Here is a 72,089-nt window from a genome sequence, read left to right on the forward strand (position 1 = left end):
TGATTCACCCCTCCCCTCTCAGTAACTTGTCATATCTTGAATATTTCCAACACATATGTCCACAAAAAGTGGATTATCCTCCACATAGATGAGAGGATAAGTATGACAAGATAGGTGCAAAATCTTATGTTGTCAACAATTCAACATGTAAAAGTATGCTAATGCTTAGGTATGAAACTAATAATAATGAATTTATCCTAAGTAAACTTAAGTAAAGTGTAAATAATAATTATTTACTCTAACACACCCCCTTAAGTGCAACTTAGGAGAATACACTTAAGGTCACAATAACTATGATGAAATGCATAATGAGTCTTGACAATGAGGCCATGTTAGGTATCCATGTACAAATGCAAAGAAATGTAACCTGTGAAAATAGGAAAAGAGGCAAAACCACATGGGAAAAACCCTCCCCCTAAAAGAGGTAAGTACAAACATGCTAAAAAAACATGAAGGAAGGAAGGCCTCAACAAGAACCTCGCAAGGAAAACTTCTATAATCCCAAGCAAAGACCAAAAATGGCTCAAGAGACTCTCTCAAAACCATAAGTACAACCATCCCCTACATGAGAGAGAGAAGAGAAACCAAAGAACCCCAAAAGGATGGAGCCCCTATAGAGATGAGTGAACAAATGAAACTCTAATGCAGAAGAAACAAGGTTACAAAACAAGGAAATCCCTAAATGAGAGGTGAAACTATAAGGCCTAATTGATGTTGAAAGGAGAAAACAAGAGGATTGTGAAAGGGAATCCCAAGTGTAGGTGTGCTAACACAGTCATGAAAGAGGAGAGGAATGTCCTATGTAGAATCTACAAGGGGTGCACCTGGAGGCTTGATGAATGGAGCTAGAGGTTTAGATAGAGCTGAAGAAGAATCCTACTAAAGAGAAAATACCTCAACTAGATGTGGTGTGGGAGTCAAAGTAGCGATCTTGGGAACAATACAAAGATTCAAGTATCTAGACTACACTAGTGGAGAAGCCTCAATAGTGGAGAAGATATCTTGAGAAGATGTCATATGGTGAGAAGCACATGAATCTAGTATCCAAGAGACCTAGGAAAGGGATACAATGGATGCCTGTAATGCATGACCCTATCTAAAATCTAGTGTAGATGTGGAAGAAGACTAGAAGGAAGACCCCTATGAGGTAGAAGAGGATGGAAGGAAACATTTCTCTTTTGAAGAAGAGCATGAAAATATACAATTTTTTTCTCCTAACCATCAAATATCTTCTAAAAACAACATGACTCATCATGAGGTCCCTTCTAACAATAGGAATAGGTAGGAATCTTAGTATTCTTTTTCACCTTCGTTGTAGAAGATGATGGACCAATAGAGTGTTGATAAGAGGAATCTGATATCTTCTCCAGTTTCTACTCTTGTGTACCCTTGGCAAGTGATGCCTATGACTAGGAACCTATAAGTGAATCCATCCAAGTGATCTTGGACTACTCACAAGTTAACCTATCATAGAATATCTAAAAAGAAGGCATATGATGTTTCATACCAAAGGCATCCATAGTGGAGTAGAAAATGTAAGAAAAGATTTAATATTGTCCTCACAATTTTGAGAGTATCAAAAAAATACATTCATGATCTATTTTATTTTTATCACATCCTTGCAAAATTGTACGCAGTGATTTGAACATCATCAAGAAGTTTTCAATGGTGGGGAAGCTAATAGGTGTTAAAGAAGTCAACTCTGCATCAAGATCTAGTGCCCAAAACTCATTTACTATGCCAAACAAGTTGTAGAACTTGGTCCAAAAATCCTAAGGAGTTGTCAAACCATCTAGGTGAAATAGTAGACTATCAGAGATGTTCAGTGCAATCAATCTCATGGCTTCATCCATTTTTTTTGCATTGAAGAACCTCAAAAGGGCACTACAGAATAGGTTGGTTTGCATCTAGACATGACCATAAGCCTCTTGACATGAGAAGCCTAGTCATTTGTGCTTTCTAGGTGTGATAGTTTTGTGGCATGAGCTGGGTCACAGAAGGATCTGATATTAAGAGAAGAAGATAGAAGAAGATGGGTCTAAACTAAAGTAAATTACAAAAAAAAATGCTCCCCCCCCAAACGATAAAAAATTCCTCAAGTACCAAAGAAACAACTACAGAAAGTACAAAAATTGAGAAAAGAACCTAGATTCTGGATGTAAAGAAAGAGGAAACATAAGCCTCTACTTCAACACAAAAAATGAGAGCTCAAAAAAACTCAAAACAAAATAAAACTAGCATCATTGTCTCTATCTTAGAACTAGCTTTCTGATGCTTCTTTTAGATTGAAAAAAGACCTTCGTATGCTCAAGTTATGGCCAAAAAATCAATTGTTGATCCAAAAGACAAGCTCACTAGAAAATTATAATCGTGGCAAAAAATTGACAGTCGTATAGCTGTTGACTAGATGTCACCAGAAAAAAAATCTAGATGTAGGAGCCGAAGCCAGATACATGAGCTAGAGCTAGATGCATGAGCCGAAGCCAAATACAAAAGTTGTATGCGAGAGCCAAAGTCAAATGTAGAAGCTAGATGTGGGAGCCAGACAAAGAAGCCAAAGCTGATTGTAGGATCCAGATGTAAGAGCCAAAACTAGATGTAGAAGCCAAATTCAAGAGCCAAAGTGCCCCCCCAAAAAATGCACTTCCTCCTAATTAAAGAAAAATATCAAAAACAATCTAGTGTTTGTGTCTCCAAATTATGGCTTCAAAAATCCTTCAAACTAGGAAGAAGCGGGGAGGCTCTGATACCATTTAGAAGTTGTGAAAGCCAACTTCATAATTTTCCAAGATCACTTGCATGAAAATAACCTACTGAAGAGAAACTAAAAAAGAAAAGGTAGGGCTTAGAGAATCTAAATGGTATGATAGAAATTATATTTCAACAATAAAAAATGAATTTTTGTACAAAAATACACTAAGAGAGCCTATTTATAAAGGCATCTAGGAAACTTCTAGAATGAGCTAGAAAGCACTAGGAGATAAGCATGAAAACTAAGCATACATCCATAAAAGATGGATTATCCTCCCTGTAGATGAGAGGATAAGTATTACAAGGTAGGTGAAAACTCCTATGTTGTCAACAAGTTAACCCATAAAAGTATGCTAACTCCTAGGTATGAAAGTAATAAATAATACATTTATCCTAAGTAAAATTAAGTAAAGCATAAATAATAATTATTTACTCTAACAAAAGGATCCTGTTGCTAAATCTCATAGTTCTATTCTTCAAAATATTTTACCTTCTTTGGGTACAACTATGCATGATGTGTTACAAGAAGTTGTCACTAATAATGTATTCTAATGATTCTATTCATATCTTAGATCCTTTTTTGATTAATTTAGATGAATAAGATACTCTTAATGATGTTGATGATGTTAATGATGAATATGAAACTTTTGACATTGATTTACCTAATATGTTTTCCTCATAATTGACACTTATACCTAGTATCAATCATTGTGATTCTCAAGAGGATCCTTGTTTTGAACTAGTTATCATTCCTACTGTGTTAGATATAGTCCCTCTTGTGAGTTACCCACCTTCCCTAAATGATATACAATGAGACAGGGAGAGTAAGTGACATACTTGATTGGCTAGTCCTTCATGGTAGGATTTGTTGTGTTTTTGTCTATTGTATTGTACTTCTCCTATGATATGTTTTCTAAATGTTGTTAGATTCTTTTATATGATCTTTGTTTCTATTTTGGTACAAGGTGATAAAGGAATCAAACCTGTTATACTATTCCTCTATATGTATCTCTATTATTTCATATGTTGTTTCATGTTATGTTCTACATGTGCTATTGTTTGTAGATGTTCCCTTGTATAATCTGCTTGGATTCATGACTTGGTAGCACTAATTATTTTTGGTCTCCAGGTCATGGTCTGAAAATATTCTCCTTTGTATCTCTTATGTGATCTTTCCTCCATTGTGCTTGTAGTTATACTTTCTTTGAGGAATGATGTGAATTCATTTGCAATAATATTATATATTTATATTATCTTATGATCATATTGACCCTATAGTAGGTAGATCCCTTCTATGTTCTTTGTATGTTTATGTAGTATTTCCCTTGATTTGTCTTCATCTGGGGGCATTTCGCAGTGGAAACATAATAAGTGGAGTTTTTTATATTTTCATCAAAGTCATTGCTCCTATTAAAGTGTTAGCAATGACTTTAATGTGGGGTCCTACACTCTACTCACCTATTGCACACATGCACTTTTCAATACATATATATTATCTTTCGAGATACTTTCTCTCCCGTTTTGGATTATGACTAATCCTTAAAGCATGGATTTATATTTTAGGATATCTTAATCACTCTAGTTTCAAATATATTTTTGATCGATTAAGGTTGAAATTATCCTTAATATTGGATCTCTTTTTACTTCTTTGGTTTTACTCTTATATAATATAATATTCATGAGATTGAATCCTTGATGGGTTTGGCTAGTGAGTAGCCACATTCACTAGGCAGTTTAATTCCATCTTTCTGGTTGTGCAATTTCATTGTGTGGTTCATAATGAGACATAAGTTCTCATTGGGTGAGATAATCACATTGCTTTTCTTTTTCTATTTTTCTATAGATGTCTCTCTTATTGTGATCTTAGAGTTAATAAAGACTTAATTCTTTAGGGGCTTAAGGATTTCTTTTTCCCTTTGATATTAATAACCCTATCTTTTCATTGCAATCTACTTTACTAGGAGTTTGCATCATGTCCATACTCTTGCTAAAGTGTTTATCCATCAGAGTAAGTGGTTTGGGTTCATCTCAAGTGCATTGAATGGGTCTTTGCATGGATTTGGTTGTTTTCCCCTATTTCACTTCTCTCTCTCTCTCTCTCTCTCTCTCTCTCTCTCTCTCTCTCTCTATATATATATATATATATATATATATATATATATATATATATATATATATATATATATATATATATATATATATATATATATATATATATAGCCTATTTCTAACAACTTTCTCTATGAAACTAAGGACTTTGAATTTCTAGGTCAAGGATGACCTTTTAGGTCAAGGTCAACTTTTACCCTAACCTAGGATAGGGTCAACCTCATCCCTGACTCTAGGTACATTTTTCAATTTTGGGGAGTTTTAGGACATTGGGCTTCAAATAGATTCTTTTTCTTGCTTCCAGGTCAGCTATTTCGAGTTTTGAAATGGTAGATTCTTAGATAACATTTAATTTATGTCTATTCCTAGGGGTCAAGGTTAAATGGGATTTAATGCTCCCATGTCAACCTTCTCTAGGAGTTAGTGCCCTAGATCTCTATATAAGGAAGCCTTCTTTCCTCATTTTGACATCTACTTTTCTATGAACTAGTAGCTACACTTTATTAAGTACATTCATTATTCTATGAAGTGAAGATCTTGAAGGATTTGAGCAGATATTCAAATCAAATCCATGAAGCCCTCAAATACTTGCGTGCAGAAAACCTATCATGGAGAAGAAAAAGACAAGAAGACAAGGATTTTCTTTAAAAACATGAAAATTGTATATTCAAATGTAGAAAAGATTATGAAATACAAAGAGATCAATCCTTGTAAAAGGAGATCAAAACCTGAAAAGTGTAACCTAATAAGGTACTAAAGGTAACCTAAAGGTGAAAGCTATTTAATATTTCTAATTAATTATTAAATAGAGAAAGCTTAAAAATGCATAAAGAAAATTTTTAAGAAGGGAGAAAATGTAATTTAATAAATGAAATGAAATTAACATTTTTCTCTAACACCCCCCCTTAAGATGAGCAACAATGTAGTTACAAACAATACATAAAGAGCAAGGAAACTAAAATGTTGAAAGAAAACTTGGGTCCCAAAAACAAGGCCTAATGAGGTACCCAATCACAACAAAATCTCTATGAAATGGAGAAATTGAGAAAGCCTAGTATGAAAAACTCTACTCCAAAAAGAGATAACTGAAAACCTAGTGAAGGACTAAAGAAGCCTCCAACTAGAGGAATGTCCCAGAATATAGGAACAAAGAGTGATCATGAAAAACATCATTGAAGCATGTAGAAGCTGCAAATATCTATCAAAAGATAACTATTGATATGAAGAACCTCCACTGAAATAGAACTAGAGTAGGTAGCAAAGGTTGTAATCTGCATCAAAACAAGAGATAAACAACTGAACTCTAAAATACATATGGTATAAAATACAAAATCCTAAAGAGTTTATCAATCAAACCAAGGAAGCATGAGAAACAATAGTAGAATCCCCTCCTAATGAAAATAGGGTGGGGTGATAGGCAACTAAGAAGGTGGGCTAAAAAGAACTGCAAGTCAAGGAGCCACAATAAAGATGCATGAAAGAGTACATAAGTGTGTACTAAGGTGATCAATCTTAGACACATCATAAGGCTAATGTCATAGAAGGGGCACTCATTGGATGAAGGAAGATGGAAAACAAAGGAAAAACATTAACCCCCCCATGGCACTTTATTAGAGTAGTGCATGTATAGTAAGACACAAAACATAGTGAATCCCAAGAATATAATAATCTACATAAGTGTCCTCAAATGACACTCCTCGAATCAAAAGGCAAAACAAGGCAAACAATTGAAATGAAAAATAAAGATGTAGTATGACACTTTATCTCAGTGCATTTGCAAGAATGCATAAAAATGATGTCTCAATAGACTAGAAGAGACATAAGACTAATACAGTAGATAGTACAAGTCATGATGAATCATCTGAAGCAACAAAATTGATCCCTAGACTTGAAACAACCAAGACATCCACCAAAATGCAAAAAAGTAGAAGACTAAATAAAATATTCCTAGAGAAGAACTTGGAAAAATAACTAGCATCACTGAAAAGAGATCGGAAAGAGATTTCCAACGATATAAAGAATTCCCAAATCAAAGATTGGATGCTCAAGATATGTCTCCTAGAGTGCAAAATTGAACATCCAACTTTGACTACCAAAATAGCCAACCAAACTATATCAAAACCCAAAAATACCTACACCAATGTCTTTGTCTCAGAACCATTTTTTTAATGCATTTTTTAGATTAAAAAATATGTCCATATGCACAAGTTATGAAAAAAAATGACAGGGCCCTTGGAAATGCCAAAAAAAATTGTTTTTAATTAAAAATAAATAATAATAAAAATGGTTGCCCCTGCATTGCTAGCAAAGTGGTCACTAGGTGGTGAGTGGGAAGGTGGTGGGAGGAGTTACCATTGAGCAGTGCGCAAATTTTTAGCAGAGCCACTGTGGGCCACTATAGAGCCCTTAGGTAGATTGCCGATGGTGACCACTAGTAGTGGTCGCTAGTGGTGGCTACCAATGGTGATCACCGTAGCACCACTAGCGGTTAACTAACCATTGTGGCCTTAAAAATTTTTTTTTTTAAATTGTGATTATTTTGAAATTTTTTCCTAGTAACATGTGCCATAAGCCATATGACCTTGTCAGGCAAAAAATTTTTGCCTCTTGGAGTAATGTTGTCTAAAATAGACAAACTTTATATGGAAACGAGGGTTTTGACACCTTTTGGATCCATCTATGAAGTCCATTTGGCTTCAAACTACTCCAAAAATTAGTGAGCCCCCTATTTTCTTAGGAAAAAATGTGAAAAACTCTAGATTTATTCTATCAAATCCTCATTTTTTATTTTCTTCAAATACTGAACAAGCTACAACAAGTATGGCTCTAATACCATGATGTAAATCAAATCCACAAAGGCTTTGAATACTTGCATGTAGAAAATCTATCACAAAGAAGAAAAAGACAAGAAGAGGCAAGTGTTTGCTTTGAAAACATGAAAACTGTATATTTAGATGTAGAAAAAATTATGAAATACAAAGAGATCAATCCTTATAAAAGGAGATCTAAACCATAAAAGGGTAACCTAATATGTTACTAAAGGTAACCTAATAGTGAAAGCTATTTAATAATTACTAATTAATTATTAAATAGAGAAAGCTAATAAACATATAAAGTGAAATCTTAAGAAGGGAGAAAAGGTAATTTAATAAATTAAATTAAATTAACCTTGTCCTTTAATAGATCTACTATCATTCAAGTGTTTAAGAATCCAATTCATCAAGGAGATGCATTGTTAACCATTAAATGATTCAATCTCTATGGAGCCCACTTGCTAAAGATTTCTCCATCCAAATTCATTCAAGCCTTCTTCTATGCAAAGATACATTCAAGATTGGTGTTGAAGATCTAATGCCATTGATTTGAGACATCCTACATACATTTCTACATTCATTTGGATCATCTATAATAGTGGATTCAAGGATTCAAATGCTCCACAATGATTTCAATATAAGCAAGGTGAATAGTTCCATTTATTTTGTTTATAGATATTGCAATTTCAATTCAATTTCAAGGTTGATTTGAAATTCGGGTTTGACCAAGGAAAACCCCCATTCAAAATTAACAAAAACCATTTTTCTCGTAGATAAAGGTGTGGAACAATGAATTAAAGAGAAGATTTGGATACCCTTTTTGTTGAACTTGTGGGATCTACAAACATAAATTTTGTTTGAGTAGTGCAAGTCAAGGTAAACTTTTTGCAGTACAATTGTGTCCCAGGGTAAGATTGTGCCCTACTAGGAAAGGGATTGGGACTTTTTTAGTGAAACTAAGTAACAAAGTTAACCTACCATTAAAAGATGTCCTAATTTTTCCTACAATAAGGAGAAATCTTATCTTTAAATTTGGTCTAATAGATCAAGGGTATTGGGTTTCCTTTCAAGAAAATAAAGTCATATGTTGGCCTAAAACTTCAAACTTTAAAAATGTAATTTATATTAGATTTAGAGAAGGGGTTCTATATAAACTTTGTAATTTATCAAATTTATCCCTAGACCATGAAATTGGGAAAACAAATGAGATTCAACATAGAAGCGCCTAAATTTCTAATCTCTACCTTTTATAGACAAAATTGAAAAGATTTACGTAACCTTAAACTTGAACATGAAGGGGTATGTAAAGGTGTGCATTAGGAAAGAACTCTAAGTCTTCCTTCCCTTATAGTGAACATAATGGAGGAGAATACATCTTTAATAACTTTAAAGAATTGTGTATATCTATTAGGATTAAGAGGGGGTGTATTATACCATATAATCCTCAAAAAAATGGATTTGAAGAAAGAAAAAATAGAATTATCATTAAAGTGGTTAAGGTAATGATGCATGATCAAAATATGTACACAACATTCTAGGAAAAAACATCTAATATTGTGGTATATATTTAAAATAGACACCCTCATGCAATTTTAGTAAATATAACACCTAAAAAAGTCTTCTCAAGGAACAAGCCTAATCTAAGTCATTTACAAATCTTTGGTTTTCTTGTATATATTCATATTCCTAAGGAGAAAATATCTAAACTAGATCCCTCGAGAAAGAAAGGCATATATGTCGACTATAATGATTCTTCCAAAGCTTATAGAGTATGTGTTAGGGTCAAGGATAATTGAAATTGCAAAAGATGTCAAGTTTGATGAAGATATTGCATACAAGACTTCTAAAGATATAGAAGAGCCAAATGATGGTTCCATTACTAAGAATAATGAATGTTATATAATTGAGAGAGGTATAAAAAAGAATGGCTCCATTACACCTAACTCAAAAAATAATTCAAACTTGCTCAATATAAAAGTACCTTTATGGGCAAGAAAAATGATTAAATAAAACAATGTGCCCCCTAATCAAATACTTAGAGAAACCATTCATGTTATGAGACTCACATAAATGAGACTACTAATTCATAATCCTTTTTATGTTGAAGAAGCTCTAAAAATCCAAGCCTAGAAGGATGCCATGGTTGAGGAATATCCTTATCTATATTGAAAAATAATATTTAGGGTATTGTGCCAATATCCAAAGACAAATAGTTGTCTCCTCAAGAGGGTTATTTAAAATCAAATAGATGCCTGATGAAAGCTTTGAAAAACACAAAGCTAGATTTTTGGCCAAAGGATTTTCACAGAAGGAAGAAATTGATTATGAACAAACATTTTCTCTCATTTCTTGTTACACATCTTTTAGCACTATAATTGCAATATCTCCACCCAAAGATTGGAAGGTATATCAAGGGGATGTAAAAATAGAATTCTTTAATGGAATCATTACTAAATAAGTATAACTAGAACAACTAGAAGGGTTTATTATCCTTGAAAAGAAATCACATGTGTGTAGACTAAAGAAAACTCTCTATGGTCTTAAACAAGCCCCCAAGGCATAGAATGTAAGAATAGATAGCTACCTTCTCAAATTAGGGTATTTAAGTAATGAATAAAATTCTAATATATACTTTAAGAAATTAGACAGAGACATACTAATAATAGTTCTCTATATTGAAGATCTTTTGATATAGGCTAAGACTACCTTATTGTTAAATGTAAGCAAGACATCATATCTGAATTTGAAATGAAAAAAATCAGGTTTTCTACACTACTTATTAGAATTAGTAGTAAGAAAAAAGAAAGAATATGTTTTCCTAAATCAAGGGAAGTATACTATTGAAATATTGAATAGATTTGGCACAATGGACTCCAAACTATTATCCATGCCTATGGATACAAATCTTCATAAAATCAAAATTGAAGCACGTGACTCTGAGGCTATTGATCCTACATATTACAAACATACAATTGGATCCTTAATATACTTAGTAAACACACACCCTAACATGTATTATTCAGTTTTGTGTTATGTGTGTGTACATAAATACACACACACACACACACACACACACACATATTTATATTGTTGGACTAATTGCCAATGTTCCCCTTCGAGATTCATGACATGACTTAACCACCTCATGTGTTCTATAAGTCTAGTGGTTTAATTGGGAATTAATAGGTTGACCTTTTGGTGCAATGGCAACCCTAGCTTATAACAAGTGGTATCAAAGCTTTCTCATAGGTTCAAATCTCCTTAGGTAATGCTAAGGGGGGATTTTTGGACTAACTACCAAAATTTCCCTTTGAGATTCATGACATGGCTTAACCACCTCCTATGTTCTATAAGTCTAGTGGTTTTATCGGGCATTGACAAGTTGATAAAATGGCACAACGACAACCCTAGCTTGTAATATATATATATATACACACACACACACACATATACATATATCTATAAATGTACATACATACATACATACATACATATATACATACATACATATATATTGAGGTAGAAACATTAACAGTAGATTAACCTATTATCATAGATTTCATTAAATTGTTGTCTTAGAATGTGTTAGATAGTATGATAACAAAAGTATCTAATTGAATTCTATTGTTGTCCCAAAATGAGTTGGAAGTCATGGTGCTACATGTGTTATTAATTTGAGTTCATTACCATGATAAGACTATTTGAACTTGTTATCATGGAATGTGCTAACAATCATGATAGTAAAAGAATAATGATAGACTACCTTAGTCTCATAATGATCTAGAGATCATGATTCTATATTACCTTAAGATCAACATGGACATATGATAGACTATACCTAGTTATTATCCTTGAATATATTTGAGATTAGATAACTAACATCCTTCTAGGATAATAGTGTTAATGAGCATCTTAATTATGCCAATATAAGATTTATTAAACCTAGATCATCATTTTGTGAGATAGTCATACCCTTCCACGGTAAGAGGGAGTGTGTAACTTGTAGTATATGTTGGATATCTAATATCTTGTTATTGATCACAATAAACAATATATACTCACACACACACACACACACACACACACACACATAGAAAGAGATGGGGAAGGGGGAGAGAGAGAGTATTATATTTGACTATCCAAAATGATTTGGTCTACTTCAATACTAATATAATCTTTGTTATGATGTAGTAATCATTTATAACATCACAATTTGCATGAATCGTGGATGTGAATATTTTACCAAATACTATTCTCCCATTATAATCTAGGTTAAATTATTATTACTCCATTCACCAACTCTGGTCAGGTGCTCATGAATTATTAAAAACCTATTATGATCAAGCTCATGAGATATGTATTCATTGAATGTGATTTTTGTTAATGGATTATAATTAATGTTGTTAAGGGATGTCTCATATAGAGACATGACCCTAAGGGTCTAGAAGGAACATAGAGTCATGTCTCTATATGAGACATGACCATTCCATCTCTTATATATATCGAGTGCTATGATCACTTGGAAATACATTAACAAGCATATGTTAATGCCTATGATATGCATATGGATTGGCCCACAATCAATAAAGGATTAGTATTATTCATTGGTAGATTCAAACACAAGTAAGATATCAAAATTCAAGTACAACATTATATCTATATCTCTACAGTTGATTCATAATAGAATTGAAGCATTTATAAATAGTTGAATCTATTTTTATCTAAAAATTTAATTAAATGATAAACTCTACCATTGATCTATATTTCTTAACAAAGCATTCATATTATCCCCCTCTACTTTCAATCTACCCTTGATAGACATAAATTTGTTTATTGTTCATTTATCTTTTCAATTCATAAATTTAGGGTTTCATATATAGGCACGAATAGATTTCAAATTTGAATAGGGTTTTGTCTAGTTGAGATAACTGATGAATAAATGGCATATACTTGCACTCAACTAAAAGGTCTCCATGGTTAATAGGTGCATTTTTTTAGGAAGATGAGGAAATTCCAATGAAGAGTATTGTCATATCCTACCTCCTCCATTAATAGATGAAGATGTAGTACAAGTATTACCAGATTATGTGCTACAAAGATTTTTCTATTTTCTTCAAAAGGTGATTTCATTCTCTTTGTGGGAGAAAGTATTTCCCTTTATGCTATATCGAGAGCATTAATTTTTTTAAATGACTTTACTTTTATAAAATCCATCATTATTTATGGAAAGTCAATATTTCATATATTTCAAAATGGTCTAGTATTGTTACCACTTGCCATGAGTTATAAGTGAAATTGTACTATGCAAAAATCTAATGTGGCTATTCATAACACATCTACTAAGGGCAGGTTCATGTGTGGTTGCTAGGCTTATTTTAGCTTGTTGATGTTGCTCTACATTTTTAGTCATTATTTGTGGAGTTGTTGTCCCCATGCTAATAAATTTTGGCTGCCTATTTTCTTAGAAATTATCTTAAAACCTATTTTAAAATAAAATCAGTAAAAAAAATGATTTAGAGAAAAAATTGGAGACAAATTAATAGAGGAAAAAATAATTGTGGAGCAACATGTTATTTTTCCCAATTTCCAACCCCCTATTTTTTCCAATGCTTATTTTAATTTTTAAAGCAATCACTACTCCACTAAAATAGTTGAAGATTTCATTTCATCCTTTTCTTGACACTCAAAATACACATGGTAACACTTTCGCTCCTTAAAATTAAGTAGAAAGTAGAGATAAGTAGTTGCATTAGGACATGAGGTAAAATAGGTTAAAACTGGAAAATGTTACAACTATTTTTTAAAAGTCTACTTAAATGAGAAAAAATTGTGCCAATTCATCAACATTCTAAGTGAATTCATTTTGCATGAAATCACTCTGCTTAATTTTGCCCAAATTGAAAGCATAACAGAAAAACATGCTAATTGGCAGCTCGATAGTTCTTCGTAGTTTTGGCTATGGAGAGGCAAAAATGTACCTCATAACCAATTTGTTTGTATTTTTTAACAAATGAAAATTCATATATAAATTTATGATTAATTAATAAAAGTGCATTTTGGTTCTTACATAGATAGTGTCATTCTTCGTCAAAAGTGTGTAATTTGTGTAAAAAGGTGAGTAGGATTCTATTAACACATTTCATTATTTTTTATATTTTTCAATAATGATATAATTGAATTTATTTTGATGCACTAGGTAGCACAAAAAAATAAATTTTTAAGTAAAATATAGGTCCAAATCCATCACCATATCTCTGTCAAGAGATGCAATCATGCTCTCAAAAAGATAATCTTTACTTCTCATAAACAATTTTATTTTAAGTAGTATTTGTATTGGGAAACATAGATACTACTCCTGCTAAGAACCATTTTGGTTGTGTATATATTATTTTTATATTATTTGTGTATAGTTGGTGATTATAATCTCTTCTATCTATTTATATATTTCACTATTACATGTTTTTACTATAATTCATTAATGACAATGTAGATTATGTACATATGGCGTGGGAGCACTACTAAGCACCATTTTGGTTATGTGTTTATGATTTCATGTTATATTTATATAACTTGGTAGTTATAATCTTCCCTATCCATTAAATAATTTCACTATTGCATATACTCATATGTCAAATATTTTATAGTATAAACTTGATGGATGTGATGAACTTATAGGTAGTCACAGTTTGGCTACATGGGAAACCTTTACTATTACCAAGGATTATTTTCAATTCAAAGGAGTTTCTGTGTCATACCTCACTCAACCAAAATGTAGCACTACAAAAGAAAATGAGTTATTTTAGAGAAAAAGAGGTGACAATCCAATATGTTTCATTAAGCATATTGATTCATTTCAATCTCAATTTCAATAAATACACAAAATGTTCAAGGAAAAGATATTTTATAAAGATATGGCAAAACTTTAATGAAATTTGGAATTTTCTCTTCTACTTAAGACAAATGCAAATGGTAAAGATATTATGCCACAAGGATATACTAAATACTTTCTTCTATGCAGATCTGAACATGAAATGTGTAAAAAAGAGATTGAATATTTATTCTCCAAAGGTCTCATCAAACCCTCATCCTCTCCATTCTCTTGTAACACTATGTATGTTCCCAAAAAGGATAAAAATAGAAATAAGTTATCTGAAGCAAAGGTCAATGGTTAATTATAAACCTAAATGATTTCATATTAGATAATCAATATCATTTTCCCTCTAAAGAGCACATATGACAATCTATTTCTAGTGCTAACATCTATTCAAAGTTTGATTTTCCAAAGGGGTTCTAGCAAATAAATCTCAAAGAATATGATGAGTATAAGATTTCTCTCTATACAACAAGGGCTCTAGCAATGGAAAATTATCCCATTTGGTAGGCCCTAGATAATTTTTTTTCCCCATATTCTAATTTTTTTATTCTCTACCTAGATGATACATTAATTTTTTCTAAGGATCCAAAAAATCATATTGAGCACTTGAAAATATTTCTTCAAGTTTGCTCCTAGAATGGTATTCTACTAAATCTTGACAAGTGTCAATTTTTCTCAAAATCTATTCTAATCATAGGTACCAAACTCCTTCCCCATGGGAAGATAAAAGCTCAAAGCAATATTTTATCCTAAATAAAGAATCTTTATGTTAGAAATGTCAAAAAACTTTAGATATTTTTGGGGTTGGTTAATTACATTGCTAGATTCAATCATAATGTTATTTTTGACAGGGCCTTATTAAATAAGCTTCTAAAAATGAATCCTCATGCATGGACCAAAGAACATGATGCCACTATGAAATGCATCAAATCCAAATGTATCAAACTCCCTCATCATTCTCTCTCTGGCTTGGGTCCTAAAATTATGGAGACTAATGCAAGTGATTCCTCTTTGGGAGGAGTCCTGAAAGAAGTTAATTCTATAGGAAAGGAAGAAATTGTTTGATATGTATCTAGATCATTCAAATGGAGTGAATTAAACTACCATATTACCCATAAAGAAATATTGGTAGTGGTTAATATATTTAAGGAACACCATTTGTTTTTGGCTGACAAAAATTTTGCTTTACAAATAGATCTACAAAATCTAAAGGTTCTTCAAGAAGGGAGCAAAGAACAAGCTTGTTTGTGGTAAGCTTCTTTGGTGGGCACAATTTTTTGACACCTTTGAATTTGATTGCATTAATTTTTCTCAGAATCCATTATATTAATAGGTGTCAAACTCCTTCCCCATGGGAAGATGAAATCTTAGAGCCATATCTTATCCTGAATAAAGAATCTTTCTATCACCAATTTCAAAGAACTCTAGAGATTTTTGGAGCTATTTAATTAATTGTTGGATTCTATCAAAATGTTTCTTCTGATAGGGCCTTATTAAATAAGTTTCTAAAAAATAATCCTCCTGCATGGGCCAAAGAACATGATGTCGCTATCTAACACATCAAAGACAAATGTGTCAAACTCCTTCCTCTTTCTCTCCCTAGCTCAAGTCCTAAAATTATAGAGATTGATGCAAGTGATTCCTCTGGGGAGGAGTCCTAAAAGAATCTAATTCTATAGGAAAGGAAACAATTGTTTGATATGTATTTGGATCATTCAAATAGAATGAATCAAACTACCACATTACCCATAAAGAAATATTGGTAGGGGATAATTCATTTAAGGCATTCCATTTAGTTTTGGCTGACAACAATTTTTTTTTTGTGAATGGATCTACAAGATCTAAAAGGGTTCTTCAAGATGGAATCAAACAATGCAACACCTTATCTCCTTCAAGAGATGCAATCATGCTCTCAAAAATATAATATTTACTACTCATGAACAATTATATTTTAAGTAATATTTTTATTGGAAATCGCGATACTACTCCTACTAAGTACCATTTTGGTTGTGTTTATATGATTTTTATATTATTTATGTATATTTGGTAATTATAATCTCCTCTTTCTATTAATATATTTCACTATTACATGTTTTTATGACAAATCATTACTGACAATGCAGATTATACTTGTATGGCATGGGAGCACTACTAAGCACCATTTTGGTTGTGTGGTTATGATTTCATATTATTTATGTATAACTTGGTAATCATAATCTCCCCTATTTGTTAACACATTTCACTATTACATATACTAATAGGCACTCACCATGAATTTCAGTAATGTTTAAGATATAAGTTAGGGAAAAATCTACACAACTCTTAAAATATACTATTTAATTTAACGATTAATTACATTAAAATTAAAAAATAATTAATTAAGATTTAAATGATCGTAAATATAATGTTTACAATTTAATTAATTTCTGTAGTGCCTGCCCTCATTCACATCTTTTTGGACACATTGTTGCTATTATTATCAGACTATGTTAGACTAGTTTTATGGAGTAGTGAGACTATCAGACATTATGTTATGGTTTCAGTGGATATATGATGAGATCATTTAGACTTTACATCTCATGTATGCATGATGATCATTACATTGCTTTCAGTCATTGATGATGATTAGTTAGATGGTTTATTATCTCATGTGCTTTATTATGGATACTTACCCCATACTTGCATGTGTATGGTGTGCATGTTTGCTCATATTGTATGGCATTTCTGATGTGGTTAAGGAAGGGAGTCATAGTCACCTACTAGTTGGGATCTACACGATGCACCACTTCCTATCATTGCCTGTTTAGCTTAGCATTATATATATATATATATATATATATATATATATATATATATATATATATATATTGTATGTACATGCATGATTTTTATGTAAGTTGTAGGTACCAGGTATCAACTTCCCTAAATTGCCAGGATGAGTGTACCCTATTACACCATCTCAATGATAAGAGAAGGGAGATAAATTCTCAAGTCCAAATCCCAAACCCTTAAACCATTTGTCCTAGTGAGGTAGGACAAGTATCTGGATATTTTACCCACTGAATGTGTCAGATGACATATTTCATGATTTTTAACGCTTTAGACTGATTTTGTATGAATTGTTCTATGATGAGTTTTCATATTTTATCTTGGAGGTCTATGGTGAATTTTCTATTAATTAAGTCTTAATAAATAGATTTAATTAATAAATTAATTATTTGGAGAAAATTAATATAATATCATGATCTTTGATATTTTGATTATAATTAATTAAATGAGAATTAATTGAGAAAAAAAATTTAATAAAAGAAAATTAGAAATTAAAATTAATAATAATTATAAAATAATAATAAAGTAATAAATAAATAATAAAAATAAAGTTATAAAAATAATAATGAAAGTTATAAAAAATTTAAATAGAAGTTATAAAAAATAAATAGGAGTTATAAGCTTGCCTAGGAGTTAATGCATCTTTTTTATTTCTCATATGTCAACAACATGGGGGTTAGTCTACCAATTAAGCACGTGGTGTCTACAACCTTATGACTCATCTAGAAGGTTGGGAAAGACACATGCTTAGTTGGCAACACCTTCTAGTTGTTTCTAGAGACATTCGAGGTGCTTCCTGAGAGCTCTTTATATTCAAGCATTCCTAGAAGCTTAGAGATAGCATTTGGAGAGCATTTTGGAGCATTGGAGGACTCAAGAACTTTGGAGAAGGGAGGAGCTTGCTTTGCAGGTTTTCTGAGGAAGAGTGAATTAGCATCAGAATCTGGGTAGATTCTTGTGATTTTGCTTATGCTATTTCTGCATCTTGCACTTCCTGTCTTCTTCGTGTCTTCCATATGTTTTCTGAGGATTGCCATATTTTGGTAGTTTTCATTCTCAATATGGGTAGTTAAAATTTATTTGAGAAAATCATATACGCATAGATCTGAAGAGAACACAGGGCTAGGGTTTTAAATTGTAGCCAAATCCATTGGAAAATTAATTGGGTTAATTTGGAGAACAAATATTTAATAGATTGGAAGCCCTTTTAAATTATGTATATGTCTTATTTTAAAATATACTTTTGTGTTTAATACTGCATACTTGTAAATATATATAAATAAATAAATAAATATATACACACACACACACACACACACACACACACACACACACACACACACACACACACACACACATAAGTATATATATATACATATACTTATATATATGTATTCATTTAAAAATGTCGCTGTCATATCACAGTAACTTAATGTTTAATGAAATTCAAAATCTTACTATGGGCCAAATGTTTAATTAAAACGTTTTAGACAAGTGGGAAAACCTGTACCCACTATCTCTGTGGGCCGTTGGAGTACCTGTCGTCACACGTACTGCAACGAAAAGGGTACTCTGTGCCTGCTATTGCCATAGTACTCTATGGCATCATAGTACAGAGTGCTCATGGCTCCATGACAAGGGGAGTAGGCGTATTTGCCTTTTATTAAAAATGGTGCCAAATGTTATTACGAGCATATAATATGTGTCGTGATTTGATATAAGGTTCACTTGCGCAGTATTAGCATTTACAAATTGCAAACAATGTTATGCGATAAAAAATTTGGGTTCATTGCTAGTGTTATAATGTATGACATTATCAATGGTAATGTTATATGTTATAATGTTATCATATAAATTCAAAGGCATGGTTATATGTTATGTGATAAAAGTTTTTTTACATATAATATGATATCAATCAAAATTGTTGTAATTCAATTTTATAATTCAATTTTAATTAAAATGTAATATTAATAATTATTTATATATTTATATATGTATATGTGTATATATATATATATAATTAAAATGTAATATTAATAATTATTTATATATTTATATATGTATATGTATATGTATATATATATACGTATATGTATGTATGTATGTATGTATGTATGTATGTATGTATATATGTAAGTATGTAAATATGTTAATAATAAATTAAAATTATTGAATAATTGATAAATGATTTATATTAAAGGTTCCTCTTTTATAATATTACAATTTAACTATTAAGATTTAATTAATTGATTTAAATTATAAAATAAAGTATAAGAAATTTAATTGGTAGTTTGGTGGGGGACGTTTTCAAACAAATATTATAATTGGAAGATGGATTTTTAGACTTATAAACGAAAACTTTTATCCATCCAAAACAATACATGTGTCAGGAAAATCGTACAAAATGATCCTCCATTCATTATCCATACTTTAAAATGTAAACTGAGACCTCTACATTTAATTCAAGATGTAATTTTTAGCAAAACCAAAACATGTGCTTACATTGTGTATTCTTTATGCTATTTGTTTTGGGTTTTGGGTTGACTAGTGTTGACCAGTTATAGGATGTTTACTAGAGGCTTGGGGGTTATGATTGTGATGTCATGGTGATGTCTTATTTTTGATAATTATAAACCCAACCATGGTTATGTGATGGAATGCTCTATGTAATGTTTGTAATTACTAATTGTTATAGTTGAGATTCTATGTATGAGACACTTGACCTAATCATTTTTGAATCATCGATCAGTTATCCTTGGTTATTTTCTAGTCGCCATGATGGGACTAAAATGTTGATTTATGATGTCATACTGTGACATGTTTTGACTCAACCATTTTGGAGTCTTCGATCAGTATGATTTGAGATATATTTTGGTTATTGAGAACCAATGGATACTTTTGATTATTAGTGATGCTTCAGTTACCAATAGAGAGCTGTTGTGGTCATCATTTTCTATGGATGCTTGCTCATGGAGATTTGATGCTTTTATTGTGCATATTTGATGTTCTTACTATGGATTATCTTTCGCGATTTTGAGATTTATGATTCCATGAGCTTAGGGTAGGTTATCTACTTGTAGTGTTAGGAAGTGGCTTGCAATGGGGGCTAGGGCCCTAAGAGCCTGCCAGGGTAACTCATTGTAAGTTGGTTAATAAGTGAAAATATTCACACCTAATACTAACTAAATGAACCTAAAAAGATAATTGTTTTGTTCTCGCCCATGCCTTGAGTACTTGTATAGACTAGGATGGGAGTAGAGAGAACTCATAGTTGTGACCTTGCATTCCATAGTATGCCTTGTCAGTATGAGAGGATACTAGTGGCCGCATGAGGATCAGTAGGGACCTGTGGAGTTTAGCTAACTGCCAGGGTAACTTCTACATGATATATGCGATGACACTTTCCCGCTTGCATAGTAGGTTCCTACATGTCTTTGTATGCCTCTAGGAATTAGATGTCATTTTTGTGTTTGGAACTTTGAGTTAGTATACTTCTAGGATTCCAAGACATAGAAAGTATTCTTATGCTATGTAATGTTGATATCTTGTTTGGGACTTGAGATTATCTCCTCAACACGGTGGGAGTGGACCACTTAGGTACCACGCGGTTGGGTGGTAGTGGTTTTCCACTCTTATCATTTGAGATTTATGGAGATATCATGGCTGATGCATCCTTCATGATGGTGGATATGTATCCTTTCATTGATGATTAGCATATGTTAGATGATGTTAGCTTATGTTTCTATTTGCATGTTAGATTACTTTCTGCATATGATGTAATATATGTTAGGAGTGACATTCCTACTATGTTAATATCGATGATCTCTTTGGTGATTTGGAATGTTACGCACGGAGAGATGGCTAGGGCCCATGATGGTCTAATGATGCTATTAACGATTGGGAGGAACAATGCACTTAGTTTATTATGTTGATCTTTTATGATGGATGTTTATATCTTCTATGATGATATATCATGTATGACATGTGATTATCTTTACTTTGATGTATCATGGATTAGAATAGGATGATGTACCTTATTCCACATATGTATATTCTTTTAAGCTTTTCATACCCTGTGACATGTACAGTGGATGATTGAGCATTTAGAAATGTAATGTATAAACATTGGACTTATCATTATTATTTAATGTGGTTCTTGTATTAGATGGATTCAATAATGTTAGTGGATTTAGATGTGATTCAACGTTAAGGGGTCCTTAAAGAATGTAATCTGTTGTGTATGTTATGTTTACTTTTAGATGGATGTTGCTATTGCTTCCGTTATTGTGCATAAGTTATATGTGGTATTTACTTTCATGTTTAAAAAAAAAATGCTACCAAACTTAGCAAAATTCTAAGGCAATTCTTTGGATCCCTTGGCGGGGCATTACATTTGGTATTAGAGCCTGAGTTTCTACATTGGGAGCTCTGGTTATTTTGGAACAATTGGAAAACTTTGAACTTAAGTGTACCTCTTCAACTTGAAAACTAGGTGAACTGAAATAGAACCTAAACAGTTACTTGTATATTTTTCATACTTCAACACTTACCTTTCAAAACTGAAAATTTTACTTAAATTGAACTTAGTCTTTTGCAAACATGTGTCTTTAGATTGTAATAGTACTTTGTACTGTTGTAGGATGGTATCTGTGACTAGGTCTTCTATTAGAGGCCATGGTAGAGGCCTTGGTAGAGGTCGTGGTCATGGCAGAGCTATCAATGTCCATGAGTCTACCCATGGGGTATCTACTCATGAAGAGAGCAGAGGAGAACATGCTAGTAGGCAGCAGGAAGAGAGCCATACAGAGGACCAAGGTGAGTCTAAAGAGGTTGATTTGAGACAGATGATGTAGACTATTCTAGACCATCTACCTCCTATTCAAGATCAGCCTATAGCATATAAGATAGAACAAGAGCATAGACCCAGATCTAGGAGTCCTTGGAAGGATCAATAGAGGTCCATTGTATCCACTCAGATGGAGGATCTTTCGAGATCCAAGGTCAAGCCTTTCAATGGGCAAGGTTCTAGTTATGTGGCCGAATAGTGGCTTATTTCCCTCGACATGATTTTTGCCATGCAAGATTTTGATAGCAATGTTAAGGCAAGATTTGCAATCACCAATTTGGAGAATTTTGGGGCCACTTGGTGGACAATTGAGGAGAAGAAGCTGGGAATTGATATGAGCAGTGTCACATGGGAACTATTCTTAGAGAGTTTCCGCAAATGATTCCTACTAGAGGAATGGAAATAGCAAAGGGCAGATAAATTTCATAATCTTAGGTAGTATACTATGTTAGTGACCAAGTATGAGCATAAGTTTTATGAGCTTATGTCTTTTTTAGGATTCAGTGAAAATTCAGCTCAATTGACACATCATTTTATTAGAGGTTTGAACAACCGTATAATTGGGGGTGTCAAGGTATTTGAGCCAAAAACCCTCAAGGATGCAGTATGTCAAGCTATCCTTGTTGAGAAAAGTGTCAACCTTGGTCAAGGAGGCTTTGTAGGAGCACCAACAGCATCAAGATCTAAATGCAACTACAATTTAGGTGGTAACAAGAAGCCTTCTTTTTCTAAGGGGAAACAGTATCAACAATAGTCTTAGTAGATGCAACAATAGAAGGGATCAAATTCTCAGGCGCAAGGTGGTGGCAAAGGTTCTAACTCCAAGAACAACCATAATGCTCAATGCAATAAACAAAATCAGCCCAATCAGCTAGCTCAGAGTAGTCAGTCTTTTGTTAGTAGGAACAACTGTCAGCAATCAAATGCACCACCTATGGGGAAAGAATCTGGCAGAAATATAGAATGTTTTTCATGTGGTCAAATTGGTCATTATGCAGCTCAATGTCCACAATGAGCACCTTAGTTTTTAGGACCTAGGCCTATAGTTTCAGAGCCTACAGTTGGTGATGCAGGTAGAGCTCATAGAGTGTTTGCAGCAATAGACCACCATCAGGCAGATCATCAGGGGACAGTGGTTGAGACCACAGGTGCTATTCAAGGTATATCTCTTTCAGTATTGTTTGATTTAGGAGCTATAGATTCATTTATTTCACCATCTATAGTTTCTAAGTGTAAGCTAGATGCGGTGAAGCAAGATTATGGTTGGCAAGTGGAACTAGCCTCGAGCATTAAGGTCTCCATAGATTCTATAGTTCATAAGTGTGGGCTTAGCTTAGGAAGCTTTGATACTGTAGTGGATCTTTGAGTCATACCCCTTGGTTCCTACAATGTGGTTTTGGGTATGGATTGGCTTGGATCTCACAGAGCTAGTATAGATTATAGGAAGAAGATTATTATGTGCCAAGATGACCAAGGGAATGATGTGAAGATAGTTGGGATACCAAAGACTATATCTCTACGGATGATTTCTTCTATGCAGCTGAAGCAGAGTTTTTGTAAGGGATATTAGATATTTTTTGTTATGTTAAATGATCTTGATGAGGAAGATCCCATGAGGAAGACTTTAGATCACCCGATTTTATAGGAATATGCAAATGTCTTTCCAAGTGAGATTTCAGGCATGCCTCTAAAGAGGGACATTGATTTTAGTATTGATCTGATTCTTGGAGCAGAGCCTATCTCTAAAGCTCCTTATCAAATGACTGCACAAGAATTGGGTGAGTTATGTCTTCAGCTAGAGGAACTTCTAGCCAAAGGGAGCATTTGACCTAGTGTATCACCATGGAGAGCTCCAGTGCTCTTTGTGAAGAAGAAAGATGGTTCTTTGCACCTTTGTATTGATTATAGATAGTTGAATAAGGTGACTATTAAGAACAGGTATCCTCTACCAAGGATTGATGACTTATTTGACCAAAACAAGGGAGCTACAATATTCTCCAAGATTGACCTTAAGTTAGGATACCATCAGCTTCGCATTAAGGAGGTTGACATTCACAAGACCGCTTTTTGAACTCACTATGGGCATTATGAGTTCACAGTGGTACCTTTTGGGTTGACTAATGCTCTATTAGTTTTCATGAGTTTGATGAATGGAGTGTTCTGATCTTATCTTGATAGGTTTTTACTTGTGTTTCTTGATGATATATTGATATATTCTAAGACTCAGAGGGAGCATGAGGAACACCTGCAGTTGGTATTGCAGTGTTTAAGAGACAATCAGCTTTATTCCAATGTAGCTAAGTGCAAATTTTTCAAATCGGAGATTCAATATTTAGGGCATGTCATTTTAGGTGATGGTATTTCAGTGGATCCTATAAATATTCAGGCGATAATAGATTGGCCTACACTGACTAATGTGTCAAAGATTCATAGTTTCATGGGCCTAGCTAGTTATTATCGCAGATTTGTCCAAAACTTCTCTACGATAGCGCATCCTGTCACTTCTCTTCAGAGGAAAGGAAAGAAGTTTGTGTGGATAGAGAAATGTGAGGAAGATTTTCAGAAGCTCAAGGAGCTTTTGACCAGTGCACCAATTTTAGCCATACCTGATCTAGAAGGAGATTTCATGGTGTGTACAGATGCTTCCCTAGAAGGGATTGGAGCAGTTTTGATGCAGAATGGATGGGTGATTGCGTATGAGTCACGCAAGCTCAAGAATCATAAACTAAATTATCCTACGCATGATATTGAGTTAGCAGCAGTAGATCATGCTTTGAAAAGGTGGAGACATTTCTTGTTGGGGCATATATTTGAGCTACACAGTGATCATTGCAGTCTTCAGTACATTTTCACTCAGCCTAATTTGAATGCTTGCTAGAGGCAATGGATGGAATTTCTATATGAATATGATTTTGAGGTTAAGTACATTCAGGGTAAGGAGAATGTGGTGGTAGATGCTCTGAGTTGTAGGAGACATGTGATATCATCTATGACTCTTAGTGTGGATTTGAGGAGTCAAATTCTTCAGGCACTTCCTACAGATTCTTGGTATCAGAAAGTGTGCAGAGAAATAGATTTAGGAAGACCTTTGGAAGGTAAGATTGCAGGCTACATTCAAGAATTAGATGGTCTTTTGAGACATTTGGGAAGGATTTATGTGCCATTACTAGATGAGCTTTGCACCTTGATTTTAGCAGAGGCCCATCATACACCTTACTCGGCACATCTAGGTGTCAAGAAGATGCATGCTGATTTGAGATGTTTTTTCTTTTGGTCTGGGATGAAGCGAGAGATTGCTGATTTTGTGGCTAGATGTCTTGAGTGTTAGAGAGTCAAGGTAGAACACCAGCACCCGGCTAGACTTTTGCAGCCAAATCTCATTCCTTCTTGGAAGTGGGATATCATCTCCATGGATTTCATAGTAGGATTACCTATGACTATTCGTCATCATGATGCTATCATGATCACCATTGATTGGTTGACTAAGGTGGCACATTTTTCATCGATCAGGTCTTCCTACATAGCAACTTCTATAGCTAATGTTTTCATGCGTGACATTGTGAGATTACATGGTATTGCCCAAAAGATCATTTCTGATAGGGATATTGTATTCACATCTGCATTCTAGACATCATTGCAGCATGAGCTTGGAGTGCAATTAAATTTTAATTTGGCATATCATCTAGAGATAGATGGTCAGATAGAGAGGGTGAATCAAGTTTTGGAGGATATGTTATAGATGTATGTGATGGATAGGCAAACACATTGGGAGGACTATCCCTACCTAGTGGAGTTTGCTTACAACAACGGGTATCACAGTTCGATTGGCATGGCACCATTTTAGGCATTATATGGACATCCTTGTCATACACCATTGATTTGGGATAGTCTTGAGGATCACATCCTATTGGGTCTTGAGATGCTTCATGATATGGAACAACAAGTAGTGTGTATCCATGAGTACTTGACTATGGCATAGGATAGGCAGAAAAAGTATGTTGATGCTCATAGGATAGATAAGCAGTTTGCTATGGGTGATAAGGTTTTCTTGAGAGTGCATCCATGAAAGAGTCCAATCTGATACAAAAATGGTTCTAAGCTAGCACCTCACTTTGTGGGACCATTTGAGATTCTAGAGAGGATTGGCCTGGTTGCTTACCGCCTTGCTCTACCACCCAGCCTAGCTCGCATTCATGATGTTTTCCATGTTTCAGTACTTAGGAAGTATATTCCTAATGTTGTACATGTTCTTGATTGGAATGTGTTGCAGCTAGAGGACAAGCAGTTGGCTTTGGAGCTGGTTTGTATTTTGAAGCAGTGACAATTGACTCTTAGGGGTCAAACGATCGAGTAGGTAAGGGTCCAATGGGACCCTATTGATGATTCTTTAGCTACATGGGAGGATGCAGCTAGATTACAGGAGTTATATCCCTACTTGTTTGTAGGCTTCCAGGAGTAAGCCTAATCCAAGGGGGGGGGGGGGGGGGGGGGGGGGTGGTGGATGTAGTGCTTGCCCTCATTCACATCTTTTTGGACACATTGTTGCTATTATTATTGAACTATGTTAGACTAGTTTTATGGATTAGTGAGACTATCAGATATTATGTTATGGATTTAGTGGATATATGATGAGATCATTTAGAATTTACATCTCATGTATGCATGATGATCATTACATTGCTTTCAGTCATTGATGATTATTAGTTAGATGGTTTATTATCTCATGTGCTTCATTATGGATACTTACCCCATACTTGCATGTGTATGGTGTGCGTGTTTGCTCATATTGTATGGGATTTCTGATGTGGTTAAGGAAGGGAGTCGTAGTCACCTATTAGTCAGGATCTACATGATGCACCACTTCCTGCCATTGCTTGGTTAGCTTAGTATTATATATATTGTATGTACATGCATGGTTTTTATGTAGGTTGGAGGTATTGGGTATCGACTTCCCTGAATTGCTAGGATGAGCATACCCTATTACACTATCTCAATGATAAGAGAAGGGAGATAAATTGTCAAGTCCAAATCCCAAACCCTTAAACCATTTGTCCCAGTGAGGTAGGACAGATATCTAAATATTTTACCCATTGAATGTGTCGGATGACATATTTCGTGATTTTTAAACCTTTAGACTAATTTTGTATGAATTGTTCTATGATGGGTTTTCATATTTTATCTTGGAGGTCTATGGTGAATTTTCTATTAATTAAGTCTTAATAAATAGATTTATTTGGAGAAAATTAATATAATATCATGATCTTTGATATTTTGATTATAATTAATTAAATAAGAATTAATTGAGGATAAAAAATTTAATAAAAGAAAATTAGAAATTAAAATTAATAATAATTATAAAATAATAATAAAGTAATAAATAAATAATAATAATAAAAGTTATAAAAATAATAACGAAAGTTATAAAAAATTTAAATAGAAGTTATAAAAATTAAATGGGAGTTATAAGCTTGCCTAAGAGTTAACGCATCTTTTTATTTCTCATATGTCAACAACACGGGGGTTAGTGCACCAATTAAGCAAATGGTGTATACAATCTTATGACTCATCTAGAAGGTTGGAAAAGACACATGCTTAGTTGGCGACACCTTCTAGTTGTTTCTAGAGACATTCTAGGTGCCTCCTAAGAGCTCTTTATATTTAGGCATTCCTAGAAGCTTAGAGATAGCGTTTGGAGAGCATTTTGGAGCATTGGAGGACTTGGGAACTTTGGAGAAGGGAGGAACTTGCTCTGTGAGTTTTCTGAGGAAGAGTGAATTAGCATTAGAATCCGGGTAGATTCTTGTGATTTTGCTTATGCTATTTTTGCATCTTGCACTTTCTGTCTTCTTCGTGTCTTCCATATGTTTTCTGAGGATTGCAATATTTTGGTTGTTTGCATTCTCAATATGGGTAGTTAAAATTTATTTGAGAAAACCATATACGCATAGATCTAAAGAGAACACAGGGCTAGGGTTTTAAATTGTAGCCAAATCCATTAGAAAATTAATTGGGTTAATTTGGAGAAAAAATATTTAATAGATTGGAAGCCCTTTTAAATTATGTATATGTCTTATTTTAAAATATACTTTTGTGTTTAAATCTGCATACTTGTAAATATATATATATATACACACACACATAAGTATATATATATATACATATACTTATATATATGTATTCATTTAAAAATGCCGTTGTCATATCACAGTAACATAATGTTTAATGAAATTCAAAATCTTACTATACGCTAAATTTTTAAATAAAACATTTTAGACAAGTGGGAAAACCCGTACCCACTATCTCTATGGGTCGTTGGAGTACTTGCCATCATAGGTACTGCGACGACAAGTGTACTCTGTACCCACTGTCACCACAGTACTCTACGATAGCAGAGTACAAAGTGCTCATGGCTTCACAGCAAAGGGAGTAGGCGTATTCACCTTTTATTATAAATGGTGCCAAATGTTATTACGTGCATATAATATTTGTCGCGATTTGATATAAGGTTCACTTGTGCAGTATTAGCATTTACAAATTGTAAACAATGTTATGCGATGAAAAATTTGGGTTCATTGGTAATGTTATAATGTATGACGTTATCAATGGTAATGTTATATGTTATAATGTTATCATATAAATTCAAAGGCATGGTTATATGTTATGTGATAAAAGTTTTTTTACATATAATATGATATCAATCGAAATTGTTGTAATTCAATTTTAATTAAAATGTAATATTAATAATTATTTATATATGTATATATATATACATATTTTTATATAAATAAATAAATATATATATATATATGTATATATGTAAGTATGTAAATATTTTATTAATAAATTAAAATTATTGAATAATTGATAAATGATTTATATTAAAGGTTCCTCTTTTATAATATTACAATTTAACTATTAAGATTTAATTAATTGATTTAAATTATAAAATAAAGTATAAGAAATTTAATTAGTAGTTTGGTGAGGGATGTTTTCAAACAAATATTATAATTGGAAGATGGATTTTCAGACTTATAAAGGAAAACTTTTATCCATCCAAAACAATACATGTGTCAGGAAAAATGTACAAAATGATCCTCCATTCATTATCCATACTTGAAAACATAAACTGAGACCTCTACATTTAATTCAAGATGTAATTTTTAGCAAAACCAAAACATGTGCTTGCATTGTTTATTCTTTATGCTATTTGTTTTGGGTTTTGGGTTGACTAGTGTTGACCAGTTATAGGACGTCTACTAGAGGCTTGGGGGTTATGATTGTGATGTCATGATGATGTCTTATTTTCAATCAGTACAAACCCAACCATGGTTATGTGATGGAATGCTCTATGTAATGTTTGTAATTACTGATTGTTATAGTTGATATTCTATGTATGAGACACTTGACCTAATCATTTTTGAGTCATCGATCAGTTATCCTTTGTTATTTTCTAGTCACCATGATGGGACTGAAATGTTGATTTATGATGTTATGTTGTGACATGTTTTGACTCAACCATTTTGGAGTCTTCGATCAGTATGATTTGAGATATATTTTGGTTATTGAGAACCAATGGATACTTTTGATTATCAGTGATGCTTCAGTTGCCAATAGAGAGTTGTTGTGGTCATGATTTTCAATGGATGCTTGCTCATGGAGATTTGATGCTTTTATTGTGCATATTTGATGTTCTTATTATGGATTATCTTTTGTGATTTTGAGATTTATGATTCCATGAGCTTAGGGTAGGTTATCTGCTTATAGTGTCAGGAAGTGGCTTGCAATGGGGGTCAGGGCCCTAAGAGGCTGCCAAGGTAACTCATTGTAAGTTGGTTAATAAGTGAAAACATTCACACTTAATACTAACTAAATGAACCTAAAAAGATAATTTTTTTGTTCTTACCCATGCCTCGAGTGCTTGTATAGACTAGGATGGGAGTAGAGAGAACACATGGTTGTGACCTTGCATTCCATAGTATGCCTTGTCAGTATGAGAGGATACTGGTGGCCGCATGAGGATCAGTAGGGACCCGTGGAGTTTAGCTAACTGCCAGGGTAACTTCTACATGATATATGCAGTGACACTTTCTCGCTTGCATAGTAGGTTCCTCCATGTCTTTGTATGCCTCTGGGAATTAGATATCAATTTTTTGTTTGGAACCTTGAGTTAGTATATATCTAGGATTCCAAGACTTAGAGAGTATTCTTATGCTATGTAATTTTGATAGCCTATTTGGGACTTGAGATTATTTTCTCAGCACGGTGGGAGTGGACCACTTAGGTACCATGCAGTCAAGTGGTAATGTTTTTCCACTCTTATCATTTGAGATTTATGGAGACATCATGGCTAATGTGTCCTTCCTGATGGTGGATATTTATCCTTTCATTGATGATTAGCATATGTTAGATGATGTTATCTTATGCTTTTATTTGCATGTTAGATTACTTTTTGCATATGATGTAGTATACGTTAGGAGTGACATTCTTACTATGTTAATACTGATGATCTCTTTGGTGATTTGGAATGTTATGCACGGAGGAATGGCTAGGACCCACAATGGTCTAATGATGCTATTAACGGTTGAGAGGAACCGTGCACTTAGTTTATTATGTTGATCTTTTATGATGGATGTTTATATCTTCTATGATGATGTATCATGTATGACATGTGATTATCTTTACTTTGATGTATCATGGATTAGAAATGGATGATGTACCTTATTCCACATATGTATATTCTTTTAAGCTTTTCATACCATGTGACATGTACAGTGGATGATTGAGCATTTAGAAATGTAATGTATAACCATTGGACTTAACATTATTATTTCATGTGGTTGTTGTATTAGATGGATTCAGTAATGTTAGTGGATTTAGATGTGATTCAACATTAAGGGATTAAAGAATGTAATCTGTTGTGTATGTTATGTTTACTTTTAGATGGATGTTGCTATTGCTTCCATTATGGTTCATAAGTTATATGTGGTATTTTATTTCATGTTTTAAAAAAAAAAAATGCTACCAAACTTAGCAAAATTCTAGGTTAATTCTTTGGATCTCTTGGCGGGGCATTACAATTGCTATAGCAGATTAAATTATTTGAGTGGTGCATAGATAATAGTGGAAGTGGAAACCCCCATTGCCTAGTCATTAAAGTTTGTTGTAGAAAAGATTTGAAATGGTAGTATGAAAGGATTTCCCTTAATTATCATACACTAATGGAAAAATTAAGCTTAGAAAAATAAGTCTATTTTAACTATTTAACACACTCAACCATTTAGAACATTTCAAATTAAGAAGTTTATAAATAGAATCTTTACCACTTTCATTTCTAAGACATTAAGCATCAACCTCTGAGTAAAAAGGTTTGATTAAGTCACAACCTCTTTGTAAGTCCCATCATTTTCAAGATTCATCACAAAGATTTTCCATTTCATGGAGTCCCTAGAATCAATAACCTTGCATGTTGCTAACTTGTCAATAGCCTCATTATAAGTATCAATCTCCTCTATAGAATCCACATAGGTAAAAGAAATGGTGTCACCTTCCAAAGAAAAATGGTAGCACAGAGCCCTGCCAATACTTGAATCAATGCCAACTTAATTTGTGCTAATTTACCCTTCAATTTCCTATCAAATTTATAAGTTGGGGCAATTGAAATGGGGCAGAGCACTATCACATACAAGAATATCTGAAGACACTTAACATGGGAAACCATGGGTTAAGTCAAATAAGATCAACAAGTCTTTTGTAGGGTTGTAGCCTAAAAAGTGTGTGTGTGTGTATATATGTATATATATGTATGTGTATGTATATATATATATGTATATATGTATATGTATACATATATATGTATGTATGTATGTATGTATATGTATATGTATGTATATATCTACACACACACACACACACACACACATATAGACACATATATGCATACATATACATATACATATATACATACATACATATATATATACACACATATACATATATATACCATATGTGTGTGTGTGTGAAGCACTAACTACTAGTATAATTAATAGAAAGATGACTGTAGATTTATTATTATTTTATAAACTTGAAGATGTTATCATTGTTTTTTTAATTTTTATTTTTTATTTTTTAATCAAAATGAAAGATGATTTTCTATTTGTTGTTTTACAAAATGAATATGTTTTTTTGTTTTGTTTATCATTGTAGAAATTTAAGATATTATCATTTTTTCATCTTTTTAAGTAGCACTTAAATTTTAATATATTTTAATTAACAAAAAACATTATTTTTTCCTTTACTATTCTATACATCTAAACATATTATCATGGTTAATTATTGTTTAAAGTTAATGAAATTGGTTTCACAAATATATCATATTCTCAAGTTTTGAATTTTAATATTTTATTTTATGATATAGTAACTGATGTAAATTTTATCTAATTCTTAAAGTTCATACTAATATTGTGTAGAAGTTTTTGCATCAATGCTTTATGTGAACCATCATCAAGGATGAAAGATGGTTCATGGAGGGTGATCTTAAATGTCAATGCAAGAAGCTTCATAAGATGAGATAGAACTTATACACAATTCAATCCAAAAAATAATTAAAATCAATCATTGATATTTAGATATGATATTAAAGATTGATATGTAGATTCCACTAACTTCTCTAAAGTTATCTTAGAGCAATTAAATTAAAGGGTTTTGCATTCATTTTTGCATCTACAAAATATCTAATCTTTCAATGTCATATCTCTCACCATGGATTTATCACATTTCTTAATACTTATCATTATGATACTTCAAACCAAGGCAAGTGCTCAAATACAAGAGAAACATCACCATTGACACTACCCTTGAAGAAAGACCTAGGTACATACAACTTTGATGAAACCCTTACATTTTTAATTTACTAGAGACATAGTTGGTTTGGTAAACATTCAAAAGATGAAAATAGATAGGTGTGAATTGGTGTCACAACCTATTTGTTCACAACTTGGAGAAAATTGAAAATGTAATACCACATGTATTTTGTTTGAAATATTTGTTAGAAAAATTAATTAATGGAAAATTTTTTAATTAGGAAACTAAATAAGTGGTTTTATTAAAATATACATAAAATTTTGGGTCAATTATGAGGGAGAGGTAGTTAAAAATAATTGGGGATTTCTTTGCAAAAATAACACACAAACAAGGAGATCGTTAGAAGGTGGAAAGGATGGATTTGAGCAAGAATAAACAAATGGGATTGGGATAAAATTGAGGCATGAATTGCAAGCATAAGCTAGGTTCCTAAATTCTGCTTTCTTTGTACCTATAAGAATTTGCCTTAGGGAAAAATGACACAAATATCAAGAAGCTCAAGCACTAGCACAATATGGACCAATAATGGAAGATCATAATAACAATAATGAGAATGAATATTTGATGAATACACACTAGAAGTGCCTGTATAAAGGTATCTAGAATGACTAGGAGTTAGCAAAGTGATAAACATGACAACTAAACACATGTCCACCAAGAGTGGATTATCATACATTGAACACAGGAGTTTGTGTGATGATGAGATGATAAGCTTACATAGGTGTATCTTGTAAAGAGTTACTATAGACACCATGTTTTTAAATAAGTTTCTAACTCCTGTGTTGTCAACAAGACAATTCATATGACTATGCATACTTCTAGGTGTCTACTATAGAAGTTGATGAAAGCCAACTTCATAGCTCACGAAGATCACCTACATGTAAACAAGATATGGAAGAGAAATGAGAGAAAAAATATCACAACAATGAAAAATGAATTGCTATAAAAAATTCTCTATTAAATTACAATAGGAGAGCTCGAATTTAAAGGCCTCTAGGAAGCTTCTAGAACAAGCTAGAAGGTGCTAGGAGATAAGCATGACAACTAAGAATATATCCATGAAAAGTGGATTGCCCTCCAAGTAGGTGAAAGGATAAGTATGACAAGGTGTTGAGAACATGGACACAAACTTTTGTATTGTCAACAAGTCAATACATAAAAGGTATTCTACCTCCTAGGTGACAACCAATAACTAATGCATTTAACCTAAGCAAACTTAAGTAAAAGCATAAATAATAATTATTTACTCTAACACCCACCTTAAGTGCAACTTTTGGAAATGCATTTAAGCTCACAATAGCTAAGATGAAATGCATAATGGGTCCTGACAACAAAGTCATGTTAGGTACCCAGGAACAAATGCATAAGAAATGAAATACAATATCTATAAACTAGAGGAAAAGGAGAAAACCCAGTGGGAAAAACCCCTTTCCAAAAAGAGATAGCAAAAAACCTAGTGAAGGACTAAAGAAGACTTCAACTAGAGGAATGTCCCAAAAAATAGGAACAAGAAGATCATGAAGAATCATCACTAAAGCATGAAGAAGCCACAAACTCTATCAAAATTAAACTACTAATCTGAAGAACCTTCATGGAAATAGAAGGTTGTAAACAAGAAGAGTGTCTATATGGTAGATGATCAATCTCACTAAAATGCATAGGTAGCCAGCCACTATAATTGCCTAGTATATAGGATCAAATACTATATACATAGCTTACTCCATCAAACCATCAAGCTAATGAAGCATTAGAAATAATAGAATAACCCCCCTTAATATAGACAGTGTGAGGTGATAGGCAACTGAGAAAGTGGGCCAAAGGATCTCTGCAAAAAGAACCAAGAACAATAAGAGTCAAGAAGAGTTACAAACACCTATAAAGGCACGTGTCACCAACACATCATGGGGCTAATGTCATGGATGGGACACTCACTTGATAAAGGAAGAGGGCACAAAAATAGCAACAACTAACCCCTCATTGTGCTTTATAATATAATGCAAGTACAACTAACTCAGAACAATGTTCATGATCCTAAAAAGCAAGAGTTTTATGTCAGTGTGTTTGAATAAAGATGCTTACAAATGATATCAACAATGATCAAAAGGGAAAAAAAACTAATATAATAGATAGTACACCTAAAACAAAAGATCCCATGCCATGAAAATGATCCTCAAACCTGGAATACTCAAGATATCCACCATAGAGAAAAATGCCAAAAACATGATAGAAAGAGCATGGAAGAAAATTTTAAGGAAATGACAACATTTCTAAAAGGATGACAAAACCAACTTTCCAAAAATATAATTTTCAAAAAAATGGAGATGGGACGCACACGATATGCTTGCTGGAGTAAAAAATAGAACATCCAACTTTGACTACAAAAATAGGCAACAAAACTACACCAAAACTAAAAAATACCTACACCAATGTCTCCATCTTGGAACTAGCTTTCTGGTGCTTCTTTTGGATTGGAAAAATACCTCCATATGCTCAAGTTATGGCCAAAAAACTTCAAGTAGGTCAAAAAGGGACTTGAAGGAGAGCCAGGTGTGTTGATGCCATGTTGACAGTAGCATTTACCGAGCCTAGAATTGACAGCTTGGAAGTTTTTGAGGCAAAAGAAGACTACCACATAGCTACCACATGCCAATTCCATGTGCCATCCATGTGGTATTTTCTCATTGACATGGCATAGCCATGTGGTAGGTGTCAACAAGGCACATGCTAACTGATGCCATGCATGTAGGAAATGCCAGTGTCCATGAGGATCATGGACTAGTGGCTATAGCCAGATGTGATTGTGTTAGGGGTAGCAGTCTGGGTGGTACCACTATGGAGGGTGGCGTGATGGCCAGGTGGTAGTGACCAAGTTGTGGTTATGCTACTAATGGCAGTAGTGCTTGAGCTACATGCTAGCACATGGTGGTGGTGCATAGGTGGTATCATAGTGACCACTCGATGGAGTGGCAACTAGGGCTTCTTGAACATGCATTTAAATTTATTTTTTTTTTAAACACATCTATATAGCCTCCCATGAGGCAAAAAAAAAATTTCAGACACTATAATAGCCAAAAATAAAATATTTTATATGAATCTTTACTATAACAGGCCTTCTAAAATCAATGGCACCATCTGTTTAGGCTCAAAGTGCCCCAAAATAATGCTTTTCCTCCTAATAGGAAAAAAATCACAAAAAAACTAGGGTTTGTGTCTCCAAATCTCGGCTTCAAAAATCCTTCAACTAGGAAGTAGTAGGGAGGCTCTAATACCATCTAGAAGTTGATGAAAGCCAACTTCAGAGCTTGCCAAGATCAGTTGCATGCAAATAACCTATCAAAAAGAAACCAAAGGAGGAAGGGTAGAGCTTGGAGAAACTAAATATAGTGAGAGAAAAAATATTGCAACAATGAAAAATGAATTGCTATACAATATGCTCTATTAAATTACAATACGAGAGCTCAAATATAAAGGCATATAGGAAGCTTCTAGAATAAGCTAGAAGGTGGTAGGAGATAAGCATGAAAACTAAGCATACGTCCACAAAAAAATGGATTACCCTCCAAGTAGGTGAAAGGATAAGTATGAAAAGGTGTTGACAACATGTACATAAACTTCTATGTTGTCAACAAGTCAACACATAAAAGGTATTCTAACTCCTAGGTGACAACCAATAACTAATGTTTTTAACCTAAGTAAACTTAAGTAAAAGTGTAAATAATAATAATTTACTCTAACATGTACATGAAAACTAATATAATAATGTATTAATCTAAGTAAACTTAAGAAAAGTGTAAATAGTAATTAATTATTTAAACTAACACCCCCCTTAAGTGCAACTTAGGGGAATGCACTTAAGCTCACAAAATCTATGATGAAAATGCATGATGGGTCCCAACTACTAGGCCATGTTAGGTACCCATGTACAAATGCAAAGCTATACATACAGTGTGATGCAATGCAATGAAAAATCTCTAAAAATGGAGAAAGAGGAAAAACTTCATGGGAAAAACCCTCCCCCAGAAAGAGATAAGTACAATAAAGAAGTGAAGAGTCATGTGACCCCCCTTGGTGAAAAATCCCGCACCCCCAAGAGATCTCACAAATGAAGATACTTGACCTCAAAGAAGGGCTTGGTGAAGATATCTACAATCTTCTACTCTATAGGACAATACTATAATACAATGACCTGCTCATGAATCAACTTTTTGATGTAGTACATATGAACCTCAATGTGTTTTATGCATTGATGTTGCACTAGATGTTTTAAGATCTCAATGGCACTCTAATTATCACAATGGATGATTGTGGGTTTAGGTATGTCAAAACCAAACTCCTTTAGAAAAATTTGTAACCAAATAGCTTTTGTAGCCATAGTGATAGCTCCTTGATACTTAGCCTTAGTTGATGAAAGAGCAATAGTGTTCTACTTTTTACTCTACCAACAAATGGGACTGAAACTAAGATGGAACATATATCCTGAAGTGCTTTTGTAAGAATCAAGATCCCCTACATAGTCTGAGCCTATAGAACCCACTAATTGTAGTCTAGTACTAGTTGCATAGAATATCCCATATGTATGTGTACCCTAGATATAATGTAAGATATATTTTGCTACCTTCTAGTGAAGTTCATATGGCTCTTGCATGAAGTGAGAAACCATACCAACTACAAAGTATATGTCAGGGCATGCATGTGTCAAGTAGATGGTACTTCCAACCAACTGTCTATACAAAGTAGCATCAAAAAGTGGAGTAGAACATTTTGCTTCTAACTTAACACCTAAAAGAAATGGAGTAGATGCAACCTTGTAGTCACTCATGTGAAATCAAGCAAGTAGAACAAGAGCATAGTTGGGTTGTGATAATGCAATCCCTAATGTAGACTGTTGTATCTCAATACTAAGGAATTAATGAAGTAGACCGAAATCTATCATGGAAAATCTATCCTTTAAAGTAGACCTGACACTATCAATGATGGATGTTGTACTCCCTATAATGATTAAGTCATCAACATAAAGCACAAGTAGCAAGTGAGAATCATCCCATTGAAGAATGTAGACATCATATTTGAATGACATCTAGTGAACCCTTCTAAGAGAAGGAAGCAATCCATCTTGGCATACCAGGTTCTTTGAGCTTATTTTAGTCCATAGATAGACTTTTTCAACTTGAAAACCAAAGTAGAATCCTAAAAAAAACCCTATGGCTACTTCATATAAATCTCCTCATAAAGATCACTATTGAAGAATGCACTCTTCACATCCATTTGATGAATAATCCATCTTTGAGCTACAACTATAGCTAGTGTCAAATGAATAGAGTTTATTTTTGCAATTGGGGCAAAGGTCTCAGTGTAGTCATTGCCAAGTACCTGAGAGAAACCTTTTGCAACAAGTCTTCCCTTGTGTTTATCCACACTTCCATCTGCTACAAACTTGGTCTGATAGATCCACTTACACTGAACCAATTTTCTTCCCTTAGGAAAAGAGACTAAGTCCCATGTGTTGTTTCCCATAAGATAATTATATTCTTCTTCCATTGCTTTATCCCATTCTAAAATTCTTGAAGCTTCTTTGAATGATTGAGGATCATAAGAAACTATAATATAAGCATGATGGAGTGAGTTGTGATGTGATCTTGTCCTCTAAGTGTTTGAGCCATTTCTTGTCAATGGTCCTATCACATCCAATGTCTTCTAAGCCTATTTAGGTCTAGTGGCAGAAGATGTAGAAGTATAATGGATTTACCTAACCTCATTTGTCTGCTACCTTTGTTTGGATCATGTGTGAACATCTTCCAAGTCACTATCATCACTATCACTCTCTTCAATAAAGGACAAAGAAGGAGTTAAAGAAGTAAATCTTGGACAAATTTCTTCAAAGTGTACACTCCTCTCATAAAAATGTCATCTGTCTCCTGATCCATCAATTTATAGGCTTTATGAGAGTCCACATAACTAAAAAAGATGCAAGATTTACTTTGAGATTCCAATACCTTGCATTTTTATGGAGGGATTCATTCCCACATTGGACAACCAAAGACTCTAAAGTGCTTTACAAAAGGTTTCTTCTAGTTGGAAATTCAAAATGATTTACACCATCCAAAGCTTTATGAGGACTCCTATTCTAGATGTAGTTTGCACAATTCATTACTTCAGCCCAAAAAACTTGATCAAGAGACTTATGTAGTAGCATGCAAGTGGTCATCTCCTTGAGGGTTTTTTTATTCCTTTTGGTGAAACCATTTTGTTGTGGAGTGTATGTTACTAAATTTTGAATGTCAATTCCCTCTTGAGTATAAAATTCTATAAGTCTTCAATTCACATACTTGCTTCCATTATCTATTCAAAGAACCTTGATGAATTTATATTGACTACTTTTCTATTTAAGACTTGAAGTTGAGAAATCATTCAAACACTTCACTCTTATGAGCCATAAAGAATACCCAAGTATAGCGAGAGTAGTCATCAATGAAGGTGAGTGCATAGAAAGACTTTCCAAATGATGGCAATGGAAATGGGTCCACCACATCACTATGAACTAGTTCAAGAACCCATTATTCTCTCCAAGAATTCCCTTTGCCAAAAAAATTTTCTAGATGCTTCCCAAGTGTGCAACCTAAACAAACACCATCTTAAAACTAGACTTTAGGTAGACCATGAACCATGTTCTTGCTGCTAATCTATTGAGGATACTAGATGTCCAAACCTCTCATGCCACAATTTTCTTTCTATATTTGAATGCATTAAAAAGGCTTGTGCATTAGATTTAGGCACAAAGGAAGAGAAACTATAAAGCCTTGAATCATGATTAGCTTCACCTATTGCAACCATAGAATCATATTTGATTCTTTTCACAACAATTGAATCTGGAAGAAATTCAACCTTGTTTCCACCTCCAGAGTGAGTGATTTGGTAGACTAAAAGAAGGTTGGAGGTAAGATTAGGAACATAGAGAACATCCTTGAGTGCTCCATTTTCCATCTCAACTTCACCATTTCCTTCAACTTCTACTTTAGTATCATCCTCTACAAAGATTTTGGGTACCTATGAAGGTGTCCTTAAAGAAAAATCTTTCTTTGAAGCACCCAAGTGATGTGTGGAACCTAAGTCAATAATCCATTCCCCCTGACTAAGATTATTTGTGAGTAAAGCTTGCCCTTTTCTCTTAGAATCGAAAGATGAACACCCTTTTTACTTATTAGCATTAGACAATGGAACATTGTGCTTCATCATGATTTTTTTGAATTCATCAATCTGCTTGTGATAACACTGATGTTTATCATGACCAATTCATTTACAATAGGCTCACTTCTTCTTTTCTTAATTATTGTCCACCTTTAGTTGGTATTAGGAGAATACTTTCCTTGTTGTTGATTTGATTTAGGTGGTGACTTTTCTATGTCCCCTTGTTTTTTATCTTTCCACTTCTTATTTTTTCCCTTGCCTTTGTTTGAGCTTTCACCAGTTGGATGTTTAGAGCTCTCATTATTAGCCATCAATTCCTTAGACTTTGAATATTTGAGAATCCCCATTGTTATCAACTTAGCTTATTAATCCTCTAACAACTAGGCATAGTCATCAAAAGTGATTTTTTAATAAGAAGCCCCTAAGGTAGCCTTTGTGGTGTTGAAAGAAGGGACAAATATGGAGTATTTTGATGGTAGCATATTCTAAATTATATAAATCAACCTGTCATCCTTAATAGAACTATCACAATCATTAATTTTTTTTCTCAACTCATTTACGTTAATGATAAAATCCTACATGGAATCAAAGTTCTTATGATCTAGGGAGATAAGTTCATCTTCAATCTTGTAGACATCCTCCTCAGTCACTTTCCCATATAGATTTTTAAGGGCATCCCAAGTTTCCTTGGATGTATCATATTCTATGATCTAATAAAGGATCTTGTCATCAACCCGAAACCTAATGATTCTTAGGGATTTTCTATCTACTAATTCCCAAGCATGGATATCACTTTGAGTTAATTGATCATTTTTTGGTTTAGGAAAAGATCCATCTACATATTGAGAAACTTCTTCATTCATTAATTTACACCATTTTTTAACTGACCATGTGGCATAATTATCTTGTGTTAATTTTAGAACCTTAATGTTTCCCATAATGCAAGGAAAGAAAGATAATAGCAAGAAGAAAGGAACACAACACCAAGAGACACCACCCCCTTTTCACTCAAACAAAATACCTCCCTAAATGAATACTTTAGGCACTTTATATTTAGTTTGATTATGATAGCCACTTGCCAATGTAGGGCCTAAGTGGTCTTCTAATTTTTTTGTTTACAACCTCCACTTGGAGTTCAAATCTAGTACTTATCAATATTGCTCAGATATACAACAATTTTGAAGTTTGATCAAAGCAATACAATAAAAAAAAAGACCTATTTCTAAAAGTGGTATTTCTATCCACACAAGCCTATAATATAATTTTATACCTAAAAAGTAGACAAAAAATTAGGAACTCTCAAAAAAAAGAACTTGAAAATGTCTCTAAATGAGCCCATAAGGAGTGTTTGAAGTTGAAAAATGTAGGATTGGATAGGTACAGTTGCAAAAATTGATTTTTCTAAAAAATCCATGCACAAAAACTAGAAAATAATAGCACCACTAAAAAAAAGTTCAGGAAATTCTAGCCCAAATAAAAAAAAATTGCACCCAATTTGGAGTCTAGATGATTGAGATATGGCCTCCCAATGTTGGACTATCAAATCAAAATTGTGTATGATGAGGGGTCTACCCTAATGATGTTAGGAAAATAATATGTTAAATTTGATGTCCAAATGGTTGTCATAGTAGTGCATTTTGGCCTTCCAGTGGTGGCCTAACGACTGTCAAATTTATGCTCATTGATTGATGATGTCAGCAAAAATTGGGCCAAACAAGCTGATGTGGTAGTCCATATTATACATATTGTTGACATGGTGGATTATATCAACAATATACATGGTAGTATAACTAGATGACATGGTAGATGATAGGTCACTAACATGTTATGTCATGGTAGTTGACTATGCTGCTAATGTGATATCTACGTGGTAGCTAGATCGAAGGTTGATGTGGTAGTTGAGTCACCTTCTACAATGTGGTGCAAATGATGTGGTGGTCAAAGATCCACATTGGGGGTAGTGGTGGAGCACTTGACGGTACCAAAAGAGACTGGCTAGTGATTTATAGAGAAGGCACTAGTGAGATCGATCAACTAGCAGAGGAGATTATCAAGGTTGGGTGTCAATGAGAGTGGTGGAGGGGCCAATAGTGCTAAGGAGTGTTAGCCACTAACGGTGGGTGTCATATTATTAATCCCACATGCACCAAGTTACAAACTTTGATGTGTTTAAAACCACATTCGTGGGAAAGTAAAGTGACTTGTAAGTCATGTTGAATGTCAATTGTGATTCATGGTAGTTAAGCTAGTTGCAATGGGGAAGCTATTTGTGATTTGGAATATGCTAGTCACGGGCTACCAGGGTTTGATTGCCTGGTTTGCCTAAAAAAAAAAATCTCTACTATTGGCCTAAAAGGCCAAAAATTTTGACAATTTTTTTGTAAAAAATAATGCAAATCCAAAATAATGCAGATCTAAAAGGAGACACAAATGAAAATTTACATATCTAAAAAATTAAATGCATAGATCTAAAGTGATCATACCAATTTCACAAATCAAGCCTTTGGGTTTCGATTTGTAAAAAAATTTGCCTCTGGTTTTGCTATAGCCTTGGGTAGGAAAATTTATAGTCAAAATTCATCAAATTAATGCTCTAGATGCAATGGGGAGGTCCACATTAGCTCTAGATGCTCCTAATAACTATAGATACTCCAGATCTAAATCATGGCCCTCTAAGAAGTGAAGCAAAAATGGTCTCTAATGGCTATGTGAAGAGATATCCTATCACTCTGATACCATGTAAGAATTTTCCTTAGGGAAAAATGACTCCAAGATCAAGAAGCTCAAGCACTAGCACAATATGGACCAATAATGGAAGATCATAATAAAAATAATGAGAATGAATATCTGATGAATATACTCTAGAAGTGCTTGTATATAAAGGCATCTAGAATGACTAGGAGTTAGCAAAGTGATAAACATGACAACTAAGCACATGTCCACCAAGAGTGGATTTTCCTCCATTAAGCATAGGAGTTTGTGTGATGATGAGAGGATAAGCTTACATATGTGTATCTCATAAAGAGATTTTATAAACACCATGTGCTTAAATAAGTTTCTAACTCCTATATTGTCAACAAGACAACTCATATGACTACGCATACTCCTAGGTGTCTACATGACAACTAATATAATAATGCATTAACCTAAGTAAACTTAAGTAAAGTGTCAATAGTAATTAATTATTTACACTAACAATACCAATCTAAAAAATTTTCAAATTGAGACAAGGATTAAATGTAAAGGAAATTTTCCTAGAAAATATTATTTTGAAATCACCATATATGTATGGAATAAGTTACACATTTGCATATCTATATAGTTGTATTTTCCTTGAAGAAGCATTCCACCAAGAAGAACTTGAAGATTCATATATGGTTGTGATTTTCTACTAAAGATTCCTTAAATTGAGATCTAAACTTACTTCAACTATATAGGGTGAGCAGGTAAACAAAACTAGTTCAATTAAGAGACAAATTGAAACTCTATTAAGCTACCAAGAGAAATAGAAAAATATGTATTCACACAACTTACATACATTTGAAGAACCTAAATCCTTACCAAAGAAGGTATAAATGTGGATTATATACCTTATATACTAGATCAAAAAATTAGATTTTGTAATCACCCAAAAATGGTCACTTTGAAGCCTTGGTACTTTGGAGTTTCATTGCATTCTTGGAATACTTGGAGCTTACCCTCATCTTGCATCTTGGACCTTGTTTATCATGGCTATATTAGCATCTATCCATCTTGCATTTCAATTCCTAGATTAGCTTTTTATCTTCATTGCATTTCATTGCAATTTTACTTTCACCATAGCTAGGTCTTGAATCTCATTTAGCTTATATCTTACATTTCATTTGAATCTTATATTCTATGGTGTGCCTTGCAAGGGTTTCTTAATTGGGTTCATTTGAGAGCCATTATCATGTTGTTATTTCATTCTTTCAGCCTTGTACATCATAGATGGGAAGCTTTAGGTCAATTCTTCAGGAGCTTATGATGGGTTTCATTGAGTGTAATTCCTTCAGAAGTGTGTCCACACTTTTCAAACATATTTTTTGGCACCCACTGTGGAGCTAGAGCCAAGTTTCTAGCTCTAATTTCTTTGTTTCAATTTACTTTCATTCATTTTTTTGGGTTTTTTACAACAACTTATTAGATCTAATCAAGTGGTTTTTCATGTTTATCACTTTGGTGTATAGGCTAACCCTTGTGTAGATTGCTTTGAAGGCCAAAACCTTATATTTTTAAAGATTTGATGATATCTCCTAAATTGCTTGGATTTCAGATCTGAAATTTATTTTGTAGGTTGGGAATGCACCCAAGGAAACTTAGTAAAAAATTTGGAGTGATGTGAGTTGATATGCATTATTTATGATCTTATATTTGTTTTTCATAAAAAAATTCTTTCTGGTCATAGAAAATGTTTAAGAAATATTTATATTTAAATGTCTTTAAGTTATATAGGGGGTTGGTTCTTTATTTTAAAATTCATACTAGGGATAAATAATTCAATTTTAAAAAATTGGTCTATTTTGACAAAATGAGTCCTTGGGGAACAAATGAAGAGATATTGTTGGATTTCCTGTATTTTTTGTAAATCTCTCTAATTTTTAGTAGGGGTATCTTCTTTGAATTTCAATTTTTGGAGCCAAAATAATAGAAAACAAATAAAATCTCGTTGACTATGTCAAAAGAGAAAAGTCAAAAAAAGAGCATTTGTGATTACTTTGCACTTTTTGGCATACACTTGGTTTGAAGACAACATGGATTTTTGAGGAAACTAAGCACTTCGTGTTGTAGTTCTTACTTATTTGTAATACCCTAACCTTATTTTTTTTAGGGTTTTCTCATTTCTTTCTTTTTAAAAATAAAAGAAAAGAATGCATGTCAAAGACCTTGATTGCTAAAAGGGCTACTGACATTTGTTTGCAAGGTTGTCGTAGCTAAAAAAGAAAAAAAAATCATTTTGAGATTTCATGTGTTTATTATTCTTTCCTAGTTTAAGCTATATTTCTTTTTCATAGGCACATAATTACTTTCTTTACTAAATATTTTTACTTGGTAGGAGTGTATGCTCTTCACCTTTAGGTGAATCAAAAATCTTGAACCATTTCATATGCCAACATGGAGTAAGGAGTACACAAACTTTCTTGGTTTGATTGGGGGAAGAAATTGGAATAGGAGAGTGTTGATCTCAAATTGGTTTTAACAAGTGAGTGTTAACAAGTTTAAGTTATTTACTTAGCTCATGCAAAACTAGTGGTAAACATCAAGCACAACATATAAATAATATACCAAGTCGAGTCATAGTGAGTGTTGAGCCACTCATATGCTGAGCCACTTAGGAGATGAGAAGATAGTATATACCGAATGACATAGGAGCTAAGTAAATAGTGGATGTCGAGCGATATAGGTGTTGAGTCATAGCAAAAAATATTAGTGTATGTCGAGCATCAGACTTTAGATGCTGAGTAAGACAATTTTGACATATTTGTTTGTAAAGGCACAAACAATTATGTAAACCATTTTTGAGCCAACTTAATATTGAATTTTTATATTTTGGAGATAAGGATGAATCTCTAGTTGGATTCCCTATGTAATTATATGCAACCAATCATAAAATGGGAAGGATTCAGCAAAAAAATAGATGAATCTTAATTGTAGATTCATACCTAACCCTAAGTTACCAAAGTATTCTTAAGGAGGACAAAAGCCAAAACTCTGTATGAGCATGTAAGGTATTAAGGAGAAGTTTTCATGCACAAAAAAAGCATTCATGGTGGCTTAGAAGTTATAAAGTGAAACTACATTGTAAAATCAATCAAAACAGAACAAAGGATAGAAAAAAGGATACAACAAAGAGACATCTAATCAGGAAAGATCAAGAAGACATTGTTTAGAGGTGATTTGTCATCAAGCACTCAAATGCTAACCACAAGATCTATGCTAAGACATTTTAATAGGTGATTTTAGTCAAAATATCTTAACAGAGTAGTCCTTACAGGCTATGTGAAATCCTTTAATAGGGTTCTTACTTAATTGTAAGTTAAAGTCCTTTAATGAGGCACACTTCTAATAGGGTGTTGAAATCCTCTAACAAGGTGAGACCTAATAGTCTTTGTAAACCTTTAACAAGGCATACATTTCACAAGGTAGATCATGTTTCATGGTCAAAACATTGTAACCTTCATTGGATACACTTTATTGCTATAGTAGTAAAGATTTGTGGGTGTTATCCCCACCCTAATTTTACCTTCTCACTTGGAGGGTTTCTAGGTAATCATATCTGGTGTAATATGTGTGATTACTTATTTGTGTTTACATGACTTATATGTATATGCTTTATATATTATTCATTGAATATATGATATGGATATGTGGTGAAAGTTTTATGGGTCCAAGTTTAAACTACTGATTCACCCCCAAAAGTTTAACTTTCCCATTATAATTCCAACAATTGGCTTTAGAGCTTTGTTCTCTAAAAGAGAAGCTTTCCAGCTTTGAGGAAAGATCTTGAAATGGAAGTCTACAAATTGGGAAAGATTATTGAGAACTGGGGAATTGAGATACAACTCATTCTACATCTAGTGGATGAAGCAAGAGAAGAACTAAAGAAGTCCTTGAAGAGAAGGAAATAAATTTCTATTCTAGAAAATGACACACAATACAAAGAGATTGACACTACCAAGATATATGCCAATGGTGACTCCAATGAATTTGATGCAACAATTGTAGATCTGATGGAAAATAATAGAGTCCAAACTGAGGAAATTAGAAATCTCAAGTTAGAACAAGAATCACAAGCCATACTTCTAACTGAACAAAAGAAGAAATCTATGGAAGAAAAAGCCATGATTAAAGAAGACAAAAGAATTCTAAGCAACAAACTAGAAGAGAATTCAATAGAGCTAACCAAGATTTCTAACATGCAATTAGATACTGTAAGTCAAATGATGAATGCCAACTATGATTTAAATGTCAAGGACTTTGAGATAACTACATTGAAGTTGCAAAATGGACAATTACAGAGTGATCTAAAGAGAGAAAATGAATCTGCTGAAAATTTCAACAATCCAAATGAAGCCATCAAATACTTTAATCAATTATTGAGTTCCCCTAGATACAATAATGATACATTTGGTCTGGGATATACAAGCACTGAAGAAGGAGAGTCATCCAAAACTGCTGAAGAGAGGAACAAAAAAGGTAAGAATTCCAAACTCACTTGTCATAATTGTGGTAAGAAAGGACATACTACTAATCTACGTAGGAGAAAGACTACAAATAAAAATGTCAAGCCTAAAAGCATGGTTCATTGCCACAAGTGTGACAAGAAAGGTCAGTAGGCACATGAATGCAGAACCAAGACCATGCATATACAAAGATTTGAAGGTTATTGCTACAATTATTATAAGTATGGACAAAAAGATTTTGAATGTAGATTTAAACCCATGTGGTCATCAAAAAGGCAAAAAAAGGTAACAATGTTAACTCCTATAACAAGGATTATAATACAAGGTATAGTTGTCATTATTGTCCAGAATATGGACATGTTCATGAAAATTGTATTAGGACACACATTAGTGGTAATTATCAAAGGTGATTGAGTCAAACCACATGTTTCAAGTGTTTGAAGATAGGTCACATCGGTAGGTATTGTCCAACAAAGTCAAAAGCACCAAGTTGTGAATTTGATAAAGGAAAAGGCAAGGAAAATGTTGAACACATTAGAGATGAGATGAATAAGACATAGAAAAAGAAAGATGATTATAGCCCATCAAATGGAGAAGGGATCACTTCACCCAATGGGTTAGGTGATCACACCTCATCAAAATAGACAATTAAAAGGTATGTGGGACTAATATCTAAAAGTTATATCATACATTAGTTCCAAAGGAATCTAGTGTTGAAAAGACCACATTAGCATGAATAAAGATGTAGTATGTTGTTAGGAATTCAAGATAAATCTTTAAGTTTTTCATGTTGTTTCTGAGAATGAAAAATTTCTTATGTGTGCTGAGTGGAATTTTAGAATATGCCAAACCATCAAACTAGCTAGTTAGATCATAGTAGTTTTAAGGTGATGGAAATGTCAATGGATGATGAGTGAGCCTAAAATTGGTTGATGCCAAGCTTACAATTATGTAAGCACTCAACATTAATTACAGGGTTTTCAAAGGGTATTTGATCAAATCTTAGCTCATTCTTCATCATTATCAATTTGGGGAAGATTAATAAGAGTAGAAAAAAATTAGAAACTCCATTCCAAGTAGTTGTAGAAGATTCTAGCAACAATATCACACCAATTTTTCAGATTTCATAAGGTATTTATCAAGAGCTAAGCTACACAGTTTTAATTTTTGTAAACCCTAGTTTTGCATTATGGCACCAAGTTTGAATAATGTAGAGGAAAAGGACGTTTTGAATGTTTAGTTAGTAAGTAATGAACTCAAATAGGCCATTTTCAAAGCTATTCCTAACATTTTTTTATAAGAAAGACCCTTCTGGTGCATTATCGATGTTTCCATTGAATGTGATAATGGTACAAGATGTGAGAAAATGCTACAACTATAAGATATGAAGAATTGGGGATATGGAAATTAGGGAAGCATATGAAAAACTCTATGATAGTTATTTTTTGAAAGAAGAGTTCAAAATCATTGAGAGGAAGAGATTAACATAAGCCCTAGATTTTTCAAATGTATTCAAGACATAATGGATCATGATAGTACTTAGCAAAATTCATGATGGTTCATTATGGATGGACAATGCACCTATTAAAATCACTAAGAGAATAATCCATATGGTTACTAGTTATGAAACCATAGATTAGCCTAAGACATTGAGAAGTGATTCAATGGAAGTGATTGAAAAGAATACTAGAGCTATCTAGAACAAGAGAGGCATGACAATAGACACAATCACTGATCCTATAATAAAATTTGTTGTAAGAGTTATATCACACAAGTTTTATCAATATAATAGATTGAATAGTGTTCCCTCTATAGCTATGGATGTTGGATACAATATTATCAAGAAAGATGATACATATGATCTAACAGGGCTACAATTGCAACAATTGATAGAGAATCTTAGAGCAATCAAGAAAACTAAGATTACACAATGCAAATTTGGCTCTATATTGATTTTTGTATTCTTTTATGTACAAAACACATTGCCCTCATTTGGAACAACTGCATGGAAAACAAATAGATTACTAGTTACTTACAAATTGGTGAGTATATTCAGCTATCAGGAGAGAATTTTGAATCTTTGATGATAAATTATTTTGAAGATTTCAAGAAGTCAATGAAGGAAAGATTGAGAATACTAGTATCTTTTGTTGAGAAACACTATAATGATGTATGTTTTCTTGTAGATGTTTATTATACATAGGTAAAAGCTACTACACCAAGGGTAAGATGGTTGAGACCCTTAGGTTATGAAATAAATGTGGATGAAGCCTTTGTAGCTATAACAACTTTACTAGTAGAAGAGGTAGATAAAATTGCAAAAGTATATGGAAATTATGAGATGGTAAAGTCCATGATTACCAAGGATTTGAAAACTACTTCAGCTTTGATAAAAAAGGAGAAGATAGTGAAGAATTTAAAAGCTAATTTTGGAGAGGGTGTCGAGGAGGAGGAAGAAGAAGAAGAAGAAAAGGATGAAGAGGAAGAAGAAAACCAAGCACATGCACCTCTAGCTTTGACACAAGGTATGAGAGAAGAGAAAGAAGAGGAAAAAATTGAAGGTGTTGAGGGAGAAGAAGTCGAGGAAGCACCAACTCTTGTCAAGCCAAAGATGAGGAAGGCTAAAGCACAACCTATGGCAAGGACTAAGAAAATTTTCAAACGAAGTGAGCCCAAGCCCACTACACCTACTACAAGAAATAGTACATGTGCAACTACACAAAAGGCCAAAGAAAAGACCAAATAAGTAGAACAAGGAGGTCAAGAGCAGAAAAGATCAAGAAGGAAGTATGTTTCACAACAAAATTTTGATGAGGAGAAAATAGAGTCAGATGACAACAGCCAATTTAAGGAGGTGAGTCATAATCCTCTTTTAGATCTTGAAAATTTATATGAAAATGTTAAGAATAGTGTAGAATTGTCAAGATTTAGTGATTTTCATGCCCAATTTTCTTTCATGAACAAGACACACACATACACACAATAATAATATTCTATTTTATTTCTTGGAAATAATTTAAGATGTATTAAAACTAAAATATATTCAAAGTATTGAAAAGTCCTTTCAAATATTGCAATCACATTTGGATCCTTACATAAATTTACAAATTACATGAAGTTCTACTTTTGATTTTTTACAATACATAACTTTTATAAATGTTCATAATAAATCAACTTCAAAACTTCAACAAAAAGTAAAAATCTTCCAAGTTTTTCTTCAACACAATCCATTTAGAAAACCTATGCAAAACAACCCTGTAAACCATGCAGAGCTCACCTCCCATCCTAGGTCTCTAAGAGACCACCCACAGAGCTTGGAGAACCAAGACAAACTGGGTAACAATAAAGCACACACATATAAACCAACAATACAAGATACAATATTTAAGACCCTTTTGAGCTTACACAATAGGTTTCTAGAGGAACCAATAGAATGGGTGAAGGTGTGCCCAAAAACCTTGAGGAGAAGCCAAATACAAAAAACCAAATCTACCTTCACAAGGCATAAAAATTAGATACCAACTCTCACAAAATTTTCTCCCCTTATCACCCCCAAAGTGCATAACAAAGCACTAGCACATACAACCCATACTACATGCTTATCCCTCTTCCTTCTAGGGAAGAGACTCTACAATCAAGGGATAGGCCCAACTAACCCCTTCACTTGAAGGCCACTTCTTCCCTCCTGAGGGTGAGTGATGTCCTTCCACACCCATAGCATTAGACTCTCAAAATCAAATAAAAAGAAAGCAATAGGAATTCATCCACACCCAACAATACAACAGGAACAATGAACAACACACAAATGCATCTATAGATCAATTTACACATCTTATATTCAAAAAAATAATACAACACATAATTTCAAAAACATGGAAAAAGCTCTAACCTTTCTCCAAGCTATGGTAAATGACCTGATTGGAGAAGAGCCCTCTATCCTTCCTTCAAATCAATCTCCAAAACTGAAAAATTTCTAAAACTAGAGAGTGGGTGAATAACAACTCTATTTTCCAATTTCCCTCTAAAAGAAGAACATTCCTAATTTCTCTCCATCATAAAAGAGAAAAACCACTTCAACTCCACCTAAGTTTCCTTATTTGGTTGGAATTATTAACTCACTGGAGATAAGGTAGGAATTTGGGTAAGACTTCTTCCATTTTCGCAATACTTAAGAAAACAAATTTTACAAGTGTTAGAAAAGAGATTTTAACTCTAGTAAATCCAAAATTAAAGCCCTAACATATATTACTAACATGTAGGTAACTTAATTTCACTAAAAGAACAATCTAAGACTCAAACAAAGCCCTCTAAAGTCACCCTAAACTTTAAATCCGAAATTTAATTTAATTAAAACCTTCATAAGATATTTTATGCAAGGGGATGAAAACTTAAACATTTCTAACTAGTTAAGAATAAGGTTGGGTGTCTTTTGCCAATGACTCAACCTTACTTGCCATTTAAACACATAACAACACAAGTCTCAGGTGACACTATAAATATACATTTAACATTATGAGTGGTAAATCAATTTTCACAAAAAAATCTAATCTAAGACATCCATTCACATTAAGTTCACAATGTAAAATACTTAACAATGAGGTTAAGATCTCTTCATTAGATATAACCTTGCCAATATCAATTAATACAAAGGTATAGTCTTGGTTCTCCATTTTACCATGAATATTTCCTATACACTCAAACCACATATCAATAGTCCAAGATAAATAAAACAAATGCACATATAAATCCTCAATTAATTTTATATTCATAATTGAATCAAAACATAAGGCATTTCTCAATTGAACAACACTTTTCCATTTCTAAATATTGTGAATATATAATACTACCATTATCGAATTAAACATGATATGACTCTTTTGCAACATTTCATGATTTTCATATATATATATATATATATATATATATATATATATATATATAATCCATATAACATTTATATTCAAACATAATTTCTTATTTATTAATAAAATAACCAACCAAGTACATGAATGTAACTAATCATCAAGCATCATAAATAAGTTTTAACATCATAAATGATTACCATAAAATAAAGTGTCCCATAGTATTAAATAGTCTAAGTAACAGTCCAAAATAGTCCAACATATAACAAGGTCTCAAAATATAAATTATCTGCAATGCAAAATTTAAAGTATTTGCACTACAAATAAACTACTATGATATGCTATGATGGGCAAGGGTGAGGCCTCACATCCTCCCCCCTAGGCATGAACCTCCTCTTGGAGTTCATCAAAGAGGTATGGGTACTAAGCTCTCATATGTGTTTTGCCCTCTCATGAAGTCATGACCTCATCATAACAATGCCACTGGACTCTAATCTAGTCCAGCTCCCTACCTCAAAGTATTAGGGTTCATTGGCCCAAAATATGAATGGACTCCAGAACTATGTGGCTATCCAAATCCACCTATAAAGCACCCCAATCTATAATGTAAGACTCATCATAAATATACTTCCTTAATACTGAAACATGAAACACATCATGGATGCATGATAGACTAGGTGGCAAAGCTAAATGGTAGGAAACTGGTCCTATCCTCTCCAGTATCTCAAATGGTCCAACAAAATGAGGTGCCAACTTAGAACCCTTTCCAAAATAGATTGGGCTCTTGTGTAGAAGCACTCTTAGAAAAAATCTATCACCAACCATGTACTCTTTCTCTGCCCTCTTAAAATCATCATACTTTTTTTGTCTATCTTGAGCCTCCCTAAGATGTTGCCTAATCAAATCAATAAGATGCTGCCTAATCAAATCAACCTATTGCTCCATGTCTCCAACTAATTGTAGTCCAATGGATATTCTATCCTCAATCCTTTACCAACTCAAGGGAGTCTCGTAAGGTCTACCATATAAGGCCTTATAAGGAGGCATACCTATAGATGTATGATGGCTATTATTATAGGAAAACTCTACAATATGAAGGTACTCCTCCCACTTGGCCTGATGGTCCATCACATACATTCACAACATATCCTCTAATACTTGATTAACCATTTCTATCTGTCCATCAGTCTGAGGGTGATATGCTATGTTAAAATTAAGACTAGTACCCAATGTTGTTTGAAGCTCACTCCAAAATGAATATGTGAGAAGAGAGTCTCAATTAGAAATGATCTTATGAGGGATTCCATGAAGTCTAACAATGTCTCATAAGAACACTTGCACTACTGCTGGTGCTATAAAGGTAGTTTGAATAGGGGAGAAGTGGGCAACCTTAGTCAATGCATCAACTATCACCAAGATAGCATCATGGTGACAAGAAGACATAGGAAGGCCAATAATAAATTCCATAGATATCACATCCCACTTCCAAATAGGTATCTCATGTGGATATAAAACTCCCCCTAGATGGCTATTTTCTATCTTCACTCTCTGACATTCAAGACATCTAGCAATAATATCAGCAATTTGTACCCTCATCCTAGGTGCAATTTGTACCCTCATCCTAGGTGAGAAATACAACTGTCTCAAGTCTGAATGTAAATTCTTGACACAAGGATGTGTTGCATAAGGTGCTTGATGAGCCTCTAAAATGATGAACTCTCATAGGTCACCCAAAGAAGGTACATAAATGTGTCCTCTATGTCATAAAAGCCCATTAGGCTCCAAAGAATAGTCTACAAACTTTCCCACTAGGGGTCTCTGAGAATGTGCAATCTAAAAAATTTTTGTATATAACTTATCCTTGAGAAAATGTTGTAAGATGCACTCTTTCAAATCTATGGTAGTAGTCAGGGAAGATATCATATGTTGTCTCCTACTTAAAGAAGCTACAACCAAATTCTCCTTGCCCTTGATGTAATGAACATCAAAATCATACTCACATAAGAACTTCATCCATCTTCTCTACCTAGCATTAAGGTTTGGTTGTGAGAATATGTATTTCAAACTTTGATGATTTGAATAAAGCTCAAAATGGTGACCTAAGAGAAAATGTCACCATCTTACTAAAGCATGAACTACTATTGCAAGCTCTAGGTCATAAGTAGGATAATTCATCTAGTGAGTCTTAAGCTTTCTAGACTCATATGCAATAGCTTGACCATCCTACATAAGAACTACTCCTATGCCATCCAAACAAGCATCTATACACATAAAAAATACCTTGATGGGTCAAGTACTACAAGTATTGGTGCTCTAGTGGGAGCTCTCTTGAGCTCTTGGAAGGCTCTCTCACACTTCTCTATCCACTTGAACTTATTTTTACAAGTATTGGTTCTCTAGTGAGAGCTCTCTTGAGCTCTTGGAAGGCTCTCTCACACTTCTCTATGCACTTGAACTTATTTTCCTTCCTCTAAAGAGATGTAATGGGATGAGCCAATCTAGAAAAATTTGCAACAAAGCACCTATAGTAACTAGCCAATCCCATAAAACTCCTCACCTTAGTGACACTGGTTGGTGTTGGCCATTCCGTAATAGCTCAAATCTTAGATGGGTCTAATGAGATCCCATCATCTATAATAATATGGCCTGGATAATGTATCTTAGGTTTGAAGAAGGCACACTTCTTCAAACTACCATACAACTAATTCTCCCTCAAAAGTTGAAGTACCTATCTAAAATGCTCCTCATGCTCCTTCTCATATCTAGAATAAATCAAAATTTCATCAAAAAAAACCAACACAAATTTATCTAGAAATGTATGGAATACCCCATTCATAAGACTCATGAATATAGCTAGAGCATTCATGAGGCCAAAAGGTACTATAGTGAACTAATAGTGGCCATACCTCATACAAAAAGTAGTCTTGTGGATATCACTCTCTACTATCCTCAACTAATGATAACCTAACTTAAGATCTATCTTTGAGAAGATATGAGCACCCTTCAATTGATCAAAAAGGTCATCAATCCTAGGTATTGGGTATTAGTTCTTAATGGTTACTTTATTTAGCTATTGATAGTCAATACACAACCTAAGTGATTCATTCTTCATAAAGATGACTAGTTCACCCCAAGCTGATACACTAGGATGAATATGCCCTTTTTCCAAGATCTCTTCTAACTAAATCTTGAGCTCACTGAGCTCCTATGTGGTCATCTTGTATGTTGCCCTAGAAATAGGTTTAGCTCCTTGCACAAGATCAATGTGGAAATCAACCACTCTAGGTGGAGGCATACCAGGAAGCTCTAAGGGAAAATCATTTGCAAACTCCTACAAGATAAGAAAATCATCAATGGAAGTCTCCTTTTCAGAATCCTCATCCCTATCACTGATAGTGATGACAAATAGCTGATATCCCTTATGTAGGCACCACTTTAGCTACATAACAGATATCATATGAAGAGATATGGGCCTCTTTACTCAAAAAATCACTATGGAAGTGCCATGACTATCAACACATTCTATCCTCTTCTATTGACAATCCATCTTGGTGTTGTGGGCATAAATAAAATCCATGCTAAGGACTACATCATAGGTTCCTAAAGTGGTAATGCAAAAATCATCCATCGTACTCATGTCTCCAATTTGAATCTCACTATCTTGAACCAAGGAATCAACTAACACTCTAGAACCTGAGGCTAACTCTACCCCCCCAACTAACCTCCTATATAATTGCCACTAGGATGCAAAACTCTACCACTAATGGAGATATAAATGAATTAATAGCTCCAAAATAAAATAAAATAAAGACTCGACTACCTTGTATCATACCTATAGCCTCAATGATCGTGGCCTAATGCTCTACTTGGAAATTATCAACTACTATAAATACTCCATGAGATCTACCCATGTCACCTATTATGGGCTCTGAAGCAGTCCCTTTCTAATAGTTTGATGTTGGACCCAATGGGAAATCTCTAGCAATGTGACCCATACCACCACAAGTATAGCATGGTCCTCTAGTCTGAACTTGAATACCCTGTGACCTAGTCTACTGTGAACCTCTAGTCTAACTAGATCCACTAAAACTACCTTGATAAGACTGTTGAGTCCTACTTGGTTGTGTTTAAGGGTTCTGTGTCTTCTAATCTTGTTTAGGAGCCTAATATTTCTGATATTTCTTAGGCTTAGAGCCCCTATATCCCTATGATGATCCTTGTCTGTAATCCTATTGTGGTTGAGGAACCTTAAAGGACCCTCTTAACTAATTCTTATTCCCTTTCCAAGGGGGTCTCTACTAACCTAAAAAATGTCCTGAGTTATTTTGATGCTGATTTTCCCCCCCCTTATGAATATCCTTTGCTACTAGGGATCTCTCAACTGCCTCTCTGAATGTAGTTGGAAAAGCTAATCAGAAAAAATCCTGAAGGGATATATTAAGACCCTTAATGAAATGATTAGTACATAGCTTTTCATCCCTCATATACTTAACGTAGGGAAGGAGCTCAAGAAATGTATGCTCATATTGTGCCACAGTAATTCCTTTTTGCTACAGGTCATGAAATTCCTCTAGCTATCTCTATCTAAAAAGCTCAAAAAGGTATCTATCCCTGAACCTACTCAAAATGGATTCCCATGTGAGAGTGTCAATATGGACCTCACCTAAGGCCTCATCCTACTACCACCAGGTAGAAGTTGACTCATGAAGGATATGTACCACAAGTCATGCCTTCAGATTGCTTCCATAAGGATGTAATCTAAATCATCATTGTAAACTCTGTAACCATGCCTTTGCACCAACACCATCTATATTTCCCAAGAATTGGGGAGGTTTGAGTCGAATCAACCTTGTAATGTCATCTCCAATGTCTCTAGGAGCTCTCTCCATTATTTGTGCTACTAGGTCAAGATGTGGCAATACCTGCTAAACTGACTCAACCTCATGATCATCATGAATCTCAACCCAGCTAGGTGGAGGACTCCTAGTCCTCTCCCTCATAACTGCCCTATGGTTGCCTAAATTTATGTGCTTTGAATATGGTATTATAGGTGGTAAGCTCTACTAAAAAACTCCAATCAGGTTATGAAGTGCATCCAAAATGTCTTGATTAAAGTTTAGAGGTGGGTTAGGTTGTGGTACATGATCCCCTCTTGAAACTCCATCCTCATGCTACTCTATCTCAACATTTGTTTAATAAGAGGCTCTAGGATCCCAACCTCATCGACCACCTTGACTACCTCTATGAATTCACATGACAATTGGCATCCTACATAAGGGCTTAAGCTTTTTCCTAAGCCAAATGCAAAAAGGGGTTATTTTGAACATTCATAAAACTAAGGGCAATCACATCTTGTAAAATAGAGAGAAAATATACTATGTAGATATTTTGAGTTGTAAAATTTCATGTTTAAGAAGGGGGATTTCTTTTTCAATTTATGATTACTTAATTGGAATTTATTTATTTATTAATTTTTAAAATATTATTATTATTTTAAGTTATTATTTATATATATATATATATGTGTGTATATATATATATATATATATATATATATTACTAAAACAAGTTGTAATGCATTAGTCAAACTCCTCCATGTGTTCACAATTTTGAAACTTCAAAACTTCAATAGAAAGTGAAAATCTTCCAACTTTTTCTTTAGCACAATCCATTTAGAAAACTTGTGCAAAATAACCCTGTAAACCATGGAGAGCTCACCTCTTAGCCTAGATCTCTAAGAGACCACCCACCGAGCTTGGAGAACCAAGACCAACCGGGTAACAATCAAGCACACACATATAAACCAACAATACAAGATACAACATTTAACAACCTTTTGAGCTTACATAGTAGGTTTCTAGATGAAAAAATAGAATGGGTGAAGGTGTGCCCAAAAACCCCAAGGAGAAGCCAAATATAGAAAACCAAATCTGCCTTCACAAGGCATACAAATTAGATACCAACTCTCACAAAATTTTCTCCCCTTATCACCCCCAAAGTGCATAACAAAGTACTAACACATGCAACCCATACTATATGCTTATCCCTCTTTCTTCCAGGGAAGAGACTCTGTACTCAGGGGATATGCCCAACTAACCCCTTCACCTAAAGGCCACTTCTTCCCTCCCAAGGGTGAGTGATGTGCTTCCACACCCATAACATCATACTCTCAAAATAAAATAAAAATAAGGCAATAGAAATTCATCCACACACAACAATACAACAAGAACAATGAACAACACATATGCATCTGTAGAGAAATTTACACATTTTATAGTTAGAAAAATAATACAAAATATAATTTTAAAAACATGGCAAAAGCTCCAACCTTTCTCTAAGCTATGGTAAATGATCCAATTTGAGAAGAGTCCTCTATCCTTCCATCAAAGTAATCTCCAAAACTGAAAATATCTAAGACTAGAGAGTGGATGAATGACAACTCTATTTTCCAATTTCCCTCTAAAAGAAGAACATTCCTAATTTTTCTCCATCATACAAGAGAACAACCACTTCAACTCTTCCTAAGTTTCCCTATTTGGTTGGAATTATTAACTCACTGGAGATAAGGTAGGAATTTGGGTAAGACTTCTTTCATTTTTACAATACTTAAGAAATGGGATCTTACAAGTTTTAGAAAAAATATTTTAACTCTAATAAAGCCGAAATTAAAGCCCTAAGATATATTACTAACATGTAGGTAACTTAATTTCACTAAAAGAACAATCCAAGACTCAAATAGAGCCCTCTAAACTCACCCTAAACTTGAAATCCAAAATTTAATTTAATTAAAACCTTCATAAGATATTTTATACAAGGGGATGAAAACTTAAACATTTCTAACTAGTTAGGAATAAGGTTGGGTGTCTTTTTACAATGACTCAACCTAACTTGCCATTTAAACACATAACAACACAAGTGTCAAGTGACACTACAAATATACATTTAACATTACGAGTGGCAAATCAATTTTCACAAAAAAGAATCTAATCTAAAATATTCATTCACATTAAGTTCATAAAGTAAAATACTTAACAATGAGGTTAAGATCTCTTCATTAGATCTAACCTTGTCAATCTCAATTAATACAAAGGTATAGTCTTGGTTCTCCATTTTACCATGGATATTTCCTACAAACTCAAACCACATATCAGTAGTCCAAGATAAATAAAACATATGCACATATAAATCCTTAATTAATTCTATATTCATAATTGAATCAAAACATAAGGCATTTCTTGATTGAACAACACTTTTCCATTTCTAAACATTGTGCATATATAATACTACCATTATCGGACTAAACATGAGATGACTCTTTTACAAAATTTCATGATTTTCATATATATATATATATATATATCCAAAATAGTCTAACATGTAACAAGGTCTCAAAAGATAAAGTATCTACAATGCAAAATATATAAAGTATCTAAAATGCAAATAAACTACTATGATATGCTATGATGGGCTAGGGTGAGGCCTCACATTCATGTTGATTTTGATAAATTGGGTAAAGTGGAGAAAAACCAAGTGGAGGAGACCATATGTGCCATGATAGAAAAATTCAAGACAACCCTAATAGAAATTACCAACTCAATGCCAAAGAGTCTATATGACATAGTTGAGCAAAAATTGCATTATTGTCTAAACCTAGAAAGACAAATTAGGGAGACCACACTAGCCCAAGTGATGCCTAAATCAACTAAGGCACAAATTGATAAGGTTATGAAGAAGTATGTAGTTAGGTTCACACCTAAATATAGAGCCTTTAACACTTTACAAAATAATATTAAGGATGTTGTAAAAAAGTCCACACAAATATGGAAACTCACTTATGGGTTAACTAAGATAATGATTACAAAGATAAAACTATTGAGGAAGTAACTGAAATGGACATGGATGATAAGACAACAACTAAGCTACAGTAGCAGCAATAGAAACAAAGTGCAAGACACACAATTGTTGAGTGTTAGTCCTCCACATATCACAACTAAGACCACTGAAATAGTAATTGTTGAAGATGTTTTTGATCTATCAGATCAGAACATCAATCCCCTTACTAAAGATTATTTGAAGAAGATATTAGATTAGTCTACACTGTAGGCCAAACTTTGTGATAATCTTATTTTGATTAGTGTGGATGAGCTACAAAAGTCAGTGACTGATGTTGTAGGGAAAAGCTGAATCCAAAAGAGCCACCTTCTATTATCCCTCTAGTCATTAATGTAAAACCTTTGGTCCAAATTCCATAAGATATATCTAACAAGATCAATAAAATTACCAAGATTAATACTATAGAGAACAACATAGTGGAAACACATGTCGCTACTGTAGAATAATGCAAGCCTGAAGAGAGTGAGATGATGCCACAACTGAAGGAGAAAAATACCATCCAAGACCTAGTAACCTTACTAGTATCTAGCATTCCATCAAGTCATACTCTTCAAAATTTGAGTACAGATGCTACTCCATTGTAGATCTCAGTGACAAAAACAAGTTCATGAAAGGGTGAAGAAGTAAATAAATATGGAGATGTGAGCCTTGATGAAGAGATTTTTCTTACCCAAGTATGATTATGATACCATGACAATAGAACAAATGGGCATATTACAGTAGGCCCTAGAAAGGAAAAACCATCAGGAAATGTTTAGAAGAGAACATAGGTAGAAATAGGCACTACAGAATATTAAAGAAATCTTTTCAGATGCATTTATTTTTCCAACTCATGATGAAACCAAGTCACTAATGGAACAACTAACATATATAGTGGAGAAGGTCAGTAATGAAGACCAAGATACATATGCTAAGTTATTATAATGTCTAGAAAAGAAGTTCTAAAACAAAAGGAATGAGAAAATACTTGGTGATATAGTGCTAACACAAGTTTCATTGGAAACTAAGGTTGAGAATGTGAAGAAGATACTTGAGAAGATATTCTCATTGTACACTAAATTGTGCAATCCATCACTCTTCACCCAAGAGACCAAAAGTCACATTTTGAGTTTGGAGAGCCAAATTATAGCATCAAGTACAAAACTATCAATGAATCCAACTCAAAGTGAGAAGAATTTTAGAACATTGCTTCAAACCTAGATTCAGTTAGTTGTATTGACAATAGATGAGGCTAATACAAGGGCCAAACTAACTAGCATCTAGGAAATTCTCACCCCTCATATGGAAATTTTGCACAAGGAACCAGGCTATATTGAAACCCTAATAAAGAAAGACTCTAATATTTCTACCTTAGATGGTCTAGACCACCTTGCTACCAAGCTAGCAATCCAAATCAAGTCATTGGATGTAACATGTGATAACTGGGATTCAACCCTTAAGATAATATTGGATGTCCATAAACCTTTTTTGGACAAAAACACAATAAGTGTGTAGTCCATTGACATAAGTGTGAAAAATGGGGAGACATATTTTTAGAGGAGAAATAGAAAAAAGAGGGAGAATGAAATAAGAGACATAAGGAAGAACAAGCAAAGAGAAAACACAAAAATACAAGAAGTATTAGATGAAAGAATATCAACAAAACAAAGCATGAAGTCAAAGTGTATCAATAGAGACACATTTACTCAAAAGAAGTATAGAATTTTGGTTACAAAACATACCTATCAACTCAAGGTGAGTTATCAAATTTTTAGGTATACAAGTTATTACAAATTTTTGACATTTTGAAGTCTTCTATATAAGCCAAGTTGAGATATGTTATGCTCATAAGATTAAGGATGATAATGTATACTCAAGTGTTTCTAACACTCATGTCAAAGGGGGAGATTGTCGATCTTAGATTGGTTTTGACAAGAGAGTGTCAACAAACTTAATTTATTTACATATTTCATGCCAAACTAGTAGAACATACTAAGCACAACACATAAATAATAGACCATGCCGAGTCATAGTGAATGTCAAGCCATTCATGTGCTGAGTCACTTAGGAGCTGAGCATATAGTATATGTTGAATGACATAGGAGATGAGTAAATAGTGGATGTTGAGCAATACAAGTACCAATTCATAGTAGAAATATTAGTGTATGCCAAGAATCAGAGACTTTAAATGTTGAGTAAGACAATTTTGACATATTTGTTTGTAATGGTACAAATTCAAACTACTTTTTAGCCAACTTAAGATTGATTTTTTATATTTTGGAGATAAGGAAAAATATCTAGTTGGATTCCCTATGTAATTACATGAAACCAATTAGAAAATGGGAAGGACTAAGTAGAAAAATGGATGAATCTAAGCTGTAGATTCATACCTAACCCTAAGTCACCAAAGTCTTCCTAAGGAGGACGAAAGCCAAAACACTCTATGAGTGTGTAAGGTGTTAAGGAGAAGTTTTAATATGCAAAAAAGCATTCATGGTTTCTTAGAAGTTATAAAGTGAAACTACATAGTAGAATTAGTCAGAGCATAACAGAGGATAGAGAAAAGGATACAACAAAGTGACATCTGATCAAGAAGGATCAAGAAGACATTGTTTAGAGATGATCTATTATCAAGAAATTAGGTGCTAACCCCAAGATATATGCTGAGACATTCTAATAGGTGATTTTAGTCAAAATCTCTTAAGAGAGTAATCCTAATAGGCAATATGAAATCCTTTAATAGGGTGCTTACTTAGTTTCAAGTCAAAGTCCTATAACTATGCACACTTCTAACAAGGTGTTCAAATCCTCTAACAAGGTGAGACCTAACAGCCTTTGTAAGCCTTTAATAGGGAAAACCTTTCATAGGGTAGATCATGTTACATGGTCAAAATATTGTAACCTTAATTGGATACATTTTATTGCTGTAGTAGTGAACATTTTTGGGTGTCATCCCCACCTCATTTTTACCTTCTCACTTGGATGGTTTCTAAGTAATCATATCTAGTGTCATATGTGTGATTACTTATTCATGTTTACATGACTTAGATGTATATGCTTTCTATATTATTCATTGAATGTATGAGATGGATGTGTGGTGAAAGTTTTATGGGTCCAAGTTTAAACTACTAATTCACAACACCCCCCCCATCTCAAAAGTTTACCTTTCTCATTATAATTCCAATAGAGAGTGTGCTCTTCACCCTTGAGGTGAATCAAAAATATTGACCTCCAAGAGTGGATCCATTTTTTTGTAGGGATAGTACCTTTATCAAGCCTACTCTTGAGAGATATAGAGGAACAACTCAAGTGGGGACAAGCAAACCTGGCTATTCCAACCCACAATAAATTCAAGGCTATCAAAGACAAAAAAACCTTAATAGACATAGCACTTGTCTTCATCTAGTGGAAGTAATTTTGGGGCTATGAACATGAGGAAATCACTAGATGGGAATGCTTAAGGTACTCTTGTCACCCTGAGGTTCATTACTTATCATATAATAAGGTGTCCTATATGGGAGCAACAAGAGTGTTATAAATGGAAGCCATTACTAGACATGTTAGGATTAGAGGCCACCCTATGTTATACTCAATATTTTGGTGCAAGGATTGACCATATTGGACTACCTAGATCACCCCAAGATTTGACTAACCATATGTGTCCTTTAGATGTGGGTAAGCCATCTATAACAAAGCCAATATCTATTGTGGGAAACCACTTTGTATGAGGTAAGGAAGGATCAATTTATGGTCCAAGGTATCAAGTAGTGAACCATATCCTTTAAGTAGATATTTCTTACATATGCTTCAAATGTGGTATACCAATAGAAATATTTTGAACATACAAATAATTTTAGTTGCATAGGTTTAGATTTCTATGGAAGAAAATTGCTTGTCTTAGAAAGGTTTCTTTTTCTCTTGCTAAGTGTTTGTCACTAATTGCATGCTTTCAAAACCCTTACTATCTTTAGACCTACTGGAAAAAAAATTCATACATCATTACATTGTATTTAGGTCAAAATAAATCATCTAACTAAGGTTTTAAGCTCACAAAATTGTCACTTACTATTTTCTAATGAAGCATCGCACAATACTAATTTGTTGTACTGCTATTGCCAAAATTGAAAAACTTTTGGAACACCTTGTTGAGCCCAAATTAGGGTATGATTTCACTTGGTCTAGAAAGTCTTCCCTTAATCCTTGTTGGTATTTGGAAACTGATAAACATTTCTAGAAAGTATTTGAATTAGATTTGTTCCACAATAATATCTTTACTACATTCTCACTTGGGGGAGGTGTCTACTTTCTATCTCAAGCTAGTTACCTTACTACTCCTAGTTGTTATGGATAATGCTTTGATAAACTATCTATCAGCATCAAGTCACCATTTTTGTAAATTACTTGGTCACACTATTGGACATGCCACATTTACTAGATACTCTTTATCACTACTTGCAAAGTAGACACTTAATCTCTTGATTTTAGACACCAAGTTGTCTTGTGTTACTTATTTGGTTTATAATACTTCTCTTTTCATGCCTATCACAACTAGATTTCAACTTGGTCAAGGTAGTCACACCTTAGAATTTTTAAGTGAGAAAAAGAGTAATAACTCTTTTAAGAATATGCTAATATTTTATGATGGTCCTATCTTTGACCAAGATGAGAATGAAAAAATTAGTGCAAGACATACTTTTGAGAGAAATTTTACTCCTTTAGGATTTTTCATATGACATGGTTCTTGAGACCTTAATTGCAAATAATATCATTGCTTTACCATATAAATCTAGAACCATTGAAACAAAGGTCATAAAATTGAAGATTGCATTGAGTTGAAGCATAAAATCAAAGATCTTATTGGTAATGGCATCATTTATGTTGAAACCCATAATGACTCATGTGGTGAGAATAATTCCCTTGAGAAAGATCATATTGTTGAGCCTATGTCTAGTGATGGTCTCCTTGATTGCACCATTTCTTCTAACACTCATCAAACTCTTAAAAATTCAAATCTATCTAACATGCCTCTGCCAAACAAAGATCCTAATGATTTCAACACTCACTATGTGTATCCTTAAGGGTTACCTCTAAAAGAAACTCAAATTGATCTATACTTGGATGAAAATATTTTCCATGCTACTAAAGCTAAAGATCCTCAAACTTCATGTGATGCTACACCTACTATGCCCATTTCCACTAGTCCTTTTTAATCTCTTCAAGATCCTATCATGAAAAACCTTCATACTCCCTTGTCCTTAGAAGTGACTCAATGTCAAGAGGACTCTCAAAACACTAAATATGTGAATGTCAAGAAAGATCAAGATCAAGCATCTTTCCATCTCCTTCAAGATGTCAACTTTCCATATCCTATGTCTTATCCACCTCCTAATTATTATGAAGATACCACTTCTTATACTACCATAGGGCTCACTAAAAATTATTAAAAACCATCTATTCCTATCATATCCAAAGAAAATTGTCAAGATGAAAGAATCCCTTCTTATTCTACTTTTCCAAATCCACTTCAAAAATATGCTCAATATTAAAACACTCATATCAAAGGTTTTTATCCTATTAATTATTATCATGAGCCTATTGATGGCCTTGGTCATTATATTGCTCACTCTAAAGATGTTGATTCTCCTATCCACTATCCATTTTCATCTCCTAAATCTATCCTTGGTCCTTATTCATCAAAGCTAAAGCCTTCAAACCTTCCATCCATATTTGGACCTTATGCTCCTTCATCTCCTACATTTTCCACTCATAGCTCATTCCCTAGCTCTCCTATCATACCTCAAGATCAAAAAAGACACAAATCCTTGATGAATCTTCATTTATCTATCCATATAAATTAGTCATATCAACCTTATTCATCAACAAATCCTAAGTATTTTGGAAGAAATTTGGATGATCAACTTAAGAAAAAACATAAGAATCCATTTGAAAATGAAGATTACTATGCCTGACATAATCGACATGTGAATGGAATGAATGAAAAATCATTCAAGAGACTACAAAGGTCCATTATCAAAAAGTGAAATGAAATAAAATGAAGATTACTGTGCCCCATCCAGTCGACATGTGAATGGGATAAAAGAACAATCATTCAAAGATACTATAAAGGTCCATTATTCAAAAAGTGAAAACAAAGAAAAATCTAAAGCTATATGGATTTCCATGTGTCTTTTAAAATATTTGAATATTTAACATAAATCTAAGTTGACATTCAAGCTTGCAAAGGCTTCCACTACATTTTCTTCCAAACATCTTCCGCACTCAAATCCTTTGACTTGATATTCCTCCAAAATTATCTTATCATCTCTACATCTAAGACTCAAGATATTTCATTCATGGTTTTTGTTTCATTTCATCAGCCTTCAAGGTATGTGCCAATCTTGATCTTTCCTAATATTTTAGCTACCCTCATGAAATCCTCTAAAGCTTACACTTACTTTCTATCCATGCTTGTTCAGTTCTTTCAAGACATGAACTCCATATACTTTTCCTTCTACCATATCCTTTCCATCACCCTATCAGTATCATTGAGCATACATTTATATAGTCTTCACCTATCATGACTTATATTTTATACAAGAGTATTATCTAACTTGAAAAATCTTGACCTATTTCTAAAAATCTAGAAAGAAAAAAATTAAAAGAAAGAAAGAAAAAAAGAAAAAATGTTCCTTGGTGAAAATCACTTCTTGTGGCACCTTGGCAGAAAATGTAAAGAGAAATAAATCCATCCTATGGTAAAAACTATTTCTTATGGCACCTTGGATAAGTACCATAGTGAAAACTTGGAAAAAAAGTATCATGCATAATTCTTCCATCATCCATATATCTCATCTTCTCTTTTTGATCTTTACAATGTTGAGCTATCCTTGAATATTGCTTATCTTATCCACCAACTTCCCTATTGTGCTTGCTCATTCACTCATAGATTTATACCTAACTTCATTAGTATTTATCTATTATTCCACTATCCTATATATTTTAATCCTTGGTATTGACCACATAAAGAAAAATATGGTTCTCATAGGCCTTTTGACATATCTACTCTTTTGGATTACACACTTTCATGCTATTGGCTTCCATCTCTTATTCTATATTTTATCTTACTTGATGGCTTCCACTAATTATCCTATATGCTATCTTTCTCAATGCTTCCATTGTTCATCCAAAATGTGCTTCATATGGATATTTTACTCTTACCCTAGCTTGGGTACTCTTGAGTATATGGTCCTTGAGGATCATATTCATCTTTTCTTATCCATCTTTGGTTATCCACTACAATGTTGCTCCATCATGACTTATAACTTTCTAGTATTGCAGGGTTGTTCTTCAAGGATATTTTGAGACTTCATGGGTTACCTTTAACCATTGTATCAAATAGGGACTCTATGTTCATTGGACACTTTTGGAGGAGTTTGTGGAAAAGGTTGGGAACCAATCTTGCAATGTCTTTAGGATACCATCCACAATCTTATGGTTAGACTAAGGTCACAAATAGATCACTTGAAAACTTGATTAGATACCTAACCAAGGAATATGGAACATCATGTGATGCTATATTGCCTCAGGTAGAATCCTCTTATAATGATTCAACAAATAGGAGTACTAGATGCAGTCCTTTTTAGATTGCACATGGGACACACCCTAGAGGATTCTTCAAACTTAGAGAAGTGCAAAAAAATAGACAAAAGAGTGCATTAGCTGATGAGTCTGTAGAATTCATGAAGGAGATACATCAATAAGTCAAAGAAGACTATAGTAGACCACTATGAAATATAAATAAGAAAAAGATGTGAAGAGAAGACATGTGCAGTTCAAGGTGGGAGACTTAGTAATGATACATTTGAAGAAAAAAAGTCTTCCTAAGGGTAGATACAAAAAGATACACATGAAAATAGGCCCTTTCAAGATTCTAAAACAATGCAGACCAAATGCATATAAAATAGATCTTCCATTTGATATTGCTCCCTCATCCATTTTTAATGTTTCTGATATTTATGCTTATAAATCCATCAGTATTGATGATTGTGTTACAAGACAAGGTGAAGTTGAAACTCAGGAAACTCTCAAGGATATACTGATCCATACCCTAAAAAGCATTGAATGCATTGTTGATAAAATGGTAAGTAAAAAGACCAGGAGGCATGAGTATTATGAATACTCAATAAAATGGCAGGGAAAATCCTTAGAGGAGGCCACTTGGCTGACAAAATTTCAAATTGAAAAGACTATAGAAATTTTTTCAACCATTCCAACTCAAGGGACTTGAGTTGAATTGGCTAGAGGAATATGATGCAAGGAACCTATTGGTGTTTTGGAACAATACGGATCCAAATTACCCTGATGAGAACAAGGTAAATCTAGGGGAAGCTACTTCCCATTTTTAACATACCCTTTCAAACATCAGGCCAACTATAATGTTAGACCCTTCTTCTACTTTAGGCTTTACCAAACCTAGGTAGGTGTACATCAAATTCACTTATATGGTACCAGTGCTAAAACATATACTTGAATCTTGATAAAGTAGATAAAAACCCTAAATCTTCTAACACTTATGCAAAGATCTCAGACATTAAATAGCTAATAACATGGCCAAAAAAATTGTAAAGCTAAGTGGGGGCATCCCTTTTAGTTCTTCAACATTAAAGGGAAAACATTTGATTAATGATGTTGATTTCAAAAAAACATGATGATATGAACAACATAACCCTCTAATCCTTCAAAATGGTTAGTGCCTTATCTATTGGGAAGTCACAAAAAATCCTTAACACACATCCCTAAAATTCATTGACATATCCCATACATCAAGACTTCTTGATCTATCTATCCACCTTGTGAATCAGACATTTGCATCTTTCTAAATCTCATACTCGACCTATCCCTTCATGAGATCTCTAATCCTATGATGATGAATCAAGCATCTACATAACTTCCTGAGTCATAAGAAAAATAATTCAACATATACAACCAATACATTGCAACTGAGTTTCATATCCTTTGTTAACAAAACACAAAAGATCACAATGAACATGAATGGGAGAAAAGATATCAGAATAAAGACTAACTTGTTGCTACATTTTCATTCATTTCATTGAAAAAAATACAACAAAATGCATGAAAATGAAATTTAAAATTTCCTAATAGATTAGAACCATCTATATTCTTATTTCTTGTTGCTCATTCCAAGAGAAATTTTTGAAGAAAATGGTATCACAGTCCTGAAACATATCAAAAATTGGAACTATGTTCTAATAGTGAAAACTACCAACTAGGTATCATAGCAATGAGAAATTTTCTCCAAAACTAGAACCCCTACAATGGATGAGAAAAAGAGAGATGTAGATAAGGAAAGTGTTGGTGTAAATAAGTATTCACTATTTATACTTACTTAAGTTTACTTAGGTTAATGCATTATTTAATATTTAGTTATTAGTCACAAAGGAGTTTGTGCATTCTTGTGAGTTGTCAAGATGACATCATAGGGGTCCTCACCTCTTTTAAGCACATTTTTTCTACAACATAAGAGATAGATGGTTCTACAACCTTCTAATACTTATCCACTCATCTAGAATGTTGGATAAGGCTTGTGCTTAGTTGTCAATGCTTATCTTATCTCCTGGTTGTTTCTAGAGATATTCTAGGTGCTTCCTAAGAGGCCTAGATATTTAGGCACTCCTAGTGTGTATGTACATGCTTCTATATGCTTCTAATAATGGATAGCATTCTCATATTGATCATACTCTTTGGTCTACTGGGTGCTTAGGATTGTGTTACTTAATCTTGGGTGAATCTTGCCTTAAGGAAAATTCTTACATGCTGTAAGGATTGATCATGTAGAGAATGGACTTGAGGGCCAGAGTGGGCCCTCACAAAAATTGTAGAAGAATCCTCCTTAGCAAAGAGAATTAATAGATCATCAAATAAGTCTTCCATGTCTATTATGTGTGACTCCAAGAATAGAACTAAAATGTCTGGTAAGAAGTCATCACCTGGAAGACCATGTGTACCTTGTAGTGTTGAAGTACATGAATCTATCATTGCAGAAAAGGATAAAGTATTTGCCTCAAAAGGAAGATGGATGTCATAAATAATGTCTCCCATATCTTTAGTGTCAGACTCCATGAACAACCCTACAATGTTTGGAAGGAAGTCATCCCATGAAACTGAAGTAGGAAAACATGAAGGGTCTTGTTGCACTAAATTTGAAGCATCTATGACTAGAACAGGACCAGTAGGAGCAATAGGAGTATCAAGAGGTGGGATCTCTTCTAGAGTTGGATGAAACATGACTAAAGCCACAAAATATAGAATGTCATCTAGAAAAGGAGGAATTGTGGGATCTCCATATTTTTTCCAAAGAGCCATCCACATATCATGTGGGTAAGTGAGCTTGTTAATGACATGCTTAGTATCATAACCAAATTTAGGATAATAATATCCTAGAGTCTATAAAGAGGTGGCTATACTTTAGTGTCAGAGATTAGTTCATTGGAACATAAATAAGGAAATACTTCCTTATGCTCACTTCTTAGATGATCAATGACTAAAGCACTCCATTTTTTATAGTTCTTTTTTGTCAATCGTGATCTAATTTCAAACTAACATGTGTCACAAAACTCTTCCACCATATTAATGAATGTATGAACCCCCTAAAATACATAAACAATCAATCAACCCCCCCAATGTATGATTTCGGCACTCTATACTTAGTGCAATAGCCACATGCCAATTTAAGGCCTATTTTTGAAAGTAGTATTTTTGTCCATAGAACTTATAATTTGATTGCAAATCTAGAAAGTAGACAAAAAATATGCACTTTCAAAAAAAAAAAAAACCTAATTTGGTGTCTAGATGAGCCTGTACCAAGCATTTGAAGAGGCAAAAATTAGGATTTGTGACTTGCAAAAAAGTTCAAAATAGAGATCTCAAACCACCTACACCAATGTGTAGATCATGAAACTCTACCCCAAAGCAAAAAAAAATTGCTCGCAAAAAGGAGTCCATATGAAGAAGATAACATTGTTTGGAAATCACTGCTGTTATTATTTTTCCTAAATCGCGGTTGTGTGTACAAAAAGAAAATGGCTCTAGATTTTGCCTTAGATGTCCAATTTGGATGAAGCAAAATCCAATTTGGGGGTATTTTGACCTTTGAATGTGATACAAATATCTAATTTGCACTAGCAAGCTTCAATCTTCACCTGCAAAATATCTCTCCTACAAGCCTCATGGCCAATTTTTTCAAAAAAATAATGCAAATCCAAAAAAAATTGTAGAGAGGCAGATGAAAAAAGTGCAAATCTAAAAATTAAATGTACAAATATGAAATGATCATACCAATTTTGCCTCAATTATTCACCAAATCAACATTCTAGATGCAATGGTGAGGTCCACTTTGGCTCTAGACACTCCCAATATCTACAGTTTCTTTGGATTTGAGTCGAGGTACTGAGGCAACCATGGTCTCAAATAGCTAGTGATGATAATCTCCCTGTGCTTTGATACCATGTAAGAATTTTCCTTAAGGCAAGATTCACCCAAGATTAGGGAGATAAACCACAAGCACTTAGTAGACCAAGAGCATTATCAATATGAGAATGCTTCTATATGCTTCTGATAATAGATAACATTCTCATATTGATCATACTCTTGGTCTACTGAGTGCTTGTGGTTGTGCTCCTTGATCTGGGGTGAATCTTGCCTTAAGGAAAATTATTACAAAAAGAATTCATAGATCTACTCTACAACCGCCATGTGTCCACTTGGAAAACTTCCCCAAGAATTTAAAAACATCTCCCTAATCTCTCCCAACAACTGGATAATCAAATCCTCACTCATTTTTCCTCCAAAGTTAAAAATATCTTTAGC

Source organism: Cupressus sempervirens, chromosome 1 (assembly GCF_028749045.1).
Source record: "Cupressus sempervirens isolate cs-2001-9-10 chromosome 1, ASM2874904v1, whole genome shotgun sequence".
NCBI lineage: Eukaryota > Viridiplantae > Streptophyta > Pinopsida > Cupressales > Cupressaceae > Cupressus > Cupressus sempervirens.